General features: G+C 37.3%; 2 protein-coding genes, 1 long non-coding RNA gene and 2 pseudogenes across 3 annotated transcripts; 3 read left to right on the top strand and 2 right to left on the bottom strand.

Moving 5' to 3' along the window:
- Positions 1-7,971: 7,971 nt before the first annotated feature.
- On the top strand, positions 7,972-8,919 carry LOC143643601 (olfactory receptor 56A3). The gene has a single exon (XM_077112211.1). It carries the CDS (start codon positions 7,972-7,974, stop codon positions 8,917-8,919), a length of 948 nt encoding a protein of 315 aa, XP_076968326.1.
- Positions 8,920-9,767: 848 nt separating this feature from the next.
- Positions 9,768-10,887, bottom strand: LOC143643602 (uncharacterized). Its single transcript, XR_013156307.1, has 3 exons — positions 10,822-10,887; positions 10,635-10,713; positions 9,768-9,873 (listed from the first exon to the last, which is right to left on the bottom strand). It is a non-coding gene; the product is annotated as an uncharacterized LOC143643602 (long non-coding RNA).
- A 27,897-nt stretch (positions 10,888-38,784) lies between these two features.
- On the top strand, positions 38,785-39,732 carry LOC143643603 (olfactory receptor 56A3-like). Its single transcript, XM_077112212.1, has one exon. It carries the CDS (start codon positions 38,785-38,787, stop codon positions 39,730-39,732), a length of 948 nt encoding a protein of 315 aa, XP_076968327.1.
- Positions 39,733-52,817: 13,085 nt separating this feature from the next.
- On the bottom strand, positions 52,818-53,755 carry LOC143643604 (olfactory receptor 56A4-like; annotated as a pseudogene).
- An 8,833-nt stretch (positions 53,756-62,588) lies between these two features.
- LOC143643605 (olfactory receptor 56A3-like) lies at positions 62,589-63,535 on the top strand (annotated as a pseudogene).
- The last annotated feature ends 6,928 nt before the right edge of the window (positions 63,536-70,463 follow it).

The following is a 70,463-nucleotide window of genomic DNA, read 5'->3' on the forward strand; positions in this document are numbered from 1 at the left end:
GTGGCCTAAGGTACATTGAAAGATGAATGGAAGGACAAACTATGATGTACACATACAATGGAATATTGAGTGGTTGCAGGAAGGAATGAGATTGTGAGGCATGCAAATAATGAATGATCCTTGAGGACATTATGTTGAGTGACATAAGCCAGAAATGAAAAGAGAAATATTGTAAGACCTCACTAATATAAACTAACTGTAATGAGCAAATGGTGACAGTTAAATTCAAGACTATAGGTTATCAGGGGATAGAACATGGTCAGAGATTGGGCAATAGATAATTAGGGAGTACAGAATGTTCAATAAAGCTTATTGTAATGCATCCTAGATTATAAGGTCTTACAACTGTTCCTGAGTGTTAACTGCTATTTTTAAATTCTAAGATGCTGAGGTTGTTGGGTATAACCTTGGAACTTTTGGTATCTCGGTGACACAAAGGTTCAGATTTCTGCAGTTCTGAAAGTCAGCATGACTCCATAGAGCAACTGCTGAAGAAGTTGAAAAGGATTTCAAACTTCAAATAGAGATATGAATGAAACAGACCTGGTTAGAGCCAAGATAAATCAGAATACAGGGTAATAGATGAGATTGACTGTAGTTTCAAACTTCAGTTTCTGCGTGAGACCAAAGAAAGAGATGTTTATTTAGTACAAAATATATATATATCCTGTAGCACACTATGTAATTTAACCTGTATGGTCAGTTTAAAAGTAACATAATTGCATGGCAACTAGACTAGAATAGGGAATAAGATCATGTTATTCTGTACAGACTAATGTAATACCCTGATTTGTCCCAGAGTATTGCGGGCAGAAAAGAAAAAAGGATTTGCAAAGACCGCTTGAGGGACTGGGGAAAAATGTGGGAATATTAAACTTTCCCACCTCAGGAATTCCCGATATCCTTGCAATATTAGGAACTCCCAATTTAATAGATCAAACCCTTGATCGTGGGTCCAACCCTTATGAAAATTATTCCTCAAAGGGGTAATTATAAGTTTTCTTATGTTTATGCCTAAGAGTCACACCCAGAGAACTTCTTTTCTTGCTCAGATTGGTCCCTTTCTCTCCCTCAACTCTGCAAATAAACTCACTATCATCCCCCCATAACTCTCAGGGGTGTAAGTCTCCCTGCAACATGGGGTAAGATTCCAAGGGATGAGCTTGGTTCTTGCATCATGGGACTGAGAATGCCTTCTTGACCATAAGGAGGAAAAGAAAAGAAACAAGACAGAGTTTCAGTGGCTGAGAGATTTCAAATAGAGTTAAATGGTCATTCTGAATATTATTCTTATGCATTCTATAGCTATTCTTTTTAGTTTCTAATTTATTAAAATAGCTAGAGGGAAATATCTAAAACTACCTATAATCGAGTAAACTGGATTATTGATGATGATTTTATGACTATATAGCTTTTATCATGTGACCATGTTACTCTTGTAATTGACACTCCCTTTATTCATTGTAATGGCAGATGAGTAACAAAATAAAGACTAAATAAATAAATAAATAAATAAATAAATAAATAAATAAATGGGGGTCAAGAACTATGAGATGTTTTTTTAAAAAGGAAGATATAGAAAACCAAACAAGTCTAATTTCTTCTGGATTTTAAAAGGTTTAGTATCTTGTCTCTTTCCCCATTCTTTTCTAAATTTTAGGATTGTCTCTTGAGTGTAGCCCAGTAGTTCAAAGAATAGCAAGAGATCTTTTTCATTTCTCATCATTTTCTCTCAACAATCTATTCTGAATTGCTGATAACTGAGTTTCCTTAAGAATGAAAGGAAAAAGAGCTATTAAATCCGCACAGTGGAATATATTAAGATTTATCTGAATTTTTTGCAATACATAAGCATTAAACTAGCTTACAATATTCAGAATGGAAAGTCAGTGTAGACACAACCCCCTAGTATTGATCTTCATTTCATCATTATACTCTCTAACACTACACGTATCTCTGATAAATACTCAAGCAACAACAAAAGAACAATGTGAAATTGAGTAAAAAAAAAGCAAATTAATTCAAACTCAGTAGTTTAACATCGTAGTTCAGCTATGATTTGGACTGCAGTTTATTGTCATATTATAGAATCAAGGCTTCTACACTACCATGTTTTAAAATAGGTATAGTACATTACTTCTGTTAATAAAGATTTAAAAAAATGTTTGTTTTTTTGGTAAAATTTAATGCTGGTAAATTCTTATTGATGCCATATTCCTATTTTGAATAATGATGTGATTAATATCAGTTTTTCAAAATAGGAAAATAGAGGGAAGGGAAATAATTCCCAAATTAATTTTTATGGGACCAGAATTACTTTGATACCAAAAACAGAAAAAAGATATTATAGGAACACTTCAGACGAATCTTGTTCATGAACATATGTAAAAAAATTTTAGAAAATAAAAAAGTCATATCTTACAGTGTAACAAAATGGCTATGAACAGTTTATCTCAATAATGCAAGATTGGCTTAACATTCAAAAATAATTCACTGTAATTCATTAAATTAATTAAAACAGCTTTGGAAACAGAGTAAAGCCACTGCACTAGACATTAATGCATATCACAAATCATTTTTAATAAGAATGCTGCAGAACTGATGCAAAAAATGATCAAGTAAACAATGTAGAAGGCAGTTTGGCCAACAAAAGATAATGATATAGGAGACTGTGCCAAATGTCAGAGCTGACAACATAAACCTGTACTTGCAGATATATTTAATAAAATGCATTAGTAAAATGGATTCCCCTATGCAGAAAGCAAACTTGATGGCATACTTGATGGCAAAACCCACAAGGAATAGGGGCAATATTTGACTAGTATTTAATAACCACTACTTAACAACTAGTATAGCATGGACACTACCTGATAAGAGTGACTTGGCACCTACATGACTAAAGGCCATCTTCATGCCATATATATAACTCTTAGTTGTTTGATTTTAAAATAGTGAAGAGATCACAAGAGAAAAGTCTTAGACACCAAAGCAATCTTTCATTGCAGCAAAGCACATGAGTATCCTCTCTGAAAAACATTTATTTTCTCAGTAAGAAAGTGCTTTGCTTCATTTCACTTTTACCATCATAATGTCATGCCTAAAGTTATGATAAGTCATCAGCTGTCTATTCTACAGCATGGATGGGTGAAATCTACCCTCCTGTAGAGCATTTGCTTGAAGCCCACAGGAACCTGTGTGGGAACTTATTGCATCCTTGGAGCAAGCCCGAGTATATGTCCGCATAAATGTGAGAATATGTGGATGTTTCTGTAAGTCCTCCATATTTAGGGAAATGAGCATCTGCCTGCAGGGCAGAAAATGTAGCACCTCCTAGGACTGGATACCCAGAGACTCTTTCTCTCAGGCAGAGACTCAATCGTTCTCTTCCTTAACTACAAGCCTCTCTGTCCCAGGAGGGTCTTGTAGGCTTACTGTGCCCCCCAAGGGAGCAAGATGGAGAGGTTTCCCCAAGACAGGGGCTCTGAGACCTCTGAGGTTATAACAGACACTATATTGCTATGTGGTCAGAAGTGTAACATCACCGCCAAGGACCCCATGTGACTACATTCTCTAAAGGTAAGTCTGAGAAGTGGAACCTGGAAAGGGACCTGCGAGACACAAAGTAGCCAGACAACAGGATATACGTTATTCCAGATGTGTGGCCCTGACCTTTATTCTTTGAGGGGTTCTTGAGTAGTTTGAACAGGGGTAATCAAGAATGTCCTGTGTCACAAGAGGACCCTTAGTAACTGCTTGATCTACACTAGAGGCTTAACATGCCAGGGATGTAGTAAAGTGGTGTTTTTCCGTGGAAAATTATCTAATATGTTGGGATAACTTAAAAAGGAATTGTGTGTTTTCAGTCTTGAAGAGTGGTTATCTTGAATACCAACAAAGAAAATCTATATAATTACCTGATTGTTTGTTGAAAGAGGTAAACTCACTCTGTATAGTGACAGAGACCAAGAAACAGTAATGGGTATGAAAGAGAGAGAAAAAGAACCCATCTGAGTTCAATCCAAAGACTCTCTAAAATCTGAAATGCTAATAATGCTCCTAGCAAGATCTGCCAGCTAAAGTAGTTCCCTTTCTCTCTCTGGAGGCAGTCAAAAATGTTTGAAAGACAGACTGGGGAAAGTACTTCACATGTCCGTCTGAATTCCACGGGGCTAGACAACACTTGGTATCCTGCCAAAACCCAAATTTCCTACTTCTAGACCTCTGATAAAGTTCTATCTTGTTGTCTCAGGGCAGGAGTTGGGATGGAACTTTGCCTTGGTCTGTTTCTCAACTCCCATGACTTGCACAGCCTAGTCTTGTCTGGGGAGAGAAATAGTTAGCTATAGCAACTGCATCTTATTATTGCTATAGGCTGGCTATGATTGTCAATCAAGAGAGGAAAAGAATAGGGTAAGTATATATCCAAGTACTTTTATCCTAGAGTGAGTATGTGCTGCATGCTTATTGGACATATGCTTGGTTGGAGAGAAATCAAGGAGAGAATTATGAAAAAATGGAAAATAAGATAGCTTTTTTTTCCCTTTCTTATCCACTCTCTAAAAAATTCTATCCTAGTGCTGGAAATAATCTTTCTGAGGATACTCATGGAAGGAACAAATATTCTCTTTCTTCTAGATTTCCTTATGGATCCTCTTTCCTACTGCAGCTGTATGCCCATGTGTATGGATATTCCAGAAGTCAGGCAGGGATCCTTAATCCAGTTTGGGCAAGGTAAGATTTGAGAGGTGCTTTCTGAAAGTCAAGTGCGATAATGCTGAATAAGGTGTGAGTAGATAAAAAGCTGATATAGAGAAATGACAAGACTTGAAAGAAAGTAATACTGTCAGAATATGACAGTGTGAAATCTGCATTTCTCTGTGTGGGTACAACCAAATATAAGAGGGGTGTTTATGATGGAGAAAGCCCTAGATCAGCAGGGTGTTAAATACTTGCCAAAAATTTAATTTGAATGAGGTAAAATGAAAAATAAAAGGGAGAAGAAGGACCAACTAATTATCATCATACTTTCTGGTACATGGAGGAGTTTCTTTGGTCAACATATCAAGGCAAGAAGCTGTTTTAGGAGATTATTCCCTTAAGACACTCACCATCTCCAAAACTTCTTGCTATTATAGAACTTTCCCCTAAGACAAAGCCCAGAATCACCAGGCAGAAGATATTGAGAGTGTGTAGATGAGAGATGGCGGTTACAGAATGTCACAAGAATGTTTGTCAAAGGGGACACTTACATACATGCATATGTACATACGTACATGCGTACATACATATATACACAACAGCAACCCTGCCTTCTGTAATGTGACTCATTGAACAAATGAAACCACATTGAAACAGCCTTTAAATTAACCAAAGACATATTTAACATATTCTCTTCTTAATAACTAGAAAAGTATTGGGAGATAATTTAAACTCTTCAGTACATCTTGAAAGTTCTTTTGCCCCCAGAGGAAGGGATTATTCCTGGTAGAGACAAATTAATCATCACCTCTTGTTTTTAAGGAAAGAGATGAAAGAAGAGTAGAACTGGAGGTGGAGAGGAAGGAAACAAGTAATGCCCACTTTCTTTCATGGATTCAGTAGTTCCCAGGGTCATTTGTGTAAAGCTGAGGTCTAAGAGTAAACAAAGTAAACAGGACCTGAATTGTGGGAGGCAAGATACACAAATGACAAGAACAAATATGTCATTTTAACATTTATGTCAAATTAGTTTCTAATGATTAAAAGAATATTTTTAGTTGTGGACTCTCAGTTCTGTTAAAAACCCATTCCTTAATACTCCATTCCAAAAATACCTTTCTACTGCTTTCTACCTTCAAAAATGTTTGTAACAGTAGGGGGATGGATACTTTTTCTTTCTTAAGGGACTGTGGAACCATAGACAATAGCATACCATTATAGTGCTCAGAGGAATTCTGAGAAGCCATTCAACCAATATTTTAACTTGTCAGAAAAGTATGCATAGGTCACCAAGAATTGGGTCTGAAATCAAATGGAATTTTACATCTAGCTTGAAAGTTTTACTGTCCGTGTAACCTTGGGATTTTCTCAACCTTTTTTCATTTCATTTGCCTCATTTGTAAATTGTAAAAATGAGACAGACTTCCCAGGGCTGTTTTGAGAATAAAGTGCTACTTTTTTTAGCACAGTTCCTGGTAAGTATTGAGATCAACACACTGAAAGTATTTTTGTCTATTACCAGCTAGCTGAAAGATTTGAAATAGTTCAGTTTAAATATGGATGATAGTAATTCATACTCATTGTGTGATGACCTGAGAAGAGCATCTGTACAAAGTAGACAAAACTATGGACTAAGTATGCATGATTTGAAATCCTTCAGAAAGGCTGTCCCCTAACATTTTGCAGGCATCTCTCCCTTTTCAAAACGTTCTTTGAACTTGCGGTTAAAATTTAGCAGGAGGGGAGTCCGGGAAATAGTTTACTTTCACGTGAGTACACTAATCCTCACCTTTATACTCAAAATATTCTTCACTAGACTCTGTCATTGTTCTTAGCAGTTTTTTTGATAGTGGTTCATCACTACACATGAGGGATTTTTACTTTTTTGAGAACAAGCGCAGCAGTTATTAAATATTGTATCCCCAGTATATAAAGGGTATATAACAGATAAATAAAAAGAAAGGAGAGACAACACTGAAAAGCGCCTGGTATGCATGTTAGGGATTTTATCTACAGCTGGACAATGGTTCCAGAGAGGGTCAGTGAAGACCAACTTCACCACCTGCGCACCACTGAAATCAACACACCTATTTTATCACATTCTTCAATGGCAAGGACAACTACTCTGTAACTAATTGGAATTGCCGATTCTACTTTTTAAGATTGTTTCATTCAGAAATTAGAAATATTCCAGAAATGTCAAAAACAGAATTTTTAAAAGTTTAAAATAGATTTATTTTCTGTATGTAATACACAAAACCCCAGTTAAAGCAAAATATTCTACTGAAGGCCATAAGTTGTGCCGAGTTAAAGTAAATTTTCTACCTCTGTAAGTATAAAATCAGAAGCTATTTTTAAAATTTTTATTGGTAAAATATATCTACATCCAAAATTTCCCATTTTAACCACTTTAAAGTATTCAATTCGATGGAATTAATTACATTCACAATGTTGTGCTACCATCATCACCACTTATTACAAAATTTTTCATCTCCCCCACAGAATTTGACCCCATTAAGCAATATATCTCTATCCTTTTCCATTCCCCCAGGTCTCTGACAATCTGTATTCCACTTTATGCTTCTATGAATTACCGTATCACAGCTATTTCATAGTAAGTAGAATCATACAATATTTGTTCTTTTATGTTTGTCTTATTTCCCTCAACATAATGTCTTCAAGGTTCATTCATGTATCAGAACTTCATTCCTTTTTATGGCTGAATAAAATTGCATTGCATGTTTATACCACATTTGGTTTATCCATCCATCTGTTGATGAACACTCAGTTTACTTCTACCTTCTGGCTATTGCAAATAATGTGCTATGAACTTTGGTGTGTATATTTTTTCAAAAGTAACTACTTTCAGTTTTTTCAGGTATATACTCAGGAGTAAAACTGCCAAGTCATGTCATAATTCTACTTTCAACTTGCTGAGGAACCGCCCAACTATTTTACGAACCGCACCATTTTACACTCCCACCAAAAATATGTAAGGGCTCTTACTTCTCTGGATCCTCATATTATTTTCTGTTTCTTTAATAATAGCCATCCTAGTGGGTGTGAAGTAGTACCTCATTGCATTTTTATTTGCATTTTCCTGATGTCTAATGAGGTTGAGGTTTTTCCATGTGCAATTGTCCATTTTTATAGCTTTTTTTGAGAAATATCTATTCAAATCCTCTTGCCCACTTTTTAATTGGGCTATGAAGCTAATTTTGATCCTAATTTATCAGATCACCAAAGGAAATCTGTAGAAGCAAAAGCCACAAGATGACACCTTCCAGAAATAGTTCTACCTCCACGGGGGTATCATACTTCCTTCTGAACTGCTTTGTCAGGTCTCCCAGCTGGCAACTCTGGCTGTCCCTGCCTCTCAGCCTCCTCTTCCTCCTGGCCATGGGGGCCAATGTTATTCTCCTGGTCACCATCCGGCTGGAGGACTCTCTGCACCAGCCCATGTACTACCTGCTCAGCCTCCTTTCCCTGCTAGACATGGTGCTCTGTCTCACTGTTATTCCAAAGGTCCTGGCCATCTTCTGGTTTGATCTCAGGTCCATCAGTTTCTTTGCTTGCTTCCTCCAGATGTACATCATGAATTGTTTCTTAGCCATGGAGTCTTGCACTTTTATGGTCATGGCTTATGACCGCTATGTAGCCATCTGTCATCCGCTGAGATATCCATCTATCATAACTGATCAATTTGTAGTCAAGGCTGCCATATTTATTTTGGCCAGAAATTCCCTTATTACTGTATCCGTTCCCATCCTCTCTGCCCTACTCCGTTACTGCGGTAGGAATGTCATTGAGAACTGCATCTGTGCCAATATGTCTGTCTCCATGCTCTCCTGTGATGATGTCACCATCAATCGCCTTCTCCAATTTGCTGGAGGTTGGACACTGCTAGGAACTGACCTCATTCTTATATTCCTTTCCTACACCCTCATACTGCGAGCGGTGCTGAGACTCAAGGCAGAGGGTGCCATGACCAAGGCCTTAAGCACGTGTGGCTCCCACTTCATCCTCATCCTCTTCTTCAGTACCATCCTCCTGGTCTTCGTCCTTACTCACGTGGCTAAGCAGAAGGTCTCCCCTGATGTGCCGGTCTTGCTCAATGTCCTCCACCACGTCATCCCCGCAGCCCTCAACCCCATTGTGTATGGGGTGCGAACCCAGGAAATCAAGCAAGGAATCCAGAGACTACTGAAGAAAGGGTGGTGATGAGGACAACTGCAACTGGACCTCTGCAGTCCTAAAGGAGGATGACTCTTACAAATTACCAATGGACAAGTAGCCTGGGAAACACAGTTCTGAGCTCTAATCTCAAACTGGGTAAACTAGATATTGTGTCTTCTACTCTAACTCTTCAGGGTTTCATCATTTGCTTCTTTCCTTGTGTCTCGTTCCTCCTTCAGGAATTTCTTTAATCTGCCTCTTTTTCTCATGCTTGTAATCCTTTTTTTTTTTTGTCTAAATAATGAGATTCCATGGGGCAGGTTCTAAAGAGAGATTTTTTTTCCTGAAATACAAGTGGCATTTTTCATGAATTTTATGTTGCTGAAAAATCAAATATGGATATTTTGTCATTGTCTTATGTGCAAGTGATTTTATTCTCATACACACAAAGGAAATATATTGGAGAAAAAGCAATAGCACTTGAATTTTATTCCTAAATAATGGAAGGTCGACACCGTTCTAGATTGAGGTCTTTGTCTTTCAGACTTCTACCACATTTCCCCTCTCTCCCTCTCTTAAAAGTTGGTCTTTTGTTATGGCTGTACACAAAGCATAGGATTTTTGCCTGTATTTCTCAAGCGTCATACATAAAGCGTTAGTTTCATTTGATTTAAAATATTCATAAATTCTCTTTCCAAATATTATCTGTATATTGGCCATTTATCTTTTGGATACTGGACATGATAATGTGCTAAATGTGAAGATACCTCTGCTCATGAGCCCAACAACTGTAAGTATTATAGTATATGACCCAGTATAATAATGCCAAGATACAAAATAGTACAGATAAACTTTCCTTGTTAATTGGACAGCTTCTGAGCACTCACTGTATCCTGGGAACTCTGGTAATTCCTATTCACAAAAATGAATAGAGCCATGTTGTTGCTTCCAGAAAGAAGTTCAGATCATGCCTGGGCAGATACATGACAGTTAACCCGACTGTAATGACAGAGTTCATAGGACAAAGATAAAAATGTTCTTTCATGAATTATGACAAATGTACCACACTAATGCAAGGTATTAAAAATAGATGGGAATGTGGGAACTCTTTATTTTATACATGGTTTTTCTATAATTTTACATCTTTTCTCATAAGAAGAAATACACAAATCACTGAGTTTCAGGAATATATACTGAATTGAAAAGTGTGAGGAATGGAATAAGGTACATGTACAGGCTGTGTAAAGATAGTTTAGCGTAGTAAAAATAATTTGGGGAAGTACAGAAGGATCAGATGGAAATGTAGGTCTGAGTTGTAGGCATTTCACAACCATAAAAAAGCAATTACTTAATTTAATTTATGCCCTTGTGTCTCAGGTTACTCATTATACTTGAGGATATTCAAACATTTCTTATAAAGCACATCCTTTTTGTATGCTGTATGGCAGGGGTCACATGTCATTCTTTTTCTATGGGAGTATACCATTATTGCAGCACTGTTTGTTGAATTTTTTGTTTGTTTGGTTTTTGTTTGTTTGTTTGGGGAAGTGCATGGGTGAGGAATTGAACCTGGGTCTCCCATATGGCAGGTAAGAATTCAACTGCTGAACTACACCCTTGTACCCCGAAAACATCCATTTTGACCTAAGCTTTTGCATTCCAATAACAGCGTATAGACATCTGTTATTTTGTTTCAACCATGAAAAGAAAAACTCTCTGATACCAGTACATTTCCTAAAGAGTGGGTCTTTCAGACACACCTGAAAACGCTGTGTTACATCCCTGGCCTTCTTATGGTTCCATTCTGCCAAGGTCTGTCCACTTCCCTTTCTTCTTCAGCTGGAAATGATGAAAAAATAAAATAAAATAAAATAAAAAACTGTCATTTTATTTCTCAGCTCCTGAATATGTTATCAACTACTGCTTGAAAAATAAACATGCACTTACATCAGTAGAAAGCAGTAATTAAAAACATGTATCATCAACATCTTAACTAGGATGTCATAGCAACCCTGCCAAACAAAACACAATAATTAAGAGAATTTTACAAAATAAGTGCTGTGAAGGAAATAGTAAACAATCTTCCCTTACAGAATGATTTGAGCTGACTGAAGGGAAATAATTTAAATGTGGTAATTGGGGTAAATCTCTCTGATATTGTTCTGCTTTAAAACAAGATCATAAAGGAAGAAAATAAGTCATCATTTGAAGATATAAACAAGTATGTTCCGAGGGAATAACATACCAAGGGCAAAGCTTCTGAATCTGGAGTAAGCAGAAGCCCAAGAAGCAGTGGGACAGCAGTCAGTGGGTAAGGCAGCCTCGGGGACCTCGAGGCAGAAGCCCAGGGCAGTGGCCACTTGGAAGACAGGTCTGCCCAGATAGGAGAGGACAGCAGGAAGCCGTCCTATAAAGTGCATTCATACAAAAGAACCAGGGCTGAAAGGCAGGAGGCCCTTTTCCAGAACCAGGTACAATCCAGAGACAAGATGTTACAGTTTAGCCTAGTAGAAATGATGACTCAATACTAAGAACCTCACATTCAAATATACTGCTCCAATAAATAAATTCTTACTGCAACATTTCCAGATTAAGTGGTGAGTGAACTAAAGCTAAGCTTCCTGGTAGAAAATGAACAAATCTGACTGGGGTAACTGCACAGATGGGAACCTAGGGAAAAACTAAGGAGCTAAATCCAGGACCACGGGGACAATGTGCCTCCGCAATGAGAGTTTTCAAACATTTTCCATGAAAAGTCACTGTTTATATATTGTTTTTTGCATAATTGTAAATATTACTTTAATGTTGTGAGATTTGTTTTTTGTACATGAAGGTAGAGGTACTTGTGGTAGTATTTTATTTTAATGACTGTTTTTACACTTATAAAAGGTTTAAGTCTTTTGTATAAGTCTTATAAAGTCATTTCAATCAAGACTCCATAATCTAGATTCAGTTTACCGGAACCAAAAATGCTCAGAAGAGATAGGACAGGTCTAGTATTCATGTAATTGGTAATTGGAAGTATTGAAGGAGAGGACATAGGGAGAAAAAAGTAGCAATACACTTGTGTTTGTAACACATGTAGAAGATACATAGCAAAAATAGGTAAAGATAGGTTTGGAGAGAGAAAATTCTCATTTTATATGTGACATGGTATGTTATTTTTGAAATTTGATTATAATAACTGAAAAATATATGTTTTAAACAATAGAGGAGATGTCAACAAAATCTTCCTGAAAAGGACCAAATAGCAAATATGCGCGAGTTTAAGGTTATATGGTCTCTGTCACAACTCTCAGTACTACTGCTGTGGATTGAAAGCGGCCACAGAAAGGCATTACCTACTCATATCAATAATTAGAATAAATGTATATGGTTTAAATTGCTAGTTCTCAATGAAGGTGGTGGGTAGGAATGGTTCTGCCCACAGGGGGAATTTCTACAGATATTTCTGGGTGTCACAACTGGGAAGAGTTACTGGAATCCAGTAGGTAGTGAAAGTATATGCTTTTAAATAGGTTACGATATACTCCACACACACACACACATACATACACACACACAAGAATTGTGCAAAATGTCACTACTGACATGATTGAGAAACCAGGTTCTAAATCCATGAAAGGTAGAAAGAGACAAATATGATTTTTTTCTTAAAAAAGCAATAATCACCTATATGCTGTCCATAAGAAATTCACATTAAATAGAAAAAGATACAAAAATCACACAAAATCATAAGAAAGCTGGAGTGGTTCTGTTACTATCAGACACATTCCTGTTTCTGTTATAGCTAAACAGGATCCCACCTGACTTTCTTTTTTTCTTATTAATTAAAAAAAATCAACTAACACAACATTTAGAAATCATTCCATTCTACATATGCAATCAGTAATTCTTAATATCATCACATAGATGTATGATCATCATTTCTTAGTGCATATGCATCGATTTAGAAAAAGAAATAGCAAGACAACAGAAAAAGAAATAAAATAATATAGAGAAAATATAAAAATAAGAATAAATAAATACAAATATATATAAGAAAAAAAAAACAACTATAGCTCAGATGCACCTTCATTCAGTGTGTTAACATAATTACATTACAATTAGGTAGTATTGTGCTGTCCTTTTTTTTTTTTTTTTTTAGAAATCACACCATTCTACATATGCAATCAGTAATTCTTAACATCATCACATAGATGCATGATCATTGATTGTTAGTACATTTGCATCGGTTTAGAAGAACTAGCAATATAACCGAAAAAGATATAGAATGTTAATATAGAGAAAAAAAAATAAAAGTAATAATAGTAAGAACAAAACAAAACAAAACAAAAACCTATAGCTCGGATGCAGCTTCATTCAGTGTTTTAACATGATTACTTTACAATTAGGTATTATTGTGCTGTCCATTTTTGAGTTTTTGTATCTAGTCCTATTGCACAGTCTGTATCCCATCAGCTCCAATTACCCATTATCTTACCCTGTTTCTAACTCCTGCAGAACTCTCTTACCAATGACATATTCCAAGTTTATTCTCGAAAGTCGGTTCACATCAGTGGGACCATACAGTATTTGTCTTTTAGTTTTTGGTTAGACTCACTCAGCATAATGTTCTCTAGGTCCATCCATGTTATTACATGCTTCATAAGTTTATCCTGCCTTAAAGCTGCATAATATTTCATCGTATGTATATACCACAGTGTGTTTAGCCACTCGTCTGTTGATGGACATCTTGGCTGTTTCCATCTCTTTGCAATTGTAAATAACGCTGCTATAAACATTGGTGTGCAAATGTCCATTTGCGTTTTTGCCCTTAATTCCTTTGAGTAGATTCCCAGCAATGGTTTTGCTGGGTCGTATGGCAATTCTATATTCAGCTTTTTGAGGAACCACCAAACTGCCTTCCACAGTGGTTGCACCATTTGACATTCCCACCAAAATTGGATAAGTGTGCCTCTTTCACCGCATCCTCTCCAGCACTTGTCATTTTCTGTTTTGTTGATAATGGCCATTCTGGTGGGTGTGAGATGATATCTCATTGTGGTTTTGATTTGCATTTCTCTAATGGCCAGGGACATTGAGCATCTCTTCATGTGCCTTTTGGCCATTTGTATTTCCTCCTCTGAGAGGTGTCTATTCAAGTCTTTTTCCCATTTTGTAATTGGGTTGGCTGTCTTTTTGTTGTTGAGTTGAACAATCTCTTTATAAATTCTGGATACTAGACCTTTATCTGATATGTCATTTCCAAATATTGATTCCCATTGTGTAGGCTGTCTTTCTACTTTCTTGATGAAGTTCTTTGATGCACAAAAGTGTTTAATTTTGAGGAGCTCCCATTTATTTATTTCCTTCTTCAGTGCTCTTGCTTTAGGTTTAAGGTCCGTAAAACTGCCTCCAATTGTAAGATTCATAAGATATCTCCCTACATTTTCCTCGAACTGTTTTATGGTCTTAGACCTAATGTTTAGATCTTTGATCCATTTTGAGTTAACTTTTGTGTAGGGTGTGAGATATGGGTCTTCTTTCATTCTTTTGCATATGGATATCCAGTTCTCTAGGCACCATTTGTTGAAGAGACTGTTCTGTCCCAGGTGAGTTGGCTTGACTGCCTTATCAAAGATCAAATGTCCAGAGATGAGAGTGTCTATATCTGAGCACTCTATTCGATTCCATTGGTCGATATATCTATCTTTATGCCAATACCATGCTGTTTTGACCACTGTGGCTTCATAATATGCCTTAAAGTCAGGCAATGCAAGACCTCCAGCTTCGTTTTTTTTCCTCAGGATGTTTTTAGCAATTCGGGGCACCCTGCCCTTCCAGATAAATTTGCTTATTGGTTTTTCTATTTCTGAAAAATAAGTTGTTGGGATTTTGATTGGTATTGCATTGAATCTGTAAATCAATTTAGGTACGATTGACATCTTAACTATATTTAGTCTTCCAATCCATGAACATGGTATGCCCTTCCATCTATTTAGGTCTTCTGTGATTTCTTTTAGCAGTTTTTTGTAGTTTTCTTTTTATAGGTTTTTTGTCTCTTTAGTTAAATTTATTCCTAGGTATTTTATTCTTTTAGTTGCAATTGTAAATGGGATTCGTTTCTTGATTTCCCTCTCCGCTTGTTCATTGCTAGTGTATAGAAATGCTACAGATTTTTGAATGTTGATCTTGTAACCTGCTACTTTGCTGTACTCATTTATTAGCTCTAGTAGTTTTGTTGTGGATTTTTCCGGGTTTTCAACGTATAGTATCATATCGTCTGCAAACAGTGGTAGTTTTACTTCTTCCTTTACTATTTTGATGCCTTGTATTTCTTTTTCTTGTCTAATTGCTCTGGCTAGAACCTCCACCACAGTGTTGAATAATAGTGGTGATAGTGGACATCCTTGTCTTGTTCCTGATCTTAGGGGGAAAGTTTTCAATTTTTCCCCATTGAGGATATTAGCTGTGGGTTTTTCATATATTCCCTCTATCATTTTAAGCAAGTTCCCTTGTATTCCTATCCTTTGAGGTGTTTTCAACAGGAAAGGATGTTGAATCTTGTCAAATGCCTTCTCTGCATCAATTGAGATGATCATGTGATTTTTCTGCTTTGATTTGTTGATATGGTGTATTACATTAATTGATTTTCTTATGTTGAACCATCCTTGCATACCTGGGATGAATCCTACTTGGTCATGATGTATAATTCTTTTAATGTGTTGTTGGATATGATTTGCTAGAATTTTATTGAGGATTTTTGCACATATATTCATTAGAGAGATTGGCCTGTAATTTTCTTTTTTGTAATATCTTTGCCTGGTTTTGGTATGAGGGTGATGTTGGCTTCATAGAATGAATTAGGTAGTTTTCCCTCCACTTTGATTTTTTTTGAAGAGTTTGAGGAGAGTTGGTACTAATTCTTTCTGGAATGTTTGATAGAATTCAGATGTGAAGCCGTCTGGTCCTGGACTTTTCTTTTTAGGAAGTTTTTGAATGACTGATTCAATTTCTTTACTTGTGATTGTTTTGTTGAGGTCATCTATGTCTTCTTGAGTCAAAGTTGGTTGTTCATGTCTTTCCATGAACCCATCCATTTCCTCTAAATTGTTGTATTTATTAGCGTAAAGTTGTTCATAGTATCCTGTTATTACCTCCTTTATTTCTGTGAGGTCAGTAGTTATGTCTCCTCTTCCATTTCTGATCTTATTTATTTGCATCCTCTCTCTTCTTCTTTTTGTCAATCTTGATAAGGGCCCATCAATCTTATTGATTTTCTCATAGAACCAACTTCTGGCCTTATTGATTTTCTCTATTGTTTTCATGTTTTCAATTTCATTTATTTCTGCTCTAATCTTTTTATTTCTTTCCTTTTGCTTGCTTTGGGATTAGTTTGCTGTTCTTTCTCCAGTTCTTCCAAATGGATAGTTAATTCCTGAATTTTTGCCTTTTCTTCTTTTCTGATATAGGCATTTAGGGCAATAAATTTCCCTCTTAGCACTGCCTTTGCTGCATCCCATAAGTTTTGATATGTTCTGTTTTCATTTTCATTCGCCTCGAGGTATTTGCTAATTTCTCTAGCAATTTCTTCCTTGACCCACTGGTTGTTTAGGAGTGTGTTGTTGAGCCTCCCCGTATTTGTGAATTTTCTGGCACTCCGCCTATTATTGATTTCCAACTTCATTCCTTCATGATCCAAGAAAGTGTTGTGTATGATTTCAATCTTTTTAAATTTGTTAAGACTTGCTTTGTGACCCAGCATATGGTCTATCTTTGAGAATGATCGATGAGCACTTGAGAAAAATGTGTATCCTGCTGTTGTGGGATGTAATGTCCTATAAATGTCTGTTAAGTCTAGCTCATTTATAGTAATATTCAGATTCTCTATTTCTTTATTGATCCTCTGTCTAGATGTTCTGTCCATTGATGAGAGTGGTGAATTGAAGTCTCCAACTATTATGGTATATGAGTCTATTTCCCTTTTCAGTGTTTGCAGTGTATTACTAACGTATTTTGGGGCATTCTGGTTCGGTGCATAAATATTTATGATTGTTATGTCTTCTTGTTTATTTGTTCCTTTTATTAGTATATAGTGTCCTTCTTTGTCTCTTTTAACTGCTTTACATTTGAAGTCTAATATGTTGGATATTAGTCTAGCTACTCCTGCTCTTTTCTGGTTGTTATTTGCATGAAATATCTTTTCCCAACCTTTCACTTTCAACCTATGTTTATCTTTGGGTCTAAGATGTGTTTCCTGTAGACAGCATATAGAAGGATCCTGTTTTTTAATCCATTCTGCCAATCTATGTCTTTTGATTGGGGAATTCTCTATGTCTTGTGATTGGGGAATTCCACCTGACTTTTTAATGTCTACAAATCTTGGAGAAAAAAAATTGAAGGCACTGGAGAGAGAAGAAAAACATAAGCACACCAGAGGGAATTGAATACACAATCTTTTCAAGTAAATATGAAATATTTATCTATAATATAATAGGACATAAAACAAACCCCAATTAATTTTCAAAGGATTACAGGAGTGACATCATAAATATGGAGACATAAATAACTACTGAAAACCTTTCCCTGGAGATTCAGCAAAAAAAAGGACAATTCTCACTTGTTCACAACTATTGAGGAAGGTAGAGACTGGAGAAGGATCCCACAAAGGCTGAATTGAGGAAAAGAAAACCAACTGGTTAGAAACCTCCATCCTTGCTTAGAGGACTGAGCGAGTCCTCTCCTCTCCCCTTCACTCAGTCCCACACAGCATGGAAACTGCAGAGAAAGCAGGGCCGGGAACCCTCCCAACTCCAACTGGGGACACAGAATGTAAAATCTCTCATGGAAGTGAAACAGAAATATCTCTATCCAGATACAGAGGACCAAGCACACAAATAGCCACGGGAAGAATTAAGCTGGAGGGGAGGGCAAAATACAAAAGGGCAGCAAGGAGAAATTTCCATAATGGAGGATCATGGAAGGAACTATAATATCTTCCCTAAAGGTAGCAGTAGCCAGGCAGAAAATGCCCAAATCAACTGTTTGTGAACCCAAGGGACAGGGGACGACATTTCCAGGTCCAGGTCAGTGAGTGATGAACAGTCTGAGAAAACGTGGGCACAAACTGTGTTTCCTGTTCTGCGTCCTGGTGTCCATCCCCACTCTAGAGGGAAACAGTAGTAGGCAGCCTGATCCTTGCCTGGCAGATGGCTGCTGATGGAGGCAGCTGGGGCAGTCTTTCATCGCAAATAAAATGGGGGACACGGCCCTACACTGAGCCAGATTTTGGACAACAAAGTGAGTGCATAGGAACCCTGCAGATTCAGCCCTGCCTGGTCAGACACTGCCTGGGCTCCATGAGGTAAACAGATTCTGAAGACAATTAAGTCACTGAACAGGATGGAAGATGCGGAGGAATGCGAGGTTCTTCAGAACCTCTCCAGACTCTACCCAGGCCCACTGGAGTTGGTCCACACCCCCCTGCACAGGAAACCAACCCTGATTTGGCTGAGAAATATGAATGATCCAACTGTGAAAGCAGTACCCTAAAACAAACCCAGGTTTTACTAGCTAGTGAAAAAGCAGAGCACTCCTGTGCTGGCTGCAGGCTTGGGAAATTGAACCTCTCAGTCCCCAAGCCCAAGGTCTTTCCACATTGGAGCCTGGAAATCACCAGACACATTGTGCCCACAGGTGGGGTCTCAGTATATGCACACAGTGCCCACCCCATACCCTTAGAGCACACAGAGAACTGGGGCACTGACTGGATTGTTGTTGCCTTGTTCCATCCCAACCCAGGGAGCTTCCAAATAAGGGAAGTGGCTTGTGGAGAAGAGGTGGCAGAATACTACCACCTTCTGTTAGAAAAGGGGAAATACAGTCTGGCAAACTGCTTTTCTGACCAACCTGACAAGGCTGAACTCCTGTGTGAGGCCCAGCCCTGGTGTGGCTGGTAATTACCGACATACCTAGTGACACGGAGATTCAAGGCAAATCCAAGAAATTATAACATCCTGGACAAGTGAGGAAAATCAGCTTTCAACATAACCTTGTCAAGATAATCAAATGCAAAGAAACAGCAAAAATATCACAAAGCGGTGAAAAAAAAAATCACAAACCACATGACAGAACAAGAAGATATGGCCAAGCCCAATACCAAATTAAAAAATGGGAGGAAACACAGATTTTGGAATAACTAGTCAAAGATGTTCATACAAATCTCCTAAATAACTTCAATGGGTTGACTGAAGATGTAAAGGATCTCAAGAGGACAGTAGAGGAGCAAGTACAATTTGAAAGAATAAATAGAAAAATAAAATATTTTACAGAATGAAAGATATGTCAATCAAATTAAAAATATTTTAGAGATATACACAGGAGATATGAAGAGGGAGAAGAAAAAATAAGTGAACTAAAGGACAGAGCTACTGAATTCAAATGCACAAAGGAAGAAATGGTGAAAAAGACAGAAAAATTTGAATTGGATCCCAGGGAAATGATTAACAAGAAGAAGTACACAAATATAAGACCCACTGGTGTCCTAGAAGGAGACAAGATGAGACCAGGACTTTGTACCAATTTGAAGCTATTTTCTACCCCAGAAAAGCCATGCTCTTTAATTGTCATTCAATATTGCAGGGTGAGGTGTTTTTTATTGTTTCCAAGGAGATGAGACTCACCCAATTGTGGGTGGTAATTTTTGATTAGATGGTTTCAATGGAATGTGTCTACGCCCATTCAAGTTTGGGTTGCTTACTGAAGCCCTTTTAGGAGGAGCCATTTTGGAAAAATCTTCAGAACCACAGGGCCCACACAGTCAGACATCTTTGGCAATGAAGAAGAAAAACACCCCTGGGTGAGCTTCATAAAACAAGAAGCTGGGAGAGAAACCTAGCAGATGTCTCCATGAGCCGTCCCAGCTGAGAGAGAAAGCCCAAATGTCATCGGTCCCTTTCTTTGGAGTTAAGGTATCTTTCTCTGGGTCCCTTAATTTGGATATTTACAAAACCTCAAAACTGAAACTTGAAGCTTAATACACTCCCTTTTCAAAAGCCATTCCATTTCTGATATATTGCATTCTGACAGCTTTTGCAAACTAAAACAGACTAGGAAGATTATTTGAGGAGATAATTATGGAAAATGGAGGGAATTGTTAACAAGAGAACTGCCCTATAAGATGTACTGAATGGAGTTCTGTTGACTGAAAAAAAAGACAGGAAAGAGGTCTGGAAGAAGGCACAGAATTGAAGAGTATGAGTAAAGGTAAACTAAAGGATAAATATAGAGACAGGAAAAAGAGAACTGACAAAAAAAAGGATAAAATTGTTGAATCAAGAATTTCTTTTACAGTAATAATAATGGATGCAACTTCCCAGTTAAAATACATAGATTGACAGAATGGATTTAAAAACATGATCTGTTTGTGTGCTGTTTACAAGAGATTCATCTTAGCCCTAAAGATACAAATAGTTTGAAAGTGAATGGATAGAAAAAGGTATTCAACACAAGTGGTAAAGAAAAGAAAGCTGGGATAATATTGGACTAAATGACCTAAATACAGACTTTATACCTTATACAAAAAACAACTCAAAATTATCATTGGCCTAAGAGTAAGCTATAATATATATCTATAAATTGTAAGGAGAAAATCTAGGTGACCTTTGTTTTGGTAATGATTTCTTAGATACAGCACCAACAGCATAACTCATGAAATAAATCATTGATATATTGGATTTCATTAAAATTAAAAGAAAAATATTTGCTCTTTTAAGGACATGTAAGAGAACATAAAAATATGGACTAGGAAAAAATATTTGCAAAGCACATATATGTTAAAAGACTTAAATTCCAATACACTAAAAACTCCTAAAACTCAATAAGAATCAAAGAGACAAACGAATTTAAAAATGGACAAAAGAGATCAAGTGACATCTCACCAAAGATATATAGATGGAAAATAAGCATATGAAAAGATGCTGTATTAGTTAGGTTTCTCTAGAGAAACAGAATCAACAGGGAACATTTGCAAATATAAAATTTATAAAAGTGTCTCACATGACCACGGGAATGCAGAGTCCAAAATCTGCAGGGCAGGTTGTGAAGCCGACAATTCTGATGGAGGGTCTGAAGGAACTCCACAGGAAAGGCTCACCAGCTGAAGCAGAAAGAGCCGGTTTCTTCTGAATCCTCCTTCAACAGCTTCCAGTGATTAGATTAAGCACCACTCATTGCAGAAGACACTTCCCTTTGGCCGATTACAAATGGAATCAGCTGTGGATGCAGCTGACATGATCATGATTTAATTCTATGAAATGTCCTCATAGCAACAGACAGGCCAGCACTTGCCCAACCAGACAAACAGGTACCACCACTTGGCCAAGTTGACACATGAACCTGACCATAACAGATACTAATATCATATATCATTAGGAAATTGCAAATTAAAACAGCAAAGAAATACCACCATTCACCTTTTGGAATGCTTAAAATTGGAAGCACCTACAACATCAAATGCTAGTGAGGATATACAGTAACAAGAACTCTCATTCACTGCTGGTGAGAATGCAAAATGGCATAACCACTTTGAAAGATGCTTGGCAGTTTCTTACAAAGCTAAATATAGCCTTTTATCATAAGATGCAGCAATTGCACTCAGGTATTTACACAAAGAAGTTTAAATTTATATCCACACAAATACTTTCACATGCATGTTTATAGCAACTTTATGCGTAATCATAAAAAAATTGCATGCAACCAAAGTGCCCTTCCTTAGATGAATGGAAAAACAAACTGTAGCACATACATACAATGTACTATCATTCAGGAATAAAAAGAAATGAGCCATCAAATCATGAAAAAAACAGAGGAACCTTGAATACATAATGCTAAGTGAAAGGAGTCAGTCTGAAAAGGCTAAAAACTGCATGATTTCATATATATGACATTGTGGAAAAGGAAAAGCTATAGAGAAAATTTTAAAAAATCATAGTTGCTACATATTGTGAGTGGGGTGGAGTAGAGTGAAATGATGAATAGATGGAGCTCAGGGCAATTTTAGAGCAATGAAACCATAATTGTGAATACATAACATTACACATTTTTGAAAACTCATAGAACTGTATACACAAAGAGAGAAACCTGCTGCAAATTATGGGCTTTTGTTACTAAAATGTATCAATAATAGTTCATCAGTTGTAACAAACATCAGAACAATGCAAAATATTAATAATAGGAGAAGGTTTCGATGTGGAGGAGAGTATATGAGTGCTCTGTACTTTCTGTGCATTTTCTCTGTAAATCGAAAACTTTCTAAAAATAAAATTTGTTATTCAAATAAAAGAGCAGACAAATAGCAATGTGGTATATTTAATGCAACCATATAAATGATCAAATTAAATGAAGATAGATTAAATGACCCAATCAAAAGGCAGAAATGTTAAGTTTGAATAAATAAGCACGACCCGATTACATTTTGCCTACAAGAAACCCGGTTCATACATAGAGATACAAATAGATTAAAAGTAAAACAACAGGAAATAATATAGTATTACAAGAAAGAAATATACCATATCAATCTCTCTCACGAATACACACACAAAAATAAATTAAATCCAATCCAATGATAAAATAAAATGGTAACTCACGATGAACCAGTGAAACTGATTACTGGAAGAGTGATTAATGTGATTCACCACATTCACATAGAATAACAAGTGAAACCATGTGATCCATCTCAGGGGCAGCACAAAAAACATCTGACAAAAGTAAATGCCCAATTCGGGCAGTGCAACAGTGACTCAGTGGAAGAATTCTTGCCTACCATGCCGGGGACTTGGGTTTGATTCCCAATGCCTGCCCATACAAAAAAAGTAAATGCCTATTTAAGAACTTAGCAAGTTAAAATAGAAATGAGTTTCCTCAGTTGGATTTAGCATATTTCCACAAGACATACAGTAAACACCATAATCAATGGCTAAATATTGCACACATTTCCCTTACAAGACAATGAAGTCCCACTATCACAAGTTCCACTATCACCTCTTCTTTTCTACATGGTAATAGGGGGACAAGTCAGTACGAAAAGTCTGGAAAAAAACAAATAAACATAAAGATAGAAAACGAGGGTTTATAAAACTCATTTTGGACAAACCAGACTATGTACTTTGAAAACTCAAGGGTGTCTTTGACCAAAATGCAAGAATATATGAAATTAACACTGCCATCTAAACTTATGTTTGTATATGCCAACAACAAACAGAAAGCAAAATAAAAGAACCTAAATTTACAACAACATCAAAAAATCTATTACCTAGGAATAAGTCTAACAAAAAATATACACGTGTACATTGAAAGACATATATTTGGGAATTAAATAGAAGATATTTTATAGTTACAGATTAGCAATACTATCAAGAAGACAATAACTTCCCCAAAGTTAATATCTAGATTCAATACAAAAATCAAAATCCTAGAAGTGTTTTTTTATTTTAATTTGAAAAGTCAAATGTGAAATTCATACAGGAATGCAATAGGGCAGAAATAGCTAAGGCAGTCTTAAAGATGAACGTACCTGGGGGCATAGACTACCAGGTTTCAAAACATATTACAAAAACAGGAAATAAAATAGTTGTAGCTCCTGGTCTCCTGAATCACAAAATTATTCCAAGACACCAAATTCGGAGTAGGGCAATGGGCACAGACTGGGCAGTGCACTGTGTCCTAGATCCCTAGGAAGCAAATGATCAAGAACATGGTCATATGGAACTCTGTACTTCTGGGAGACTGCATCATGACAGGTGGAGAGATAAAAAAGATTAGGGACTTCCGGAGAAGATGGCGGCTTAGTAAGACGCGCGGGTCTTAGATCCTCCTCCAGAAAAGCAACTAAAGAAACAGAAACAATACGAAACAGCTCCCGGAGTCACGACAGAGACCAAAAAAGACAGCGTACCCCATTCTGGAACGGCTGAATGGGCAGGGAGAATCCACTGCTGTGAGATACCCGAGGGGTGCACGTTTTCCCGGCTTGGGTGGCTGGCGTCTGGGGTCCCCTCCACGCACGTGGCTCCCCGGTCTGACTGGGAACATTGGATAGCGGGGCCCTCCCGTCACGCTTGGCGTCTCGGGCCAGCTGGGCAATTTGGACCAGCACTCCCCCAAGCCACGGCCAGCGACCCCCGCCTCCACGCGCGGTTTCCCGGGCTGACTGCCCCGCAGACAAACGACCGCCACGAGCGCCACCTACTGGGCAGGAAAAGAAAAACAGAGCCCAGAGATTCCACAGAAAAACCTTTCAACCAGCTGGGTCCCACACCCAGGGAGATCTGATCAAATGCCCAGACACCAGCAGAAAATAATGGATGACGCTCGGAAAATTGAAGATATGGCCCAGTCAAAGGAACAAACCAATAGTTCAAATGAGATACAGGAGCTGAGACAACTAATGCTGAATATACGAACAGAAATGGAAAAACTCTTCAAAAACCAAATCAATAAATTGAGGGAGGACATGAAGAAGATATGGGCTGAACAAAAAGAAGAAATAGAAAATCTGAAAAAACAAATCACAGAACTTGTGGGAGTGAAGGACAAAGAAGAAAAAATGGAAAAAACAATGGATACCTACAATGGTAGATCTAAAGAGACAGAAGCTACAATTAGTGAACTGGAGGATGGAACAACTGAATTCCAAAAAGAAACAGAAACTATAGGGAAAAGAATGGAAAAACTTGAGCAGGGAATCAGGGAACTGAATGACAATATGAAGCGCACAAATATACGTGTTGTGGGTGTCCCAGAAGGAGAAGAGAAGGGAAAAGGAGGAGAAAAACTAATGGAAGAAATTATCACTGAAAATTTCCCAACTCTTATGAAAGACCTAAATATACAGATCCAAGAAGTGCAGCGCACCCCAAAGAGAATAGACCCAAATAGGCGTTCTCCAAGACATTTACTAGTTAGAATGTCAGAGGTCAAAGAGAAAGAGAGGATCTTGAAAGCAGCAAGAGAAAAACAATCTGTCACATACAAGGGAAACCCAATAAGACTATGTGTAGATTTCTCAGCAGAAACCATGGAAGCTAGAAGACAGTGGGATGATATATTTAAATCACTAAAAGAGAAAAACTGCCAACCAAGACTCCTATATCCAGCAAAATTGTCCTTCAAAAATGAAGGAGAAATTAAAACATTTATAGACAAAAAGTCACTGAGAGAATTTGTGACCAAGAGACCAGCTCTGCAAGAAATACTAAAGGGAGCACTAGAGTCAGATACGAAAAGACAGAAGAGAGAGGTATGGAGTAAAGTGTAGAAAGAAGGAAAATCAGATATGATATATATAATACAAAAGCCAAAATGGTAGAGGAAAATATTATCCAAACAGTAATAACACTAAAAGTTAATGGACTGAATTTCCCAATCAAAAGACATAGAATGGCAGAATGGATTACGACCCAGCAATACCACGGCTAGGTATCTACTCAAAGGACTTAAGGGCAAAGACACAGACGGACATTTGCACACCAGTGTTTATAGCAGCATTATCTACAACTTCAAAGAGATGGAAATAGCCAAAATGCCCATCAACAGACGAGTGGCTAAACAAACTGTGGCGTATACCTACGATGGAATATTATGCAGCTTTAAGACAGACTAAACTTATGAAGCATGTAATAACATGGATGGACCTAGAGAACATTATGCTGAGTGAGTCTAGCCAAAAACTAAAGGACAAATACTGTATGGTCCCACTGATGTGAACCGACATTCGAGAATCAGCTTGGACTATATCATTGGTAACAGAGACCAGCAGGAGTTAGAAACAGGGTAAGATAATGGGTAATTGGAGCTGAAGGGATACAGACTGTGCAACAGGACTAGATACAAAAACTCAAAAATGGACAGCACAATAATACCTAAGTGTAATGTAACTAGGTTGGAACACTGAATGAAGCTGCACCTGAAATATGGTTTTTTGTTTGTTTGTTTGTGTGTTTGTATCTTTTGTTTTTGTTTTTTTCTTTTTCCTTTTTATATATATATATATTGTTAGTATTATTATTTTAATTCTCTTCTCTATATTAACATTCTATATCTTTTTCTGCTGTTTTGCTAGTTCTTTTCCTAAATCGATGCAAATGTACTAAGAAATGATGATCATACAGCTATGTGATGATACTAAGAATTACTGAGTGCATGTGTAGAATGGAATGATTTCTAAATGTTGTGTTAATTTCTTTTCTTTTTTTTGATTAATAAAAAAATTAAAAAAAAAAAAGATTAGGTCTGGCTGAAACAAAGCAGACATGAATTCATACTTTAACGTGATTCCTTTAATAGCATACTAAAGTGATCCAACTGCTTCTAGCCAAATTCCTCAAATACCTGAACAATACTTCCAGAAAAATCTGAATAAAACACAACTTAAATCATGCTATTGCCCTGTTTAAAAAAAATCCATAGTTACTATAGATATATGGCAAAAGTAGAATTCTCTCAGATTTGACTCCCATTGTTTCATAAAGACAGCAATTCAAAGTAATTTTTTGCTTTTTCTCATGACTCTGAGACACATGTTTTCTTGAAACAAAAACTGTTCCCCCTGCTTTATTTTCCTAAAGTCATTTGTCTTATTCATCTTTTAAGTATGACATGTTCTGTTATCACAGTCCCAGACAAACTTGTATTTTCTTGTCTCCCATTTCTCCTTTGTACCCATTAAACACGTTGAGCACCTGATATCTCTTCTGAAAATTTTCTCAGTTATTAGCATTTCAAGCTTCTGCTCTACTTCAAACCTCAGAACCTTTTGAAGATTATGTTACATGGGAAAATAAATTCTTTAGTCAGTATAAAGCAGTAAGAAAAAATTGAGTGGTGGTAGGAAGAATCCAAACTCACTTCACCTATATAATATCTTGCACTTTTGATTTGGTAGCTGCTATCCCAAAGGTGCTAGCATTCCTAGGTAGAACTGCAGGGGCAGATTGGCCAGTGGTCAAAAAAAAGGACACATGGCAGTATGCTGAAGAACTCAAATATACTCACACTGATGACTCTGACAACCGGACAGATTAAGTTGCCAATTCTGCCTTGTTTTCTCCAAAAACACATGAAGAGTCATTTGTGATGAAGGGCTATTTCTGCATAAAGTTCCACTGCTATGATAGACATAGGGGGAGAAACAATCTTAAATTATGACAAATTTCCCCATTGAGGAAGTAAAATCTTCTCTCTAAAATACCTACATGTGGGCTCTAATTTCCGACTAATTGTAATCATAATCCTGCCACAGTTAGCATAGGTCCAGACACCGCTTCATATATTAGAAACACTAGTATTCTTATTTAAACCCTAGCTTGAACCTGTTTGTGCCCCCACCAGGTTGGAAACTTTTCCTCCAGTCAATGCTTAGAGATCTAGGGTTATCATATCCTCACGGTTTAATATTTTTACCTGGAGCTAGAGTTCTTAGTGTAACTGACATCTCTCCTAGCAATATCAAAGCTGATGAAGGAATATGATGAAGTATTGCACATTTTTGAAGCCTCAAGATCTGGCAGGAAAAAGAAAGCCCGATGTCTACAAAAAGTTAAAAAGTTGAATAACGATCCTCCTCGCCTAAATTCTCCTTTCAGGCTCCCTTCTAAACACAGACATGAACCACACTTTCTGTCTTTTAGATTGAGCCACAGATATCCCAAAACAATGTCTTTCTAATCTCAGAATCTTACAATCTTGATAGACTAATATCTAAGGACTGCATTCTGTCTTATATAAGCAATTGAAACAAACCCCTAACACAAAGTATTAATTCTGTTAAATTTTTAAGCAGACATTTTGCAAATGTGCCCAAGAACAGTTATCTCCAAACTAAAGAGATATTACTTTCAGTTAGCAGTCCATAGCCAGTATGTGACTCCTCAACTTCTCACTGCTTTATGCTCACAACTGGGGTCACGTGAAATTCCTCTAGCCATAGCAATGCTTCTCCTGTAGGTCAAAGATACAGACAAGTTCTGGGTTTCCTGTCCTCATGGTTTCCCCTCCCAGAAGTATTACATACCTACAAGATCTTTTCTACCTATCCAAATCTACACAAACCTACACATTTCCAAAGGTGAAGGAGATGTGTTTGCATTGAAACACAAATAAAAAGAGAAAGTAGGAGTTTATTTCACTTCATCCAGAGCATCCCAAAATTCTAAGCATTAGAGTAATTGTTTGAAATGGAGGATACCTGAAATTTAGTACCATATTCCATTGCAATATATAATCCTCCATATTCTATTTTATTATATACCTCATTACACATATTCTATTCTCCTATCCTCTTGAAATACACATTTTACTAATGTATCTTAAAAATGTTCCTAAACAGGGTTATGTTTTTGTTATCCTGATTGACTCAGTGCAAAATGCACAAATGAATGAAACAATACTGACCTAATACAATTTATAATTTCATAGAGAAAGCATACCATAGAGGAATAACAAGTATTTGGAATGGCAAGTGAGCAATCTATTTCTTTTAGGCCTATAAAGTCTGTAGGCTCCGAATTGGAATGCTATTAAAATTATTGTGACTAGCGCTGTGTAAACATTAGAGGAAACAATATATGTAGGTAAAATAATAAAATGACCTCCTATCTATAAGTTATTACCATGTTTCAGACTCTTGTAATTTTTCCTTGAATAAAGTCACCTACAACCTAAAATAAATCACATATTGGAGTAATTACCATTCTTTTTATTAAGAAAATTAGGACTCAGATAGGTGAACCCAAATTCAGACATCTTAGCATACGTGAACCCAAATCCATACTTCCTAGTGGCCAAATTGGTACATCCCAGATGTAATTAATGGTCAGTTTCATTCCAAAACAAGAAGTCATTATAGTATATAAACTTTCATTAAACTCAGAATCGTACAAGGCCCATTTAAAGGAGGATTTGAAGAATATTCTCTTATATTAACAACTTGATTCTTACTCTAAGAAGTTTTCAAAAGAAATAAGATGTGCACACATGAATTATTCAAGTTTATTCAGCAAATTTATTCAGCAAAAATAACTACAGTACGTAAAGCATTGTATCAACAGGACTAAAAGTAAATAAAGTTGAAAACATTGATAATACTTCTCATGAGAGGAGTCAATAATCTACTACCAGAAGGAAATACTCATGTAGGTCAAGCTGGTTGATTGATTCCATTGGAGGAAATAAAGGAAGGCACTGTCGAGTAGATGAACTTCAAACTGAGACATGTAGCATGGGTCTGGTTTGTCAAATGATTAAACTGGTGTTAGGTGTTCTATGTGGAAAAGGATATTGGAACATAGTTGTCAAGAAAAACTATCAGAGGTCATAATCTGTAAACCATAATCTAGAAACTGTTTGGAAGGGCATGAAAAGTTTTATATTTTGGCTAGGATCAGACTTTATAGTTGCAAAGCAAAGAAGGGAGAGGGAATAAAAGCAATTACTTTGATGAAAAAGAGTTCCATGGAAATGATAAATTATTTCAGAAGTTCTAGAGGAATGGTTGGCTTCATCACAGATCAGCTGTACCATAAGACATTTTCAAAGGATGCTAATAAAATAATATATATGAAACCCTAAACCACTATCCAAAAAATAGCTAACCAAATTATATTGTTTACCTGTGTGAACTAATCCCCGGGACTATTGGTCAAATTTTGAATGTCCACTGTATTCAGGGGATGATCAGGAAGGAACCACAAATATTTTACTACTTGTTCAACAAACCCACCAATTTGAAGATCTGGAACAAATGGAAACTTGTGTCTGCCCCAATACAAGAAGAAATGGCTGACACAACAGGGTCGAAAGAAGGATAAGACAATTTAACTATAATCTAAGGAATGGTGAGGATACAGATGGTATATGAAATTTGATGAAAGGTAAGCTGTAATATATGATGAACTCCGAGAGTTCTTGTAAAGGTGAACAAAAGGATATACTTTTTCATTTAAAACCAAACACACACACACATGTCCTCTTAAAATAGAATAAATTCATTAGAAAGAAGGAAAAATCATAGGAAAATGCACAATCCAGAAAATAATTAGCTAAAAATATTAAAACGATGTAGCAGGGCTACAGAAGAGGATAAACATGTTACTCACTCAATTATAAAAATAAAAGTCTTGGAGCCAGCTTCTGTATCACATTTATGTATTAAGCAACTCAGGAAGTTTAGAGGCATATAAACTACTGGAAAAAAATATTGGTTCTTTTTTTTTTTTTTTTTTTTTTTAAAGGAAAGGCAGAGAAGGAAGGAAGGATAGAAGGAAGGAAGGGAGGAAGAAAGGGAAACATTTTCAAACATTTTCTTGTTTTATTATATTTTGTTTGTCCGTTTGTTCTTTACATGGGCTGGGGCCGGGAATCGAACCGGGGTCCTCCGGCACGGCAGGCAAGCACTCTTGCCCGCTGAGCCACCACGGCCCGCCCCAAAATATTGGTTCTTTAATTTAATTTCGTTCTCACTCAAATTAAGCTCCTATAATTATGGCTTGATGTCATAGGTAAATTTGCAGATAAATCCTGGCAGTCAAAAAATGCATTATAAACTTTCCAGCTGGTGCAATATAAAACAGGAGCAAAATATAGAAATCTCCATGAACCAATGAAATATTGGGGGACACAAAATCCAAATTTATTCATGTAGTAATTATTTAAATTTTCTGAACACCATGAAAATTATTCCCAATTATCAAATTCAGTCCCTAAGGCCATCCGTTTTGTTTGTTATAAACTTCTCAATATTTTCTTGATTCCCTGCTTGATCTCCTTGGTTTTCGCCCTGTAAACAGTAGGGTTCAGAGCTGGGGGATGAGGTATTTCAGAATGCTAAGCAGGATGGGGCCATCTGGGGAAATTCATTTCCTAGCCAAATTAGTGTTAACCAGAACCAGAAAGACTGTGCTGAAGAAGAGGATGAGGATGAAATGGGAACCACAATTTCTATGAACCTTGCCCATAGTTCCCTCAGCTTTGATCATGTACACACATGAATAATTCAAATTTATTTGGCAAAAATAATTACAACATGTAAAGTTAATAGAGTTCCTACAGAGAGGCCTTCAGCTGACAGTGATGGGGAGAGGGGGGCAACCATGTTAAAAAATAAAAGGAAATAGGTAAATTAATTTTAATAATATATGTTAAATTAATATCTGTGAAACATTATCATTTTAACATGTAATAAATATTTAAAATTTCTAAAAGATACAGAATATCTTTTTTTAATTAAACGTCTGAAATCAAGTGTGTATTTTATACTTACAGCACACTGCAATTCAGATTTACCATATTTCAAGTGTTCAATAGCCACATGTGGCTAGTGGAGATTATATTGGACAGCACACTTCTATAATTTGGGGATATGAAGCACTCATTCTTTTACTTTGATTAATATATGAATTTAATCTTTATTTGGCCACATAATAACTGAAATCTCTTGAGTTGTATATGAGAACATCTTTTATTGGGTTCCATTTCTAGATCAGTTCAATATTAGTGTCTATTTTCTATCTCAACACTCCCCTATCAATGTCCTTAGAGGTATCCTTTATTAAATTGATCTTTCGGCATCCAGTACAGGAAAACTTCAAAGAAGTATATCCAGAATTCTCAGGTTAAGTCAACACAGGAGTATGCACCAAAGACCAGGGCATTCCAGTAACCCCACTTCCTTAATTCAGACTAGATATCACTCTTCCTTCACCTCCTACTTTAAACCAGTGATGTTTTGTTGTTGTTGAGATTCAATTTCTTTATTCGGTAAAGAATACCAAACTTTCTAGATATCTCCAAGGGTGGTAGCAGAGGCACAAAGATAGAGTTGGAGACAGGAACTGGGTGCCGCTAACAAAAAAGATAGCAAAAGAGCTGAGGTTCAAAATGTAGAATCTGAATAAGAAAACAACTATAGGTTAAGTGCCAAACATAAATCTAGATTAGAAAAAAACTGTTTATCTTGTTAGTTAAACCATACAAATATACTGGCAGTCAGATTCCAGTTATGCTAAAGGAATTAATCTGTAATGCAATGTTGTCCACACTGTTTCCAGCTGTTTGTTGTATTGGGTAGTTCTTTTGTTTTTCATTTTGTGGATCAATGAAAAATAAATGTAAGCTGGCACTGTATACCCTGTCTGAAGTTTTCAGGGAGCATAATGGCTTGAGCAATGGGAGAGTTACTCTCTCCCAGTCAGAGAAGCAGAAAAGAGCACTGAGGATCGAGGCAGGATGAAGCAGCAGGTCTCGAAGGGAGTAATAAAGGTAGCTGGGAATACTGATGCGAATGTCTTCTGGTGCTTCCAGGGAAATCGTTTCTAGGAGGGGCTGAGTTGTAGTTGAGAACATAAACTCACTGAGGTTCTCTTGGTCCCCAGCTTCCATAGGCAATATTGAAGTTGTAGATTTAATCCAATCACCCTTACTCTACATATCTTGGATTTTCTAAGAGGGCATTATACACCCCACACTAAAAGACTCTCCTCTAATAGAAAAGAAGGGATGCATACAACGTGAAGATATTGTCAGTATATGAACGTGCAACATCAGACTTGTTGCAGTCCTGGCAGGAGAATTTCTTCTTCCTGTTTACCTTAGACACCTGGATCTCTAGGTTCCTCATTGTATACTCCTCTTAATTTCCCTGGTACCAACCCAGAAATCACAGCTCAAGGGTGGCTGTAGTGTACTGACAGTATTTCTCACTGCTTGTTGACCATTTGGTCCAGCTACTCAGAGACTCCAGAGGATGTTCTGATGACCCTAAGCCACCCTCTCTCCCTGCCCCTCCACATCACATCAGGGTTAAGGCTATTTCAGTCACCTGTACCTGGGATAAGGACCCTTCCTCAGGATGAATATACAGAGAGCAAAATTATACATGGGAGTATATGGTGAACTGAAGTCAAGAGCATGAGCAAGTCTTCATGTGAATGTGTGAGTGAGGAGCAAAACGAAAATGTCTTAGAAATCTGGGAACAGCAGAGGAAATGACAGAGCTGGAGAGGACTCTGAGACAAAATCTCTCCCTTTACCACCTCACAAGGCCTGGGTTCCAGACACCATGTTTCACATGATGGGGGCATCGATGAGTAAAGTACTATCTCTATCCCTTTGAACTTGTCTCTGTGTCTTCCTAAGGGAACCTTGGGGTGGATGTCAGTCTATACTCTTATGGTCAAGCTAGAAGTGACTGTAAGTAATGTCCCTGCCTAAGGACAGAGATGGTCCTATTATGCTTTACCCTTCCAACCTTATCAACCTCCTGGGAATGGCCAAAGGGAGAGGCTCCAGGAAGGCTACGGCCGATGCCTAATTATGCTTTATCAGAATGCCTGAACCAGAGGCACCATTCACAAAGAATCAAAATTAAGAAAGACAAAAGCTGAAAGAAAGGGGAAATCGTGATGGAAAGAAGAGAAGTGGACAAAATGGATGACACTAAAGAAAGATACTACCCACTTTTCTATTATGGACACCTCAGAACGAGAGATTCCTTGTTAGCAACTTTTCCCAGACGAGGTGCCAAGTCATATCTGATTCTGAGAGAAACCGCGAGAGGAATTCCGCCCTGAGTAGGAAAATTGAACTGAAGTAAGGACTCCACTGAAAAACCTGGAGAAAATGTGTGACACAGCCTTTGTGGACTCTGTTTATTACTTTGGTTCTTTTATGACTAGATTGATATTATTATCTTTAAACTGCACGGGCAGGGGCTGTAAAGCAGACAACATCTGTGCACTGTGTAGCCATGAATCAAGGTGATGTTTCATTAAAGTAACTGCCTTTAAGTAGTAGGATGAAAGCAGATTTCTGTTGGCCCCATGGTCTTCAAAGCCTGCTTTTCACCCTCTCCACATGGCTACATGGAGAGGAGGTTCTTGAAGCAAGTGGCTTTGGAAGTCAGGGAGCCTCAAAGGAAGTGAGCACAAGGGTGGTGTGATAGCCACATATCATCGGTGACCTTGCTTTGGCTCCAGAAGGGATGCTCGTGGAAGACTTGTGGCATATCCAGACTGAGTTATATTGTTCAAAAGAATAGAACAGGCCCTATAGTTTTGGGTTTCAACATGATATCCTCACATAGCCAAGAGGGTTTTTCAAATAAATGTACTAGTAATAAATGTCTAAAGGCAATGAGGAAGACTCAAATGACATGTATAACTTCTAGTCCAAAGTAAATAGGATGTGGAATAAACACTCAGTTCTTATTTAGAAAGCAAGAAGGAAATCAGTAGAATTACAAAATAATAACACTCAGTTGATATGTATTTAATTTAACACACATATAAGGGACTATACATAGAACTTTCATGGTTATTCACTTGTCAGAAGACAACAGGAAATAAGGGTCATTATCATCATTTCAAAACAAGAAAATGAAGATACTAAGATTTCAGCCAAAGTACATAAAATCTGAATAGCTAAATGTAGACAATTGACTTTATCTGAGATTTAAATAGCAAATATCCTATTTCTTATTACAATCCTACTGGCATAAACATAAAATGTCATTTAGTGCTGACTAAAATTAATGCACTGTGTTAGGCATTATAACACATAAAAGCATACAATTTGATCATTGTCCCCAAATAGTTGTCAAAGGACTGGAGTGACAAAATATTCATTTATTAAATGTCCCTTCTTTTTAAACACATTTCCAATTTCTCTATAAAAGGAACTGTAAAATCAACTATGTTGAATACAAATAGAGGTACAAACCATTTCTTTAAACTAAGTAAAGCTTAAAACAGTGTCAGAGAAAGGTACACAACTACTTAAAATTACAGAGTAATTACAGTTGAGAGAAATAGGGAAAGAAGACCTCCTCTAGGAGATGGCATCTTAATTAACTCTAGAAAGAAAAATGGGATTTGGCAAATGATGTTACTAGTAAAAGGAGGTTGATGTGGATAGGCTCAAATGATTAAAGCAAGACAGCAGAATGTATAGGGAATAATCAGGAAATAGTGAGCCATCTACTTTGGTTACAATGGTAGGAAAAAGGAAAGGAGCTGGACATGGGTACAAATACAAAGAAAAGAAAAGGGAGAGAAAATGAGCAAATTACTAATGAAGAAAACCAGCTCCCTATTGAGGAAAATATTGATCACAAAATTTTATGCAGCTTACTTTCTAACTAATTGATCATGGTACTATCAATCAAGACGTTAAAAAGAAAAGTTATCCCACAATAGGAATAGACATGCTCCTTCTGCTCTCTCCTATGAGTCTCTTAATGACAGCTAAGAAAAGCAGAGCACCAGGCTACACAAGATAATTAATGCCCATTCTTTCTATTGATGTAATCATTTACATCAGTCTGTGTCAATTTTTAAAAAAAGGAGATAGGAAAATGTTTTGATATTGATCTGTTTTAAAGCCTAAAAGGAAACAAATAAAATAACAAAAGCAACAACAAAAATACATAAAAATATCTTATAGGGAAGCTATGAGGACCTTCTTCCACTCCTGAGGGGCCTGAGCAACCTATCAACCTAATATGTTATGACTTCTTTTGAAAATAAAACAGTAATTTTGACTCATTGTTTTCTAAAACATATAGTGCTGCCTGAAAACAAAGAAAGCATCACATTTCTGACCACAGGACTTTTTGTTGAATTAAATATAAAACCATTTCCCATACATAACCAGATAGCTAAATAAGCTTGTTGAACCTTAGAGAGACCTGTCTCAAGTCACTAGGTTTTGTGCTTTCAGCATGGAAAATAAATTACAATAGTCTGGGGATATTCAGAAGAAAGGAAAATAAGCAGAGCAAGATTAGGCCTTGAGGAAACTGATTATGAATGTGTTTATAAATTATTAACTGAAAGACTATGAACAATTTGCATGAGGAAATTAAAATAAGAAATAAAGAACAGATCATGTTCTTAAACTCATATTCATTTATATACAAATATCATTTTTAACTCCCTTACTGCAATTTAAATTGCTGTAACTCTCTCTGAAAAACACATTGTATTTTCTCAGAAAAATCTTGTTCAGCTTTTCTTGCATTTTTGCATTACATTGCTATAACATGAGTTATGAAAACTTAGTTTCAATCCATTTGATGGCATAATTTGAGCCTATACAATAGAGATGTGTGAAAAGCTTATGAGTACCTCTGAGTGAGATTAATGGACTTTGGAGGTGTTGAGTGAGCATGTGAAAAAGAGCATGAGTATAAACAAATTATATGTCACATGCCTTAATGAGGAGACTGAATTACTGCCTCCAGGACATACAGCCAATGTAGTGCTTCCAAAGGCTGATTACCAGGGGAACTTCCTTTCAGAGACAAGGTTATTCTTTCCTTCCATCTCTCAGCCTATCTGCCAGAAAGGCCTTAGGTCAACAAGGAATATACACGAAATTCCCAAAAGGCATTGTCCCTGAACCTTTCAGTTTATAACATCTCCAGACTCTTTGAGAGATAACCAGAGCTCCAACATCAGCAACAGCAACCCCTCTGTAAGTGTGTCTGGGAAGGAAAATAAACTTGTAGAGGGTGCCTGAAGGGTGGCAGGAAAAAGATAAGAAGGCTCTAACTCTTTCGTCCAGATTTGTGCTCTTTTCCATCCCAGAGTCAGTGGGATGCTAAAGTATACTGAACAGAGGGCAGAAAAACCACCTCTTGCCTCATGTGTTGTGGACCCTTCTTCCCTTTGGTAGTACAAGGGAGACCAAGAAGCAAGAGTTTGTCTATGGAAGATTATCAGGTAGAGTGGCAGAATAGGAAAGTGTGTCATTTGGGTGTCACTTGAGAACACCTGTGGTTTCTAGCTATGAATATGAAAATATAGAGGCTTAGAAATGAGAATCTCCCTAAAAATGCTCGATCATGGGAAAGAAGTTAAGTTCAGTCTATGTTACTTCAGAGGTTGGCAACAAAGTCAACAGTAGTCACAGAGTGGGGTGAATGGCATAATTCAGTGGATTTCAGATCCACCTAAAGAATTTGTAAATGCTAATGCATCCAAGCCAGGTAATAATGCCTAGAAAAACAATGAGCCACCTATCCCTAGATGCACTCAATAAGCTCTAAAAGTATACCAGGGAGACATGTTTTACATATTTCTCTGGATCCCATATTGTTAGATGATCCAATCCACTTCCTAAAACTGTGCTTCTACAGTGATGTGCTGTGGGGCATATCCTACGGCATGTGAAAAAGCTTGAGCTGCAGGGTTTCCTCTTCAATCTCTGATCTTCAACTTTCCTGACTTCCTCATTTTGTTCCTACTTGGAATCAGAAACCATTAGGTCTAATGTTCAAATGGTATGCTGACACTGGTAAGTTCTGCTGCAAACCAAGATTGAAAGCAAAGAAGGGAAAGACATTTCATCTCTAGGGATGAGTTGCACTTGAATGCTTGTTGAATTATTATGGGTTGTAAAACATATAGAAAACTTAAAGAGATGAAAGAAGGATTCCTTGTGTAAAGGAATTGAAATTGCAAGTTAAATGTAATAAATTTTCAGAGTTTGACAAAGGATGTGATACGATCAGATTAAGGAGAGAAAATGAATGAGGAAGGTGAGGTTTCGAGAGGATATGTGAAATGTGAATATCCAGAATATGCACATGCTTTTCATCTTCTTTAAAAACAATGTTTACGTCCTCATAACTATATGGAATTGATATTTTTCTTTTCAAATCATTTCTTCCAAATAGTAGCACTCTCACAATTCAAAAGATGAGAAATTTTAAAATAGCAATTATTTTTAGAGCACTTATTTACCAATAAAATGACTCTACAAACAAAGAGAAGTCAACTTTCTTTTCTGCACAGAATAAATGAAAGTCTACAATTAGAACAAACTTGATACAGCTGAAAGTTCACAAGAGGGTGACATGGGGACGAGTGATATTTTTTCATCCCTCCTTGTGCCTGACTGATAGTTACTAGGATATACTATAATGATTAATTTTCAGATATGGCAGTTTATGTGGACATTAGATACACAACAAAAAGAAAGAAACTTACTAGTACAAATTGGAGACTTACAGTCACAAAAATCTTGCTTCTTGTTCTTACAATCAGTATACTTAAATTTGAACTGTCCTCTGGATAACTACAAACTTATGCAGTGCTTTCATGTTTAAGTTTATAGTTCAATGATATCACCATTTTTAAAGATCTATGTATTTTTAAAACTAAAACATTTTCAAGAAATAATGTTTAACATTATCAATGAAGTGAATGTTTTTCAATCTTTTCTGATGCAGAGTGAGAAATTCAGTTTCATATCATAACCTATTAAGCCTATAATGTGTATGGACACATATACACAAATAAATAACTGAAAACACAATTTATGAAACAATATTTAACCTTCAGAGAAAAGAACACTAATACTTTCTATAGTGTAGTAACTTTCTATTCTATTCTATTCTATTTCATTAAAAATCATGCCTATAGATTACTTAATTGATTCCACAAATTGCTTACAGTATCACTCTGAGTGAAGCAATTCCTAATGAATCACAGAGATAGGCCACCCTGTTGGCAGCAAAAGAAAGAAACTTCCAATTGCTATTCATGCACCAACTAAGTAGTTTTATTCTTCTCTTTGGTTTCTGTAGAAACATAGGAATTCTATCAAAACTAAACACTGAACATATCAAACATTAACCCAAATCAAATTACTTCCAGCTTCTATACATTGTTAAGAGTGATAGATAAATCTCACTAGCATTGCTCAAAGAATAAACAGATGCATCTATTTGGATCTGCAGAAAACACTAGGATCCATAAGATGCCCTGGATCCATAAAAAATTGCTCCATCTTCACACAACTTGAATCAGTAGTCAAACTTTATTCTGATATTACTGACCATTAAAAGAAAACTGTAGAAATATATGACACAATATGACAGCACACCAAAATGGTACCATTGTGACTGAGGTGTCAGACTTCCTCCTGAACTGCTTTGTCAGGTCCCCCAGCTGGCAGTTCTGGCTGTCCCTGCCCCTCGGCCTCTTCTTCCTCCTGGCCATGGGGGCCAACACCGCTCTCCTGGTCACCATCCGGCTGGAGGCCTCTCTGCACAAGCCCATGTACTACCTGCTCTGCATCCTCTCCTGTCTGGACGTCGTGCTCTGCCTCACTGTCATGCCCAAGGTCCTGGCCATCTTCTGGTTTGACTTCAGGTCCATCAGCTTCTTTTCCTGCTTCCTCCAGATGTTCATCATGAATTGCTTCCTGGCCATGGAATCCTGCACATTTATGGTCATGGCCTATGACCGCTATGTGGCCATCTGTCACCCACTGAGGTACCCATCCATCATCACTGATCAGTTTGTAGCCAAGGCTGTCTTGTTCATTCTTGCAAGAAATGTCCTTCTTACTGTGCCTATCCCCATTCTCTCAGCACGACTCTACTATTGTGGAAGAAATGTCATTGAGAACTGCATCTGTGCCAATATGTCTGTCTCCAGGCTCTCCTGCAGCAACGTCACCATCAATCGCTTCTACCAATTTGCTGGAGGTTGGACACTGCTAGGGTCGGACCTCATACTTATCTTCCTTTCCTACACCCTCATACTGCGAGCGGTGCTGAGACTCAAGGCAGAGGGTGCTGTGACCAAGGCCCTAAGCACGTGCGGCTCCCACTTCATCCTCATCCTCTTCTTCAGCACCATCCTCCTGGTCTTCGTCCTCACTCACGTGGCTAAGAAGAAGTTCTCCCCTGATGTGCCGGTCTTGCTCAATGTCCTCCACCATGTCATCCCCGCAGCCCTCAACCCCATTGTGTATGGGGTGCGAACCCAGGAAATCAAGCAAGGAATCCAGAGACTACTGAAGAAAGGGTGGTGATGAGGACAACTGCAGCTGGATCTTGGCACTCCTAAAGATGCTAACTCTTTTTACTTAGCAAACTGGGTGAACTAGATGTTGTGCCTTCTCTTCTAATTTTTCAGGGTTTTACTGTTTATTTGTTTTCTTGTGTGCCATTCCTACTTCAGGAATCTATTTGATCCTGCCTCTGTTTTCAAGCTTGTAATCCTATTTTGTCCAAAATAATGTGATTCTTTATGGCAGGTTAGAAAGTGAAAAAGTGAAAGGAAATTTTTTGTTTCCTAAAATGCAACTGTATTTTTCATGAATTCTATATTCCTGGGAAAAAAAAGAATTGTGGGTATCTTACAGCTGTCTTGTGTTGAAGATGCTTTAATTCTTATAGTCACAAAGGAAATACATTATAGAAAAAACATGGAAGTTGAATTTTATTCCCAAGTAATGGAAAGTGGCCACTGTACTATAGTTAGGTCTTTGTCTCTCAGACATCAACATTGCTCCCTCTTCCTCCCTCCCTTTATCACTTTCTCTCCACAATATCCCTAAAGTTGATATTTTGTCATGTGCACTGCAGAGTGTAGGATACTACTGCACTCCTTATAAGCAGAAAATTTGGACACAGCAGCAGTACAAAGCAGGAGAGAGATGACTATACAACAAAGGTAGAAATTGTCAAGGATTGCTGGCACACCACCTCCAGAATGCTATAAACTTCAGAAAAAGCATGGCTTTGCCAACTTCAATTTGGACTTCTAACCTCCAAAAATGTAAGACAATAAACTTTTGATGTTTAACTCAACTTTTGTGTAGTGCTGAGACTCCAAGTAGTTTTAATCTCTGCCTAGAGTAATTTTCCTAGCCGTATCATGGAAGGAGAGAAGGAGAATATAATGATCTTGTCTAGCTCAGACAGTATGCAAATCTGGGGGCACTGAGAAGCAGGAATTTCAGAAGCAGAAGAGCAGAGAAGAGGGAGATACACAAAGAAAGAGCTTCATAAATATACCATAGAGTCCCCTTGATCTCTGAATAAAGTAAACTGCTAACTGCAAATATGTAGAGGCAAATAACAACTCCTAGGGCAAAAATTATTAATGGAAAGCTGGAAGAATTTTGAGTGTTCACAGAAGGCTGGAACACATTTGAATGAGCCAGAGTAGAGAGACTATTGCACATGTGGAGTATTCATGAAAGTCCCTAAAATGGCCATTTATAAGAAGTAGTGTATAAGTAATGAAACAAAGGCTGCTATAGATCCACTTTATGCTTACTTAAAACAATCTTCTGCACTGTTTAAAGGAAAATCACTAAATCTAGATACCCAACAATGTAAGATTCCCAGCAACCAATTAAAAATCAGTAGTCAAACTGAAAATCGGAAATATATATCCTATAATTTCAATAGAAACAAATGACAGAAATGGTGAAATTATAAGCTAAAATATTAAAACATGGTGTTGGGCAGTGCCTGCAGGGAGCCCAGAGGCCAGTGATCACCCACGGCCAGGGGAATGGAGAAAGTGATCACCCTTAAGTGTGGGAGAAGACGACCCACAGTCATGGTATCTGGCAGGCCCACCAGTGCTTGGGATCAGCTGATTACCTGATACCCCATAAGCTGGTCAGCTCCCCCATCCCTCAGAAGACACCAGTGGGCCGGCAGCCCCTGGTGGAGCAGCTGAGCACGCTGCTGAGCACACTGACCTCCAGTCACCAAACCAGGAAGAGTAGGGCTGAGGGAGAAGGAGACCCGAGGGTGTCATCTGCTGGCCAGAAGCAGCTAGGAGTTCACCTTGGGTCTCCTGCATGTTAGGCAGCCATTCTCCCACTGGAGTACCCATGCACCCCGATCTACATTATAATAGACCCTTAAGTTGAGTTGCATCCCCTACATGAGATCTGGACCTTGATTTGGCAGAGAATAACTGGCAAAGTACAAAAGGAAACATTCAGCAAAAACCAAGTAAAGACAAAATATTAAAAGAGTGAAGAAAACCAACTTTCATAATAACCATATCAAGATAATCAAATGACCCAAACACAACAGAAAATCACAAAACACATGAAGAACCAAGCAGAAATGGCCTAGCCAAATGACCAAATTAAAAAATTCCAGAAGGGACACAGAATATGGAACAACTACTCAAGGATATTTATAAAGAAATAAAGAGTGTTAGGAGGACACTAGAAAAGCATAAAGAGGAATTCAGGAGGTTAAGTAGAAAAACAGCAGAACTCACAGAAGTGAAGCCTACAGTAAACTAAATAAAAACATACTGGAAACATATGATAGCAGATTTGAAGATGCAGAAGGAAGAATAAGTGAGTTAGAAGATAGAGCAATAGAACCAGAGCACACAAAAGAACAAATGGCGACAAAGATGGAAAATATACAACTGGATCTTAGGGAAATGATGGAGAACAAGAAGCACATAGGCATAAGAATTATTGGTGTCTCAAAAGGAGAAGAGTAAATGGTTGGGAAAGTTAGCTGAAGATATAATCAGAGAAAACTTCCCAGCCCTTAAAAAAGACACGAATATGCACATCAAAGAGGCCTAGCAAACTCCAAATGAAATAAATTCAAGTAAGCCCACTCCAAGGCACATACTAATCAGACTGTCAGGTGTTGAAGAGAAACAGAAAGTCCTGAAAGCAGCATGAGAAAAACAATCTACCACATACAAAGGAAAATGAATAAGACTGACTTCAGACTACTCAACAGACACCATGGTTGCAAAAAGGTAGTGGTATGATGTTGTTAAGATCCTGAATGAGGCAGGCTTTCAACCAAGAATTCTTTATTCAGTCAAGTTATCCTTCAAAACTGAGAAAGAGATTAAAATCTTCAAAGATATGCAAATGTCCGTTTGTGTCTTTGCCCTTAAGTCCTTTGAGTAGATTCCCAGCAATGGTATTGCTGGGTCGTATGGCAATTCTATATTCAGCTTTTTGAGGAACCGCCAAACTGCCTTCCACAGTGTCGAGAATAAACTTGGAATATGTCATTGGTAACAGAGCCCAGCAGGAGTTAGAAACAGGGTAAGATAATGGGTAATTGGAGCTGAAGGGATACAGACTGTGCAACAGGACTAGATACAAAAACTCAAAAATGGACAACACAATAATACCTAATTGTAAAGTAATCATGTTAAAACACTGAATGAAGCTGCATCTGAGCTATAGGTTTTTTTTTGTTGTTGTTATTGTTGTTTTGTTTTTTGTTTGTTTGTTTTTGTCTGTCTGGTTGTTTTTTTTCTTTTTTTTACTATTATTATTACTTTTATTTTTTTTCTCTGTATTAACATTCTATATCTTTTTCTGTTGTGTTGCTAGTTCTTCTAAACCAATGCAAATGTACTAAGAAACGATGATCATGCATCTATGTGATGATGTTAAGAATTACTGATTGCATATGTAGAATGGTATGATTTCTAAATGTTGGGTTAATTTCTTTTTTTCTTTTTTTCCGTTAATTAATAAAAAAAAATTTAAAAAAAATATTCAAAGATAAAGAAAGATTGAGAGAACTAGTCAAGAAGAGACCAGCCCTACAAAAAATACTAAAGGGAGCCCTGTTAGCTGATAAATAAGAGACAGGAGAGGTAGGTCTGGAGGAGGCACAGAATTGGAGAATACGAGTAAAGGTAATTTAAAGGAAAAGAGAGAGAGGAGGAAAATAATACACAGATCTGACTAATGAAAACTAAAGGACAAGATGGTAGAATCAAGAACTTTGAATTTTAATGGACTAAACTGACCAATTATAAGATACAGACAGATAGAATGGATCAAAAAATATAATCCATCTATACACTATTTACAAGAGATACATCTTAGAGTCAAAGACACAGTTAGATTGGAAGTGAAAGGATGGAAAAAGATCTTCTATGCAAGCTGTAACCAAAAGAAAGCAGGAGTAGTTAATACTAGTATTAGGCAAAATAGCTTTTCAATGTAAAGACCACATAAGAGACAAAGAAGGACACTACATAATAGTAAAAGGGACAATTATCAGGAAGAAATAACAATCATATATGTGTATGCTCCAAATCAAGGAGCTCCAAAGTACATGAGGTACATTTTGGAAAAACTGAAGGGAGCAATAGACATCTCAACAGTAATAGTGGGAGACTTCAAAACACCACTCTCCAGTATAGATGAAACAACCACCGAGAGGATCAAGAAGTAAATAGAGAACCTAAACCATAAAATAAGTGAATTAGATCTAATAGATATATAGAGATCATTATATCCCAAAACACCTTGATACACATTCCTCTCCAGTACACATGGAATGTTCTTCAGGATAGATCATATACTGGGACATAAACTGAGTCTCTGTAAATTTAACAAGATTGAAATTTTTCAAAGCACTTTATGTGATCACAATGGAATAAAGCTGGAAATTGATAATCACCAAAGAGTCAGAGCTTTCACAAATATATGAATATTAAATAGCACATTCTTAAATAATCAGAGGGTCAAGGAAGAAATTGCTAGAGAAATCAGTATGTACCTGGAGATGACTAATAATGAGTATACAGCATATCAAAACTAAGGGGATGCAGCACAGGTAGTGCTGAGAGGGAATTTTATTGCCCTAAATGCCTATATTAAAAAATAAGAATGAGCAAAATTTGAGGATTTGACTGCTCACCTGGGCAATTTAGAGAAAAAGTGGCAAACTAACCCCAAAACAAAACAAACAAAAAAATAATAAGGAGAGAAATAATAAAGACTAAAGCAGAAAAACAAACTGGGGAACAATAAAACAATAGAAAGAATCAACAAAATTAAAAGTTGTTTCTTTGAGAAAATTAATAAAATTGATGGCCCTTTAGCTAGACTAACAAAGAAGAAAAGAGAGAGGACACAAATAAATAAAATTGGAAATGAGAAAGGAGGTTGTTAACATAAATTATGAAAAATTTTTAAAAATCATAAGAGAATATTATGAACAACTATATGCCAATAAACTATATAACTTAGGTATAATGGACAAATTCCTAGAAACACACTAAACTGACTCAAGAAGAATAGAAGTTCTCAACAAACCAATTACAAGTAAAGAGGTCCAATCAGTCATCAAAAATCTTCTCAGAAGAAAAGCACAGGACCTGACGGCTTCACAAAGGAATTTTATCAAACTTTTCAAAAAGAACTGATACCAATCATGCTCAAATTCTTCCAAAAAATTGAAGAAAAGAAACACTACATAAGTCATTTTATGAAGCTAACATCACTCTAATACCAAAATCAGATAAAGATGATACAAGAAAAGAAAACTACAGACCAATTTCTCTTATAAACATAGATGCAAAAATTCTTAACAAAATGCTATCAAATCGTATCCAACACCACATAAAAAGAATTATACAACATGATCAAGTGGGATTCACACCAGGAATGGCACGGTGGTTCAACATAAGAAAATCAATCAATGCAATGCAGCACATTAACAAATTGAAAGAGAAAAATCACATGGTCATATTGATTGATGCTGAAAAAGCACTTGACAAAATACAGCATCCTTTCCTGATAAAAACACTTCAAAAGTTAGGCATCGAAGGAAACTTTCTCAATGTTATAAAGGGCATATATGAGAAACTCATAGCCAGCATCATACTTAATAGTGAGAAATTGAAAGCATTCCTCTTGAGATTGGGGATGAGACAAGGATGCTCACTGTCACCACTATTATTCAATGTTGTATTAGAAGTACTAGCTGGAGCAATTAGACAGAAGAAAGAAATAAAAGGCATCCAAATAGGAAGGGAAGAAGTGAAAATTTCATTATTTGCAGATGACATTATTACTTAGAAAATCCTGAGAAATCTACAGTAAAACTATTGGAGCTAATAAACAAATTCAGCAAAGTGGCAGGATACAAGATTAATGTACAAAAATCAGTAATATTTCTATACACAAGCAATTACTTATCTGAAGTGACAACTAAGGAGAAAATTCCATTCAAAATAGCGACCAGAATAATTAGGTATCTAGGAATAAGCCTAACCAGGGATGTCAAGTATTTATACACAGATTTTACAAAAAAAAAAAAAAAAGCTAAAAGAAACAAAAGAATGACCTACATAGATGGAAAGCTCATGGATTAGAAGGTTGAATATCATCAAGATACCAAAACAAATTTTATACCAATGAAAATTCCAATAACCTACTTTGAAGACCTAGAAAAACTGGTTATCAAAAAAAGCCTGATATCAAAATGTTGAATAATGTTTAAAAGTTTGAAAGTTGAATAATGCTCCTTCTCACCCAGGTTCTCCTTTCAGGCTCTCTTCTAAACAGAGACATGAGCTGCACTTTCCATGTTTTGGGTTGATCCACAGACATGCAAAACAATATGTCTTCCTGATTTTGGTATCTTTCACTCTTTTGCTTTTTAGCTTTTTTATTGTACAGTATAATGTGTGTATAAAGCAAAAAAATAAAAAAGCAAAGTTTTCAAAGCACTCTTCAACAAGAAGTTACAGGACAGATCCCAGAGTTTTTCATGGGCTGCCATACCATCCTCTCAGATGTTTCCTTCTAGCTGCTCCAGAATGTATCACTGCAATCAACTTGTTTTTCTTTCTTTTATGTGAAAAATAACATCTATACAAAAAAGCAATAAATTTCAAAGCACATCACCACATTTAGTTGTAGAACATATTTCAGAGTTTGACATGGTTACAATTCCACAATTCTAGGTTTTTACTTCTGGCTACTCTATGACACTGGAGACTAAAAGAGATATCAATTTAATGACTCAGCATTTATATTCATTTGTTAAATACTATTTTCTCTGTATAACTCCACCATCGCCTTTGATCTTTCTATCCTTCTCTTTAGGGGTATTTGGGCCATGGCCAGTCTAACTTTTTCATGTTGGAAGTAACTGTCAATAACATGGGGTAGGGAGATGGAAATATCTGATATTCTGGAGAGGCTGGGTCTTCTAGGTTTCAGGACTTACCTGGTCCAGGAGCCCATCTGTATGTTGTAGGTTTTTGGAAAGTCACCCTAGTGCATGGAACCCTTGCACAATCTTATATATTGCCCTAGGTGTTCTTTAGGATTGGCTGGAGAGGTTCTGGTTGGGGGTTGGCAAGTTATGATAGGTAGCAATGTCTAACTGAAGCTTGCACAAGAGTGACCTCCAGAGTAGCCTCTCAACTCTATTTGAACTCTCTCTGAGATACTCTCTCAATGAGTATCTTTCACTCTTCACAGACCATTCTCTAGAGTCTTCATAGAAAGAAACCCCTGGCACAAAGTATTAATTCTGTTAAACTTTTAAACACACATTTTTCAAATGTACCTAAGAAGAGTTATCACCAAGCTGAAGTCCTGTTCAGTAAGTAGTCCATAGCCTTTATGTTATTCCTCAATTTCTCACTGCTTTATGCTCACAACTGGGGTCACATGAAATTTCTATAGCCATAACAATGCCTCTACTATAGGTCAAAAGATGTAGAGATCTTTTGGGTTTCCCTCCTGAAGTATTATATACCTACACAATCTATCTACCTATCGAAATCTAGTCCATCCACCCCAAAACACCTTCCTTAATTTCCTCAAATGGAATTAATCTGACAATGTTTTACATATTGTAGTTACTTTGCTGAATAAATTTTCTAATTAAATTTGAATAATTGTGTCCACATCCTGTTTCTTAATTCCTTTGAAAATTTCTTAGAGGAAGACCCAAGCTGTCATATAATCACCTTTAAAAAGGCCTTGTACAACTCTCAGTTGTGTGCACATAATTACAGACAAGTGCCAAACATAAATCCAAATTAAAAATAAAACCTATTTATGTTAGTCAAACCATGCAAACATATGGGCAGTGAGGTTCCAGTTACGTTAAAGAGATTAGTCTGGATCTCCAATGTTATCCACATTGTTTCCAGTTGATTGTTGTATTGGGTAGCAATTGTGCTTTTCATTTTGTGGACTAATGAACCAGAGATAAATGGACACAATACCCTGTCTGAAGTGTTAAGGGGAGTGTAGTGACTTGAGCAATGGGAAAATTACTCTGTCCCAGCCAGAGGAGCAGAAGAGAGCACTGAGGATCGAGGCAGGATGAAGCAGAATGTCTAGAAGAGAGTAATAAAGGTACCTGGTATTACTGATGCTATCTCATCTGGCATCTCCAGGGAAATGATGCCTTGGAGGGGCTAAATTGTAATTGAGAACATAAACTCACTGAGGGTCTCTTGGTCTCCAGCTTCCATAGGCAATATTGAAGTTGTTGATTTAATCCAATAACCCTTACTCTGAAGATCTTGGATTTCCTAAGAGGGCATTATAAATCCCACACTAAAAGACTTTCCTCCAATAGGAAAGAAGGGATAAAAACAATTTGAAGATATTGTCAATATATGAACATGCAACACCAAACTTGTTCTGGTCTTGACCAGAGAATTTCTTCTTCCAGCTTACATTAGACGCCTGGATCCCTATGTGCCTTACTGTACATACCTCATAATTTCCCTGATAGCAATCCAGAAATCACACTCAAGGAGGCTGCACTGTACTGTCAGTTTTTCAGACTGCTGGCTGCACCATTTGGTCCAGCCACTCAGAGGTTCCAGAGGATGTTCTTATGGGCCTAAGCTCCACTCTCTCCCTGCCCTCTCCCCATGGCCCATCAGGGTTAAGGCCATTTCAGTCATCTGGACCTGGGATAAGAGCCATTCCTCAGGAGGAAAGTATACATAGAAGGCAAAATTAAACATGGGAGTATAGTGAACAGGGAGATAGTAAAAGCAAATCAGGTGACTTGGGGAATGTAAGTAAAAAAGCATATACTTTATAAATTTTCACTTAGGAAAGAGGGAACCTTATAGCATATATTAGGTGTACTCTTGGAAAAATTATGTAAATTATGAGTATTTCATATCATCCACAAACTGGCGTCATTCCATCATGACTGATGTATAAAAACAGTCCCTATAGCATAATATGGTATTGACATGTCTTATTTCTTATTACCTGGAGTGCAGTGTAGTAATTGTAAATTTCAATAGGTAAGTGAAACATTTATTATTAAAGATAGGAAATTATATGAGCATGAAAATGTGGCTCACTCCCTGGGCAAGTATAGGCTTCATGTGAGTGTGTGCAGTGGGCAGCAAGAGGGAAATGCCTTAGAAATCTTCTGGGACCAGCAGTGGGAATGACAGACCTGGAGAGGATGCTGAGACAAAATCCTCTCTCTTTGCCAGCTCACACGGCCTCAGTTCCAGACTCCATGTTTCACATGAAGGGGGCGCCGATGAGTAAGGTACTCTCTCTATTCCTTTTAACTTGACTCTGAGTCTTCCTAAGGGCACCTTGGGTCGGATATCAGCTTGGCCTTGTATGCTCAAGCTAGAACTGACTGTATGCAGTGCCCCTGCCTCGTGATAGAGATGATCCTATTATGCTTTACCCTTCCCACTCCACCTCCATCCTGGGAATGGACAAAGGGAGAGGCCCCAGGAAGGCTACTGCTGCTACCTGATTTATGCTTTGTCAGAATCCCTGAACCAGAGGCACCATTCACAAAGAATCAAAATTAAAAAGGGCAATAACTGAAAAAAAGGGGAAATTGTGATGGAAAGAAGAGAAGCAGACGAAGGTGATGATATTAAAGATACTACCCACTTTTCTATTGAGAACATTTCAGCACAAGATATTAATAGCTTAGCAGCTTTTCTCAGATGAGATGCCAAATCATACCTGATTCTGAGAGAAACCACAGGAGGAATTCCACCCAAACAAGGAAAATTGGACTGAAGTAAGGACTCCACTGGATGATCTGGAGAAAATGTGCGAAACAGCCTTTGTGGACTCTATTTTTTACTTTGCTTCTTTTACAGCTAGACTGATGTTATTATCTTTGAACTGCACAGGGCAGGAGCTGCAAAGCAGACAAACATCTGTGCACTGTGTAGCCATGAATCAAGGTGGTGTTTTATTAAAGTAACTGCCCAGGTAGGATGAAAGCAGGTTTCTGTTGCCCCCCTGGTGTTCAGAGTCTGCTTTATACCCTCTCCACATGGCAACGTGGAGAGGAGGTTTTTGAAGCAAGTGGCTTTGGAAGTCAGGTAGCCTCAAAGGAAGTGAGCACAGGGGTGGTGTTATAGCCACATATCACCAGTGACCCTGCTTTGGCTCCAGAAGGGATGCATGTGGGAAGACTTGTGGCATATCTAGACTGAGCTACATTGTTCATAGGAATAGAATAAGCCCCATAGTTTTGGGTTTCAGCACGATAACCTCACATAAGGCAGACAAAAGTGATGACAAAGAGAAATTTTCAAATAAATGAACTAGTAATAAATGCCTACAGGCAACGAGGAAGACTTAAATGGCATGCATAACTTCTAGTCCAAAGTACATGGGATGTGGAATAATCATCTACCTCTTATTCAGAGGGCAGGAAGGAAACTAGCATAATTACAAAATAACAACAGCAACATTCAGTTAATATGCTTTAGCATACTTAAGGGTCTGTACAAAGAACTTTGCCGATTATTCACTTGTCAGAAAAAACAACAGGAAATAAGTGTTGTGCCAGTTTAAGTCTGTGGTGGACCCCAGAAAAGCCATGTCCTTTAATCCTCATTTAATGGATTGGGAGCATTTACTGGCTGGGAGCATTTTGATTGTTCCCATGGAGAATGACCCACCCAATTGTGGGTGGTAACTTTTGATCTGATAGCTTCCATGGAGTTGTGACTCCACTCATTAATCCTTTAAAAGATTAATGGATTGAGTCCCTTTTTTAGTGCCATGAAAAAGCCACAGCTGAGCTACATAAAGCCATGAGGCTGAGAGAACCACAAGTCCACCAGTCACCTTTGGAGATGAAGAAGGATAACACCTCCACAGGAGTGTCATGAAACAAGAAGCCAGGAGAGAAAGCTAGCAGGCTGTTGCCATGTGTATTACGTGCCTCCTCAGTTGAGAGAAACGCTGAACCCATCGGCCTTTCTTGAGTGAAAGTAACCTCTTCTTGGTACCTTAGTTTGGACGTTTTATAGCCTTGCTTTAATTAGGACATTTTCTCAGCCTTAGAACTGTAAACTAGCAACTTATTAAAAATTTCCCTTTTCGAAAGCCATTCTGTTTCTTGTATATTACCTTCTGGCCACTCGCAAACTAGAACAAATGTCATTATCACCATTTTCAAAGTAAGAGAATGAAGATTCTAAGAGTTTAGCCAAAATACAGAAAATCTGAGTAGGTAAATATAGACCATTGGTTTTATCTGAGATTTAAATAGCAATTATCCAGTTTCTTACAACACTCCTGCTGGTCAAAACATAGAATGTCATTAAGTGCCGGCTAAAATTAAGGCACTGTGTTAGGTATTATAACACATAGATAGCATTAGATTTGAGCATTGTCCCCAAGTAGTTCTCAAAGAAAGGACAGACAAAATATGCATTTATTAAATGTCCCTTCTTTTTCAGTGTATTTTATTTAAAATTTCTCTATTAAAGAAACTGTAAAATCAACTATGCTGAATAAAAAGAAAGGAATAAAACCATTTCCCAAACTAAGTGAAACTTCTAACACTGTCAGAGAAAACCATACAACTGTTAAGATTCAAGAGTAATTCCAGCTGACAGAATTAGGGAGACAAGGCCTCCTCTAGGAGGTGGTACTTTAATTAACCCTAGGAAGAAAGATGGGGTTTGGCAGATGATGAATCTAGTGAAAGGAGGTTGATGTGGATAGGCTCAAATGATTAAAGGAAGACAACAACATGTATAGGGAACAATCAGGAAATAGTGATAGTTTTCCTACCATTTTGGCTGCAATGGTAGGAACAAGAACTTGACATGGGTATAAAAATATGATAAGGTTACCACACAGTCTGTATTAGAAAAGGAAGGGATTAATGCTGTAACATATAATATTTTTATAAATACTTTAGGAATATTAACTTTAAACACAAGTCATTCGATAAGGTAAACTTCAGTATAAATACATTACAATAGTCCAATGGGGAAATTTTTCAAATGAAGAATGGAAAAGTGGTGGACTAGAACACATTAATTTTTATTCCCAAAAAGGTTGCTATATAACATATTTCTTGGAGATATTGGACTAAAAGTACAATATAATTAGGAAGTAATTTACAAACTAGTGATATATATTTATCAATGAAAGCCAAATGCTAAGGTCCCTATGCCTAGAAAACTATAGATTATTTTCCCATCCATAGCCGAAGAGAGAGGTTGAGGCAAACAGGGCAATTGAGGAAGGGACAGGAAAGCTCATTTGCACCTAGGATGGTCTGGACAGCGTGACATAAAGAGAGTGACTGAAAATTGACTGGAAGTTCAAAGTTCCTTACAGTAGTATAAGAGGGACAATATAATGTCACAAATAAAGTGACATAAAATACTTCAGAAAATACGACTTCACTATCCCCCAATGAAAACCTGTACAGAGTAGCCAACCTCCCTTAAAAATGATCAATGAAAGGAAGAAAAATTTAGTAGAAGGAAAGGAATAATGTAAAATCACCACCTAGAGAGAAGGCACAGTCTGAAATCCTTAACATAGTCTGGGAGAATGGTTGGAGCTAGTTTAGTACATCAGCCATGGATGCCAAAGAAGAGAGTGGAGATTCTCAGGGCAAAGAACGCAACCCTAGGAGCCAAAGTTCTGGGTCCATGTCTCATTTCACTTTAAGCAATCCCCTCATGGCACAGAAGCTAGGATAAATCAGAAAATAGAAGAGACATTTATATCCTTTTCAAACCTGGAGACAAGGAGATCTTTTAAAGGACATCATAGAAAGTTTAATTATTTAATGGTCAAACATCCCCACCATAATCCAGTTCCATTTGGCTAAAATTTGGCAAGGCCCTCAGTTAATCAGATCTGGAAAAATTCTCAGGTAACAAAGGATTCCAGAAAAGTGATATTTCTTTGAAGTAATAGGAAACAAAGGTTCACAGTGAATGTTCTCCTTTTGGGGGAAAAAGAGTAAGATGAAAATTATTTCCAGATTAAAAAGTGAAAGTTCCCTTCCACAAAAAAATTCATATATTTTTAAACAGTTCTAGTGATGGGCCTGATCCATTTACCACTTACAACTTCCTCAGCAGCTTCTGGATTCCTTGATGGCTCTCCTTGGTACTCAGACCATGAAAAAGGGAGTTCAGAACTGGATGTAGTGCTAGATGTTGAACAGTATTGGGACATCTGGTGGGATTCTCTTTCTGGTCAACTGGTGATATCCAAAACCAGAAGAAACTTCTTCTTCTCCATGCTGAAGAAAAGGTGAGGATGAAATGTGAACCACATGTGCTCAGGACCTTGGCCATAGCTCTCTCAGCCTTGATCTTTAGCACAGTTTTCAGAATAAAGAAGTAGGACAGAACAATAAGAAGCAGCCAGAGCCCAACAGGGTCCAGCCTTCCACAAACTGTTAGATTTGATTGAAGGTAATGTCATCACAAGAGAGTTTGGATACAGAAGTGTTAGTGCAGAGGCAGTTCTTGCTGATGCTTTCTATATAGTATCTGAGTCTGGCAGAAATGGAACAGGAAGAGAAAGAAGGACATTCTGAGCCACAACAAAGATAGCAGCCCTAGAGACGAGTTGGTCACTCATGATGGATGGGTAGCACAGAGGGTGGCAGATGGCCACAGATGGGTCATAGGCCATCACCATTAATGTGCAGGACTCCACAGGCAGGAAATTGTTCATGGTGAACATCTGGAGAAAGAAGACAAAATAGCTGATGGACCTAAGGTCAAACCAGAAGATGGTCAAGATATGGGAATGATGGTGAGGCAAAGCATGATGTCCAGAATGGAGAAGAGGCTGAGGAGATATTTCATTGCCTGATGCAGAGAGGTCTCCAGTTGGATGATGACCAGCAGGGTGGCAATGGCCCCATGGCCAGGAGGATGAAGAAGATGAGGGGCAGAGACAGCCAGTGCTGCCAACTCTGGAAACTAGCAAAGCAGATGAGAAGAAATTTCGAGTCTGGAGTGGAGAAAATATTGCTGAGGGTTACCATGTCATTTATCCTGAATAAGATGAAGTTCCAGAATACCTTAAAATGTAGGACAGGGGTGTATCAACACAGAAATATGTGTCCTAGATTCATTGTGACACAGGTTTTCGTTGGACATTTAGGCTCATCCCAGTTAAGCTTTAAAATAATAACAAGGACAACAACCATAATAACAACGCCTGGTACACGAATTTGTTATGTACCAGACACTATAATGAATGTTTTACATTCATTATTTCATTTTACCCTTTGAAAAATCACAAAAGGGTAAATAATATTGTTGTCCTAATTCTGCAGCTAATGAAAGGGAGGCAAAAGGGAGTAAGATCATGTATTCAGGATTACAAAGACATGCTGCATAAGGGTGTTTTGGTTTGCTAAAGCTGCCAGAATGCAGCATACCAGAAATGGGTTGGCTTTCATAAAAAGGACTTATTATAAGTTACAATTCTAAGGCCACAAAAATGTCCAAATTAAAACACCTACTACAGGATACCTTCTCTGAGGAAAGGCAGCTGGCGTTCCGGTACCTCTGGTACATGGGAAAGCACATGGCAACTTTTGCTGTCCTTCTCTCCTGGCTTCTGGTTTCAAAGGGCTCTGTTCCTTCCTGTGGGTCATTCTGGAGTCTCCTCAGGTGTTTCCCTGTTGCATCTCTAAAATACCTGTTTATTTACCAAAATGGCCCACTTTTAAAGGAATTTGGAAAGCAGATTAAGAACCACCTTGAATGGTCAGGTCACATCTCCATGGAAATAACATAATCAAAAGCCCTACCCAATAGTAGGTCTTCCCCCGCAAGATTGATGAAAAGAACATGGCCTTTCTGGGTTACGTAACAGTTTCGAACCAGCACAAAGGGACATGAGGTTCTTTTTGGAGAAATGAAAATGTTCTAAGATTTATTGTGGTGATGAATAAACAACTCTGTGAATATACTTTGAAGCATGTAAATTTCAGTTAGATTGAATGGTGTGAATACGTGTCAACAGAACTACTTTAAAATTAAATAAGCAAATAAATAAATATAAAGCAAAAAAAGAAAGAAAGCAAATGAGCAAATTACTAATGAAGATAATCAATTTTCTGATTCAGAGAAATAATGATTACAAAAATTTTGTACCGCTCACTTACTAATTGATCATACTATCATCCAAGCAACCAAGAGGTTAAAAAAGAAAAATTATCCTAGAAGAGAAATACATGTGCTCTTTTTCTTCTCTCTTAACAGTCTCTTTAAAGACATCTAAAAAAAGGAGAATACCAGGCTACAAAAGAGAATTAACACCAATTCTTCCTATGGGTTTAATCGGGTAGGGCAGTCTGTGTCAATTTGAAAAGAAGGAAATAGGAAAGTGGTTTTGATATCAATCCGGTTTAAAGCATAAAATGAAACAGATAGAATAACTATCACAACAAAAATGTATAAAGATTTGAGAGGAAAGCTATGAGGAATCTCAACCATACCTTCAGGTCTTGAACATCCTCTTTACCTATTATTTTATGACTTCTTTTGAAAATGGAACAATAATCTTTAGTCATTGTCCCTAAGCAAGACATGCTAAAGATCACTGCATCTAGAGGTGTAAGATATCTGAACATCTGCTTCCAGGAGACTCTATAATTAGGCTATCCTAATGGGATATGGGAGCCCCTAGGTACACAAGGCTACTGAGTACTTGAAAAGTGGCTAGTCTAAAAGTGTGCTGTAGGTGTAAATACGTACCAGATTTTGAAGAATTAGTACAGAAAAAAATTATGTTGATTATGTGCTGAAATTTTAACATTTTTGGTATACTATATATTAGTTAAAAGAAACATATATTCATAAAATCATTTCACCTCTAAAAAATGAAAATAAAAATTAGATAGCCAGTAAGTGGTGAAGCCAGGACTTTACATCAGAGCCTGACTTAGAGTCTATGCTCTCAGTCACTAAGCTATTTTGCCTTAACAAGCACAATTCTCTAAACAAGCCCTCCTTCAGGAGTTCAGAAGGGATTTCTCAGTGGAAAGCTGTGCTTAGCCAAATCCATGGAGGTCCAGAAAATGCACAGCTTTCTTCTTGGTAGATTTGGACAGGGTCTGACTTCAGGACTCCTTATTTCATTCCTCAGGAAATATGGGATGACAACAGCTCTTGTGCTCACTCGAGGGCAAAAATTCTTCCTGCCCCAAAGAGAATTTCACTTTAAGGGCAGAGTGTCCATCATCTTTCTGGATTATTTGTTGGTGTTCCCTTTGTGAAGGTTTAAGTGTGTTTTCTTTGCTTTGACTCCTTTGGAAGAGGCTGAATTTCCTGTTCTGATGACAGGTATAGTGGTGCCTGGCAGGGGTGTAAAACCAGGGACAATATGAAAAATCAGAAGTGCTATGATTGTTCTTCAAATAAGAAAGCTGTATCTTCAGAGTAGTCCAAAACAGGAACACATTTTGGAATGCAGAAGGCAGGAGAAATATCCTATTACCTTGCCAAGGTGAGAGAGGCCTGGCAGCTTTCGGTATAATGAGTTATATCCGTGTCTATAGGAATGAGCAGCGTATCTGTCTTTAGCACAGCCATCTGGATTCCTTGATGTATGCTAAGTTCCTGGAGATTCCCTTGCTGTCATCAGGTTGAGGACTAACTTGTCATAGAAATCCCATCCAAAGATGAGCAATTTTTTATCACAAGGGTATTGAGTGATATATCATCAATCTTTATTTTCCTACTATGAGGCGGTCTGGCATCAACAGTGTGGGAAGAAAGGCAGTGGGCCAAGAGTGCTCCTGGACCTTTTTTCCCAGGCTGTTTCCTGTTCTGTCATAAGGGTGAATCCTCTGCACAATCTTTCTACAGCTCTGAAGCTGCATCAGGTGTTTGCCTGCTCCTTAAATATTGATCCCCTCCTTGAAACCAAGAGCCATTAGCGTGAGTTCAAGATGGACAGGAAGAAATGGATAGGACAGACATTTCAAAATCAAAGGAAACGACCAGGTTATATACAAAAGGTTCAGTATCTCAGAATTTACAAATAACAGTTACAACTGTGAATATATGTGCCTGCTGTAAGAGCTTCCAATATGCCCCAACCTGATAACCTATACTCTGACTTCAGTTCACTGAGTTCTTATATCATAATCCATATGAGTGTGGCATTATAATATTTGTCTTTTATTTCCCAGATATTTCATTCAACATAAATCTCCCTGGCAATATGGAACAGGAATCCCTGGATGAGCAGGGATCCAGCATCATGGGATTATGAAATCCTTCTTGACTAAAAGGGGGGAGAGAAAAATGCGACAAAATAAAGTTTAATGGCTGAGAGATGCCAAACATCTGTTGAGAGGTTACCCTAGAGCTTATTCTTATGCATCATATAAATATCCATTTTTAGTTTTGGTGTTTTGGAGTGGCTAGATGGAAGTACCTGAAACTGTCGAGCTGTTCCAGTAGCCTTGAATCTTGAAGACAATCGTATAAAGATATAATTTATACAGTGTGACTGTGTGAGTGTAAGGCCTGTGTCTGATGCCCCTTTAATCCAGGGAAGGACAGATGAGCAAAAAATATGGATGAAAAATAAATACATAATAGGGAGGATAAGAGGTAAAATAAATTGGGCAGATGTAAATACTAGAGGTCAATGAGAGGGAAGGTTAAGGGGTATGGGATGTATGAGTTTTTCTTTTTATTTCTTCTTCTGGAGTGATGCAAGTGTTCTAAAAATGATCGTGGTGATGAATACATAGCTATGCGATGATATTGTGAGCATTGATTGTACACCATATATGGACCATATGTGTGTGAAGTTTTGTCAATAAAAATATCTTTTAAAAAAAGAGTGCACTCTCTCATTCAGTGACTGGGAGAAATGACTGGGGAAAATATTAACATGATTGTATTTTATTCAATGCCTCACAGAACCTGCCACAAACAGCTGTAGACTTTTTTTAAAGTTTCAGTTTTTCTGTTAACAGCATTGTTGTCAGTAATCCATCTTAATAAAACATTATTGTTTTGTTTGCTTAAAAAAATCAAAGGAAAGAGTAAGAGCTACCTTAAAAATTACATGTAGAGGATTAATGAGTAAAGAAAGGCATTTGAGGATTCATTATTCAACATTTGCACAAGGATGGGCTGCATGCTATTGTACAAGGTGATGTGTCATACGCTGGAGAGAGATGAATGAATAAAACAAGGTCTTGAATCTCACATCACAGTATTAGAGATAACTTTCTGATTTTGAGCTTCTGTGACAGAAGGAATGAAGCCCTTTACTGACAAATTAAGGAGGGGAATGCGAAGGAAAAGTGAATTTTACGAATTAAGAAAGCATATTTATATTTGAAGTGTTATACATAGATGTTTGCAAAATAGCCAGGTGGTTTCCAGCAACAATTCAAAATATAATAAACTTGGAACTCAGAAAAAAATCCATTCTGAAACGCAAATTTCTTTGTTGTTTTTTAAAGAAAAGGAATAAGAGGGATTAATTAGCATGTAAAAATGGGAAAATATAAAGATGCTCTAAAGTCTAAAGTTTAGACTGATGAGAATTTCCATAGTGTCCGTGGTTGGAGATTTAAGAGGAAAAAGAAATATTTGATGAAATATGGTTCTAGAAGGGGCAGGAAGCAATTAAGTACTTCTGAGTAAAACAGTGACGCGAAAAAAAATATCTAGCTTCTCCCCACTTCCTTATTCACAAAAGAAACTTTCTTATACTAAAAATCAGGGATGCTTTCCATAGAGTAAAACTTAAGTTCCAGTGTTAGGTACTTTGGTAATGGGACAAAGGAGGAGAAAAATCTTTGAAGTTGGCTTTCCCACAGAAAATAACAGCATACTGGTATGACTACATGAGAGCAAACTAATGTAACATCAGTCGTGACCCATAACAAAACAAACCATACAAAGATGTAAATCAATCAATATAAAAGGGAAGATAAAAATATTTTATGAAAAAATATTAAAAATAAACCACTTTTGTGACCTTGTGGAATATTTCTTAAACGTTACCCCAAAAGAAAATCAAAGAATAAAATGTGGTGACTTTGACTTCAAAGGATTAAAATATCTCCAAAATAACAGATTCCATACACCAAAATTGACAGATTGATGATGGGATGGAGAACTAGCAATATTTAGACCAACAAGAGAGTAATATTTATAATATGCAAGGTGATTGTATATATGTCAAAAATATATAATTAAAAGAACCAGACAGGCAAAGTATGTGATTAGGCTGTCAGAGTATAAAAACAAGAAATGGTTAAATGTTCCCAGTTGTCACAAGAAAGTCAAACCAAAATAAGATAATATTTTGTACCAATCAAGTTTCTAAACATATAGTACTGACTGAAACAAAGAAAGCATCATAAATCTGGCCACATGATATTTGGATAAATTAAATATGAAATAATTCTCCCATACATAATCATAATAGCTAAATAAGTTTGCTGAACATTAGAGAGACATTTTAAATCACTAGGTTTTGGGCTTTCAGAATGGAAAGCAAATTACAGTAGTCTTGAGATATGCAGAAGAAAGAAAAATTAACAAAGCAAAATAAGGCCTTGAAGAAATTAATTATAAATGTGTTTATAAACTACTAACTGAAGGACTATGAACAATTCATGAGTTTCAAAATTAAAATAAGAAATAAAGGAACAAATCATAGTCCTAAACTCATATTCAGTTATATATAAATCCCAGTTTAAAATCTCTCTGTATAGCTTAAACTGCTACAGGAGCTCTCTCACTGAAAAACACATGTTATTTTCTCGGAAAAATTTTGCTTAGCTTTTCTTGCATTTTTGCATTATAATGCTATAATGAGTTATGAGAACATAGCATCAATCTGTTCAATGGCATAATTTGAGCTTATACTATAAGCATGTGTGAGAAGCCCATGAGTACTTTTGAGTGAAATTAATGGATTTTGGAAGTATTGCATATGCATATCCGAAGGAGTATGAGCATAAACAAATTATATGTCAGATCCCTTATTCAAGACACTGAATCACTGCCTCTAGGAGGCACAGCCAACGTAGTGGCCTACAAGGGATGGTTACCAGGGGAACTTCCTTTCAGAGAGAAAGACATTCATTTCTCCCATCTAAAGGCCCGTCTGCGCTGAAGAGGACTTGGGTCAATGAGGAATGCATATGAAATTCCCAAAAGGCATGGTCCCTGAGGCTTTAAGAATATAACAGCCCCAGACACTTTGAGAGCTAACCAGAGCTCCAACATCAGTGAAGGTAAACCCCATACTTCACATCCTTTGTCTTTGTGTCTGGGAAGGAAAACAAACCTGTACAGGGTACCTGAAGGGCGGCAGGAAAAAGATAAGGCTCTAACTCTTCTGTCCAGATTTGTACTCTTTTCCATTCCAGAGTCAGTGATGCTAAAGCATACTGAACAGAGGGCAGGAAAACTACCTCTTGTCTCATGTCAAGAGGTATGTGTGCAAGGGAGGCTGAGAAACAAGAGTTTGCCAAGATTATTGGGTATGGAGGGAGAATTAGAAAGTGTGTCATCTGGGACTCAGTTGAGAAAACTTGTAGTTTCTAACCATGAATATGAAAATACAGGGGTCTTAGAAATGAGAATTTACCCACAAATGCTTGATCTTGGGAGGGAAGTTAAATTCACTCTTTGTTTCTTCAGAGATTGGAGACAAGGAAAACAGTGATCACTCAGTGGAGTGCAGGAAATAGTTCTCTGGATTTCAGATCCATCTAAAGAATTTGCAAAAGGTAATGCAACCAAACCAGGTAATTATGCTTAGAAAAACAAAGGGCCACCTATCTCTAGATGTACTCGATAAGGTCTAAAATTATGTTAGAAGAGATGTTTTACATATTTGTCTGGATCTTATGCTGTTAAATGACCCCATCCACTTTCTAAAACAGTGCTTGTATAATGATATGCTATAAGGCATGTCCTACAGTCTGTGAAAAAGCTTGGGCTGCTGGGTCTTCTTTTCAGTCTCTGGTCTTTAACTTTCCCTATTTCCTCATCTTGTCTCTAGTTGCAATCAGAAACTATTAGGTCTAATATTCGAATCATGTGTTGACACTGGAAAGCTCTGTTTGCAAACCAAGATTGAAAGCAGAGAAACGAAGGACAAATTTATTTCCAGATGCTTTATCTCTAGCAATGAGTAATACTATAATGCTTGTTGAACTATGATGGATTATAGAACATATAGGAACCTTAAAGAGATAAAAGAAGGATGAAGGAAGAGCCAGTTACTGTGTAAAAGAAGTGAAATTATCCTTTTATGTTCTCTTCAGAAATACCATTTTAATGCAAGATATAATTATATCAGTGCTCTTCAGGAAACAGAAAACATATTGCTTCTTCCAGGCATCCCTGTGAGTCTCATGCCTTCAACAGCAGTTCTTCTAAGTTTCTTAACCTTCCAATGATCATTTCAAAATTCTCAGTATACCAAGCAGGGAACCCTTAATGCTATCCAGGAATACTTTCACATCCCTGGAGAAAAAAAGCTTCTGGAGTTGGTGGAATTTCAGGTATGATTTATGATTGCACATGCTTTTCAACTTCTTCAATGGCAACGATTGTGTTCTCATATCTATGTGAAATTTATATTTTTCTGTTCAGGTTGTTTCTTCCAAATATTAAAAGGCTCGCAATTATGAACATTAAAAATGGGAAAAAAGCAATTTTATTTGTTAGAGCCCTTACCTACCAAGTAGAAATGCCTCTTTAAACAAATATAGGTTTACTTTCTTTTCTGTATATAATAAATTAAAATCTCCAATAAGAAAAAAACATTGATTCAGCTGAAAGGCCACAAGAGGGTGGCATGGGGACCAGTGGCATTTCTTGGCATCCCTCCTTGTGCCTGGCTCTGCCAGTCATTTGGATATACCATAAGGGTTAATTTACACATATGGCAGTCTACACGGTCAGTAGAAACACAACAAAAGGGATGAAACTTGCTACTACAAAGTTGGAGTAGTCACAAAAATCTTAGTTCTTGTTCTTCCAATCAGTACATATCTTTGAACTGTCCTCTGGATAATTATAAACCAATGCAGTGCTTCCATGTTCAAGTCTATTCCTAAAACATATCAGCAATGTTTTAGTTCCTATGTATCTATAAAAGTGAAATATTTTCATGAAATAATGTTGAACGTTATCAATGAAGTGAACGTATTTCAAATTTTTCTGATGAACAGGAAGAAATTCAGTTTTATATTATAACCTATTAAGCACATAATATATGTGTACACATATACACAAATACATAATTGGAAAAAATCTTCATGAAACAATATTTAACCTTCAAAGTAATTAAACTGTTATTTTCTATGATGTACTAACTTGTTTTTCTAATCTCGGCTATTTCATTAAAAATTATGCTTTAAGAATTATTTAATTGATTCCACAACCCACTTAGAATATCCCTCTGAGTGAAGTAATTCCTAATGACTCAGAGAGCTAGGCCATCATACTTGCAGCAGCAGAAAGAAACATCGAAATGCTATTCATGCTCCAGCTAAGGACTTCGCTTCTTCTCTTTAGCTTCTGTAAAGACATAACAATTCTAAGAGAACTAAACACAGAACGCATCAATCATTAACCGAAATCATATTACTTCAGTCCTCTATATTGTTTACAGTGATAGATACATTTCACTACAATTGAACAAATGATAAACAGATAATTTCACTTGGATCTGCCCAAAATACTAGGATCCATAAGTTGCCCTGGATAAATAAAATATCGTGACATCTTTACATATCTTGGGTCAGTAGGTAACTTTCATTCTGATGTCACAGATCATTAACAGGAAGCTGCAGAAATACATGACACACTATGACAGCACACCAAAATGGTACCATTGTGACTGAAGTGTCAGACTTTCTCCTGAACTGTTTTGTTAAGTCCCCCAGCTGGCAGCTCTGGCTGTCCCTGCCCCTCGGCCTCCTTTTCCTGCTGGCCATGGGTGCCAACACCACTCTCCTGGTCACCATCCGGCTGGAGGCCTCTCTGCACGAGCCCATGTACTACCTGCTCAGCCTCCTCTCCTGTCTGGACGTCGTGCTCTGCCTCACTGTCATACCCAAGGTCCTGGCCATCTTCTGGTTTGACTTCAGGTCCATCAACTTCTTTTCCTGCTTCCTCCAGATGTTCATCATGAATTGCATCATGGCCATGGAATCCTGCACATTTATGGTCATGGCCTATGACCACTATGTGGCCATCTGTCACCCACTGAGGTACCCATCCATCATCACCAATCAGTTTGCAGCCAAGGCTGTCTTGTTCATTCTTGCAAGAAATGTCCTTCTTACCTTGCCTATCCCCATTCTCTCAGCACGACTCTACTATTGTGGAAGAAATGTCATTGAAAACTGCATCTGTGCCAATATGTCTGTCTCCAGGCTCTCCTGCAGCAACGTCACCATCAATCGCTTCTACCAATTTGCTGGAGGTTGGACACTGCTAAGGTCGGACCTCATACTTATCTTCCTTTCCTACACCCTCATATGCGAGCTGTGTTGAGACTCAAGGCATAGGGTGCTGTGACCAAGGCCCTAAGCACATGCAGCTCCCAATTCATCCTCATCCTCTTCTTCAGCAGCATCCTCCTGGTCTTCGTTCTGACTCACGTGGCTAAGAAGAAGGTCTCCCCTGATGTGCCGGTCTTGCTCAATGTCCTCCACCATGTCAGCCCCGCAGCCCTCAACCCCATTGTGCATGGGGTGCGAACCCAGGAAATCAAGCAAGGAATCCAGAGACCACTGAATAAAGGGTGGTGATGAGGACAACTGCAACTGGACCTCTGCAGTCCTAAAGGAGGATGACTCTTATCAATTACTATAAATGGAAAAGTGGCCTGAGAGCACAGCTTCGAGCCATAATCTTTACCTGAGTAATCTAGATATTGTGTCTTCTCTTATAAATCTTCAGGGTTTTATTGTTTGGATTTTTTGTGGCTCACTTCTCAGGAATGTCTTTGATCTTGCCTCTTTTTCTCATACTTCTAATCCTTTATTGTCCAAAATGGTGAGATTCCTAATGGCAGGTTTGAAGTGAATAAAATGAAAAGAAAGTTTATGTTATCTAAAATGCAACTGTGTATTTTTAATGAATTTTATATTACTGAAAAAAACGATTTAGAGTATTTTGTGGTTGTCTTGTTCTGAAGGTTTCTTTTTTCTTCTATTCATAAAGAAAATACAGCAGATGTAGAGTCAAGAAGCTGAACTTCATTCCTAAATAATGGAAGGTTGCCATTGCACTGTGATTAAGTCTTTGTCTCAGACTTCAACATTGCCTCCTCCTCCCCTGCCTCCTTCCCTCCCTCCATCTCTCACTTCCTGTCTACAATATCCTTAAAATTGATATTTTGTTATGTGCAATGTAGACAGGGTAGTATATGAATGCAATACTTATAAGCTGGTAGAAAGCAAGTCAGGGATTTCCCGCAAGCTACCTACAGAATGCTATAAATTTCGGAGAAAGCATGGCTCTGCTGACAGCTTGATTTTGGGCTTACAGGCTCCCAAAATATGAAGCAATAAATTCCTGTTGTCTAACCTACTATTATGCAGTGATGAGACCCTAAATAGTTCTAGTCTCTGCCTAGAGGAACTTTCCTAACCTTGCTTTGGTAGGAGAGAAGGTTAGGCAGAGTATAATTAATGATCTTGTCCAGCTCAAATCAAATGCAAATCGTGGAGACACTGTGCAAGCTAAAATTTAAGAAGCAAAACATAGAAGAGGAAGCTATGCAAAGAAAGAGCTCCATAAATATCTAAAAGGGTCCCCTCGATCTTTGAATAAAATAAGCTGCATAATAACTGCAAATGTATAGAAGCAAAGACCAACCACTGAGGCAAGAATAATTAATTGGGAGCAGAAAAATTCCGAGAATTCACAAAAAGCAGGATACATTTGAACCAGCTACAACAGAGAGCTCACTATTGCACTCATGGCATATTCATGAAAGTCCCTAAAATGGCCCTTCATAAGTAGCAGTATTTTAGAGATTCCCTCTCACAAAGTTGGCAATGACTAACTGACTTTGGCTTATTTCCCCATAACAACAACCCCCATCCATGGCCTATGTGAATGATTGAGCAAACCTTAACTTTTGTGCTGGAATACAACCCAACAATTCCTACCAAAGGCTGCAAAGAAGCCTAAGTGCTCCTTGTGGGTCCTTAAGCCTCTCGCCAGTAGCCAGGCCCCATTACCTATCCAAAACTGCCTCATCTCCTTAAACTAATTCCCCACCAATCATAAAATAACCTACCAGCTGTATTAATTTTCCTTGCCCCACAAAACACAGTGTGTATAATGCTCTCTGACCCTCCCAGAGGTGGGCTGAAATCTATTCTTCAGATCTCCTCTACTGAAAGAGCTTCTCATTAAACTTCCACCTGCAATCATTAGTCTCCATGTCCCGATGTGCACCGTTTCTCCTAACGTTTGGTGCCAAATCCCAAGACCGAGATTGTGTTGAGACTGATTGATTGATGAGAGAGCTCCACCCTGCCACCACTGAACACCCATCCAACGCCGGACACACATCACAGTGGGGTGAGTTAAGGTTTCTTCCACTGGAGGATCCAGCTCTCTCTCTTCTGTATTCTTTCTTCTCTCTTTTCTCTCTGTCTCTCCCTCTCCCCTTTTTCCATTCTTCAGGACAACCCACTGAAAACCCTAGTTGCTAGATTAGCGATCCTCGCTGCTGCCGAGAGCCATGGAGGGGAGAATGCCAGCAACCCGTGGGAAAGCCCTCTTGGCTCTGGTGACATCTGTTTCCAAGCATGGTCCCCCCTTTTCTTGGGTGATTTCTGACTGGTTCAGGGTCACCTGTCTCACTCAGAATCTCCACTACCTTAAGAATCTTTAGTCTCACCGACGTCACCTAAAATGGGGAACTCAATTTCAGCCCCTCCAAAAACCACATCTTTAAGTTGTATCCTCCATAACTTTAAAACTTTGTATCCAGAAGGAGATATCAGGCCCCTGAAGCCCATTTTGTATTTGACCTCTGTGTGGCTGCAAGACAAATTGGATAATAAAAGTCAATAGCCAGAAAATGGCACTTTTAATTTCCAAATCCTCTAGGATTTAGAGAACTTTATTCAGTGCAGTGGCAAGATTCCTTACATTTCAGGCTTTCTTTTCCCTCTGTAACCATCCTTCCTTCTGCCAATCCTGTACCACCTACCAAATCATGCTCCTCCATGAATGCCTACTATCCCCTTCCCTTCTCCCATGAAATCAAAAACTCCTGTGCAGAAAAATTCTCTACAACGCCTTCTACCAACTTTTACCCTGCCTTTTGTGTGCCACCCCCTTATCTTTATGCTCTTTCAGTGGCCTTTAAACCTCCTTTGTCTTGTCTAGGGGTCCTGCTCCCTCTCTTTGTCAAACTTTTTTCACTCATTAAATCTTTCTTCTTGCCTCCTGCCCCCACTCTTCCTTTGATCCTACTAAAGACCTTCTCCTAAACTCTCCCTCTCCTCCCTATACAGCCTCTCCTAGCCCAGCTGCAGCTGGGCTAAAATGCAGTCAGAAGATAACCCTCCCTCCCTCCCCATCTCCAGATTCCCCTGCAGAATCTTAGCCCTCCACTGACACTTGCCCCTCCTCCTCCTCCCTACACAGCCCCCTCCTAGCTGAGCCCAAACCTCTGTCATGTTCCCTTTTCCCTTTCTAACCTTTCTCAAGTTGAACAGCATCTAAGTACATATTCTACTAACCCCACCTAATTTATTACAGAATTTCAGTAGCTTACTGTGTCCTATAAACTCTCCTAGAGAAATCTAAGCGTTTAAAGCCTGTTTATTAGTTTGTGTGTTCTGTCTAGTTATTAATTGGTATGTTACTTAAATGTAATAAGTGTTAAATGTCTGTTTCCATTTGTTATTTGGTTTGTTTCTGCATCTATATTAGTCAAAATTTCCTAACTGATTCCCTCTCAAAAATATTTCTGTTTCTGTTTCTTATATACTTGCTTCTATTTATATCTGTCTACCTGTTCAATGTATATTCTCTTATTCCAGATGGTAATAGCAAATTTTAAAAAAATCTTAAAATTCCATTTAAACAACGTATAAATAATTACATGTCATATACATATATAAATTAATAGTTCTAAATTTGAAAAAACCCTCTGAAAGGCAATATTCAAAAACCTTCGTTTTATCATTAATGGAACCAAACCTGCTTAAAAAAAAACTGCCCCTGCAATTTCCCTAAAGCAGCAGAGAACTGCTAAAAGACTACCTTTAAAAGAAAAAATAAACAATAAAAAGCATAAAGAAGTGGCATACAGTAAAATTGTAACTGTGTTAAAATACACTAAGTATATTCTGACAAGTTTTATTTTGATGGTAATTGTATGTTGTGAATGGCTTGCTTGGAGACAGTTTCTGAAATTATTTTGGTAACTTAAATATGAAGGATATAAAGAATGTGTTTTTTTATTAAAAGGAAAAGAGAGTAGTTTTGAATGGCTGTTACAGATTCAGGAAAATGTAAAACAAAACCTGAATGAATATGGAAGGTTTAGAAAGTTTGTGGAGAAAGAAATTGTGGTCAAGATTAAGAAAAGTTTGATGTATCTATAATACACTAAAAATACAAAACCAATGCTTCGTTTTCTGTTAAAATGATAGTTTTCTTAAATTAGTATTCCATCTTCAATATGAAAGAAGTAGTATAAAAAGCAAAAGTTTATAGTGTGGCAAAAAAAAACTTCTTGTGTCTGTGTCTGTGTCTGTGTTATCATCAGCATACCCTTAGTTATTCATAATAAAACTTCTAAGTCTTTTCTTCACTTTAAATAAAAAACAAACTATTGTTTATGCATTGCATAAAAAATATGTTCAGTGCTATAAATTTCCCTGTTGAAACCTAACGATTCCTTATTGGCTCTTAAGCCTCTCACTGGTAACCAAGTCCCACTACGTATCCAAAAATGTCACGTCTCCTTACCCTATTTTCACACCGGTCATAAAATAGCCCATCAGCTATATTAACCCCTCCTTGCCCCACATAACACTAGGTATATAATGCTGTGTGACCCTCCCAGAGATGGGCTGAAGTCTATTCTTCAGACTCCATCCATGGTGAGAGCTTCTCAATAAATGGCCCCCTGCAATCATCAGTATCCGTGTCCCAATGTGCGCCATTTTTATTAAAACAGTATATAACTAACAACAGAATAAAGGCTTCTGTACTTTCACTTTATGTTCAGCAAAAGAAACTTCCATACTCTTTAAAAGAAAACCACTAAATCTAAATAGCCAACAATGGAAAATTCCCAGCAGCCACTTAAAAATCAATAGTCACACTAAAAATCTGGAGAATATAAACGACCACCTCAATAGAAACAGACAGATTACAGAGATAATGAATTTATATGCTAAAAATATTAAAGCAAGTTTCATAAATATGTTCTAGGAGTTAAAAAAAAACATAAGGGGAGAAAAGTAAGCTATGAAAAAGAAACCAACCAAATTTCTAGAGTGAAAATATACAATATCTAAAAGAAAAATAAAATTCACTGGACAGTCTTCACAGCAGAATTGATATTGCAGGAGAGGAAAGGTAAGGTCAGTGAACTTAAAGTCAAAGGAAAGAAACTTTATTAAGTACAGCGAGAAATAATGCTGGAAAATATACAGAAACTTGGTGGCCTGGGAGAATATATTAACTGCTTTAGTACGGATGTTATTGGTAATTGAAGGCATGGAAGGAGAGGGGGTAGAGAGGGAAAAAAGTAACAATGTACTTAGGTTTATAACATATGGAGATGTAAGATGCATGGCAAAAATTGTATAAAATTTTGGAGAGGGAAAAATCTTATATGTGAAGTGGTAAAATATTATTTGAAAGTTGATTATGATTACTGAAAAAAATGCATATTTTCAAATACTGTAATATGTGTCAGGAAAATATTTCTTAAAAATCCCAGATACAAACATTTGAGATTTTAAGACCATATGGTCACTGTTGCAGCTCTGAATTCTGTTGTTATAGAGTGAAATCAGCCACAGTAGGCATTCATTACTCATATTGATAGGTTAAATGCATATGGTTTAAAGTAGTGGTTCTCAATGAAGGGGAAGCATTTTGTCCCGGTCCCCAGGGGAAATTTCTAAGGGCATTTCTGTTTGTTAGAACTGAGATTACTAGACTCTACTGAGAAGAGAACAAGTATGCTATTAAACATGCCACAATACATAGAACAGCCCCCCCACAAACACAAAATTATTGTATAGCCCAAAATATCATTAGCACATGGTTGAGATACCCTGGTCTAAATAATCCAAATAAAGGCAGTAAGAGAAAATGGGATTAAGTGAAAAAAAAGAGCAATTCTCACCTATATGTTGTCCACAAGAAATTCACATTAAATTTCAAAATAAATGCAGAACACACAAAGTCGTAAGAAAGCTGGAGTGATTGTTATTATCAGACAGATTCCCCTTTCTGGTATGATTAAATATGAGCCTACTTAACCTTTGTATATAATGTCTATTAAACCTTGGGAGAAAAAAAACTGAAAGCACTAGAGAGTGAAGAAAAACATAAGCACGGTAGAGGTGAGTTGAAACTTGGAAGAAGAAAATGGTATAGAGTTTATCATTTTTATTCAGTTTAACTTGAAGGGATGATAAAGTCAGTGTAAAGCATTAGAACGCTTAAAAACTCTGATAGAAAACCAACCACATTTTTACCTGTCCTAAAAGAACTAGATAACAGGGTTTTTTGGCAACAATAGTAGCTACAAAGACAAACAAGAATCTAGGTAAACAGAGGAACAGAAAATGGAAAACTCAAATTCTGAATGTAAACAGTACCAAGTCTATAGTTAATTACTACCCCCAAACATCCTCAGAGTAGATACAATGTGACTCTAATAAAAATTCAGAGCTGAGTTAATATGCAAGTGCTTGTCAAAGAGGAAGATTTACCAATATGAGTCCACCTAGGTGAAATCCCTGCTAAAACGAAATCTTCAGTTCTCTTTGGAAGGCCATAACAGAATCTGCAACCTCCACAATGTCAAGCTCACAATATACAGATCTCAATCATAAATTAGTCAGTATACAAAGAACTAGAAAACAATGCTCCAATCCCAAGAAAAAAGGCAATCAACTGAGACCCAAGATTACCTATGTACATCAAATGATGCAATTAAAACTTTGGAGTTGCTAATGCACATTGAAGTAATGAAAATATGCTTGCAATGAATGAAAAGATGAGAAGTCTCAAGAGACAAATAAATGATATTGAAAAGAAACAAGTATAAACCAAAAACTTGCAATATTTGAAATTTCAAAGTTACTGAATGTGCAGAGCAGCAGAATGGATATGTCAGAAGAATAAGTCAATTAATTTGATGATAGGATGAAAAAAAGTTAACCTAAAGGAAACAGAGAACACAAAGTCAAAGAAAATAATAGAAGCTCAAGAGACCTGTGGCAAGTCTTACCTACATGAAACTGACATCCCAAGGGGCAGATGACAGAGATTAGGGCGAAAAGATTAGAAGATATAAAAACTGAAATTTCCCCAAATCTAGAAAAAAATCATAAAAGTATAGATTCAAGGATCACTGCAAACTATAAACAGTGTAAATACCAAACAGTATAAACAAGGAAAAAAGTCCTATTCACATCATACTCAAACTTCTGAAAGCCAAAGATGACAGAAAATATT

Source organism: Tamandua tetradactyla, chromosome 8 (genome assembly GCF_023851605.1).
Source record: "Tamandua tetradactyla isolate mTamTet1 chromosome 8, mTamTet1.pri, whole genome shotgun sequence".
Classification (NCBI taxonomy): domain Eukaryota; kingdom Metazoa; phylum Chordata; class Mammalia; order Pilosa; family Myrmecophagidae; genus Tamandua; species Tamandua tetradactyla.

Excerpts from the sequence above, each read along its gene's own strand:
- LOC143643601 (XM_077112211.1), top strand. The coding sequence starts at position 7,972 with ATGACACCTTCCAGAAATAGTTCTACCTCCACGGGGGTATCATACTTC.
- LOC143643603 (XM_077112212.1), top strand. The coding sequence starts at position 38,785 with ATGACAGCACACCAAAATGGTACCATTGTGACTGAGGTGTCAGACTTC.